At 43.1% G+C, this 60,948-nt stretch overlaps 5 protein-coding genes across 8 annotated transcripts; 3 read left to right on the forward strand and 2 right to left on the reverse strand.

The window, feature by feature from the left end:
- Positions 1-28,411: 28,411 nt before the first annotated feature.
- On the reverse strand, positions 28,412-31,608 carry LOC127317158 (uncharacterized membrane protein At3g27390). The gene is made up of 10 exons (XM_051347682.2): positions 31,324-31,608; positions 31,131-31,239; positions 30,752-30,944; positions 30,355-30,491; positions 29,891-30,179; positions 29,671-29,777; positions 29,369-29,543; positions 29,077-29,272; positions 28,746-28,986; positions 28,412-28,644 (listed from the first exon to the last, which is right to left on the reverse strand). The coding sequence occupies exons 1-10, from the start codon at positions 31,415-31,417 to the stop codon at positions 28,413-28,415; spliced, it is 1,773 nt and encodes a 590-aa protein (XP_051203642.1). The 5' UTR covers positions 31,418-31,608; the 3' UTR covers position 28,412.
- A 368-nt stretch (positions 31,609-31,976) lies between these two features.
- On the reverse strand, positions 31,977-35,366 carry LOC127317157 (uncharacterized). Of its 2 annotated transcripts, none has more exons than XM_051347680.1 (6): positions 35,093-35,361; positions 34,925-34,990; positions 33,956-34,030; positions 32,891-33,020; positions 32,585-32,707; positions 31,977-32,439 (listed from the first exon to the last, which is right to left on the reverse strand). In XM_051347680.1, the coding sequence occupies exons 1-6, from the start codon at positions 35,278-35,280 to the stop codon at positions 32,290-32,292; spliced, it is 732 nt and encodes a 243-aa protein (XP_051203640.1). In that variant the 5' UTR covers positions 35,281-35,361; the 3' UTR covers positions 31,977-32,289. The 2 variants fall into 2 exon arrangements, with proteins under 2 accessions (XP_051203640.1, XP_051203641.1); XM_051347681.2 differs by having other exon boundaries at positions 32,192-32,436; positions 32,584-32,707; positions 35,093-35,366.
- Positions 35,367-36,402: 1,036 nt separating this feature from the next.
- Positions 36,403-41,684, forward strand: LOC127317156 (uncharacterized). The gene is made up of 8 exons (XM_051347679.2): positions 36,403-36,553; positions 37,038-37,771; positions 38,613-38,693; positions 39,163-39,211; positions 39,329-39,437; positions 40,560-40,612; positions 40,768-40,830; positions 41,052-41,684. The coding sequence occupies exons 2-8, from the start codon at positions 37,056-37,058 to the stop codon at positions 41,409-41,411; spliced, it is 1,431 nt and encodes a 476-aa protein (XP_051203639.1). The 5' UTR covers positions 36,403-36,553; positions 37,038-37,055; the 3' UTR covers positions 41,412-41,684.
- A 4,351-nt stretch (positions 41,685-46,035) lies between these two features.
- Positions 46,036-54,122, forward strand: LOC127317155 (varicose-related protein). 3 transcript variants are annotated; one of them, XM_051347676.2, is made up of 14 exons: positions 46,036-46,849; positions 47,564-47,613; positions 47,809-47,962; positions 48,037-48,255; positions 48,697-48,825; positions 49,189-49,726; positions 49,823-50,047; positions 50,135-50,646; positions 51,487-51,846; positions 51,917-52,036; positions 52,589-52,759; positions 52,907-53,062; positions 53,273-53,398; positions 53,571-54,122. In XM_051347676.2, the coding sequence occupies exons 1-14, from the start codon at positions 46,130-46,132 to the stop codon at positions 53,877-53,879; spliced, it is 3,789 nt and encodes a 1,262-aa protein (XP_051203636.1). In that variant the 5' UTR covers positions 46,036-46,129; the 3' UTR covers positions 53,880-54,122. The 3 variants fall into 3 exon arrangements, with proteins under 3 accessions (XP_051203636.1, XP_051203635.1, XP_051203637.1); XM_051347675.2 differs by having other exon boundaries at positions 49,823-50,646; XM_051347677.2 differs by having other exon boundaries at positions 49,823-50,523.
- A 2,211-nt stretch (positions 54,123-56,333) lies between these two features.
- Positions 56,334-59,230, forward strand: LOC127317153 (WAT1-related protein At5g64700). The gene is made up of 7 exons (XM_051347672.2): positions 56,334-56,651; positions 56,722-56,784; positions 57,646-57,762; positions 57,951-58,185; positions 58,266-58,424; positions 58,554-58,705; positions 58,856-59,230. Exons 1-7 carry the CDS (start codon positions 56,449-56,451, stop codon positions 58,932-58,934), a joined length of 1,008 nt encoding a protein of 335 aa, XP_051203632.1. The 5' UTR covers positions 56,334-56,448; the 3' UTR covers positions 58,935-59,230.
- The last annotated feature ends 1,718 nt before the right edge of the window (positions 59,231-60,948 follow it).

Below are 60,948 nucleotides of genomic sequence, written 5' to 3' on the forward strand. Positions count from 1 at the left end.
ATGTAATCAGTAACTACATCCTTGAACATAGCACCAATGTTTTATCCCTAGTGGCAACAGCACATCCATAATCTTAGAGGTTTCTGTCACTCCCCCAGATTCACGGAGACATGAACCCACTATCGAGCATAAATACTCCCTCTTGGAGTTACAAGCATCTACTTGGCCAGAGCATCTACTAGTAACGGAGAGCATGCAAGATCATAAACAACACATAGACATAACTTTGATAATCAACATAACAAGTATTCTCTATTCATCGGATCCCAACAAACGCAACATATAGAATTACAGATAGATGATCTTGATCATGTTAGGCAGCTCACAAGATCCGACAATGAAGCACAATGGGGAGAAGACAACCATCTAGCTACTGCTATGGACCCATAGTCCAGGGGTAGACTACTCACTCATCACTCCAGAGGCGACCATGGCGGCGTAGAGTCCTCCGGGAGATGAATCCCCTCTCCGGCAGGGTGCCGGAGGCGATCTCCTGAATCCCCCGAGATGGGATTGGCGGCGGCGGCGTCTCTGGAAGGTTTTCCGTATCGTGGCTCTCGGTACTGGGGGTTTCGCGACGGAGGCTTTAAGTAGGTGGAAGGGCAGGTCAGGAGGCGGCACGAGGGGCCCACACCACAGGGCCGCGCGGCCAAGGGGGGGGGCCGCGCCGCCCTAGGGTGTGGCCACCTCGTGGCCCCACTTCGTCTCCTCTTCGGTCTTCTGGAAGCTTCGTGGCAAAATAGGACCCTGGGCGTTGATTTCGTCCAATTCCGAGAATATTTCGTTACTAGGATTTCTGAAACCAAAAACAGCAGAACAAAGAATCGGCACTTCGGCATCTTGTTAATAGGTTAGTTCCAGAAAATGCACGAATATGACATAAAGTGTGCATAAAACATGTAGATAACATCAATAATGTGGCATGGAACATAAGAAATTATCGATACGTTGGAGACGTATCAGGCACTCCTTTTAATAGAGCACCGGAGCAAAGCATTAACACTCCGTGAACACATGTGATCCTCATATCACCGCCATCCCCTTCGGTTGTCCCAATTTCTGTCACTTTGGGGCCTCGGGTTCCGGACAACAATACGTGTATACAACTTGCAGGTAAGATCATAAAGCAATGAATATCATCATAAAACAATAACATGTTCAGATCTGAGATCATGGCACTCGGGCCCTAGTGACAAGCATTAAGCATAACAAGTTGCAACAATATCATAAAAGTACCAATTACGGACACTAGGCACTATGCCCTAACAATCTTATGCTATTACATGACCAATCTCATCCAATCCCTACCATCCCCTTCAGCCTACAGCGGGGGAATTACTCACACATGGATGGGGGAAACATGGATGGTTGATGGAGAGGCGTCGGTGGTGATGATGGCGATGATCTCCTCCAATTCCCCGTCCCGGCGGAGTGCCAGAACGGAGTTTCTGGTCCCGAGACGGAGTTTCGCGATGGTGGCGGCGTACTGGATGTCTTCTCGCGATTTCTTCTTAACCCCCGTGCGTTTTTAGGTCGAAGGCGTTAAGTAGTCCAAAGGAGGGCGTCGGGGGCCAGCCGAGGCGCCCACACAATAGGGCGGCACGCCCCCCTCCTGGGCCGCGCCGGCCTAGTGTGTGGGGCCCTCGGGCCCCCACCTGGCTTGCCCTTCTGGCTCCGTCAATGTTCCGGGAAAATAGGACCTTTCGCATAAATTCCGAGGATTTTCCTGAAAGTTGGATTTCTGCACAAAAACGAGACACCAGAGCAATTCTGCTGAAAACAGCGTTAGTCCGTGTTAGTTGCATCCAAAATACACAAATTAGAGGCAAAACAATAGCAAAAGTGTTCGGGAAAGTAGATACGTTTTGGACGTATCATTTACTAACTTTACAATATAGAATATGTGTACAACATACAAGACGCAATTCCTGAAAAAAACTCGACAAGCTAGAAGGAAAAACATCAATGGCGGCTCAGTATATTATCTATGGTCATCCGTCCAGTATTTGAAGCACGAGTACTATGTTCAGCGTAGCTACCTCTTACGAAAAACTCAGCATCCATCCGAAGAAGTTCATCCATCATATCTTCGGCAACAGGAGTCACATGATCCTCAAGCTTGCTAACATCCCTTTTTCTTTTCGCCATATTGGCTAAACACTTGGTAACAATCTGGCTCATGTCAAACTTGGGATAGCAGATTTTGATCATCATCATAGCAAACCTGGCACCGGCAGAAAGTTGAGCTCGCACAAAGTGATGGATACGAGGAGCATCTTGAAATTTCTCCAACAAACCAAGAAGAGTATCGGGCGCCTCGTTCCGAGGAAATAGTGTCTTGTAAACCAGTGTCAATGTTTTGGTGCAGACATCAAGGAAATCGCGAACCTGACAGGCGCGGTCTTGAAACCTGACAATCTGTCGGGTACGTTCTGGAGTGGCCCAGAAAAGAGAACCGTGGTCAAGAGAAAGGTTAACAAGGAGATTTGTCCTCGTGTTTACCCTTTCGTCTTCAGCAGCGGCGTCGAGAAAGGAACCTATTTGGCGACAGCATAAGAATTTCAAAAAAGAGACAGCAAGGAAATAGAAGGAGTACTGGTTTGAAGCATACCTGACATATCTGCACTGGCTTCATTCATCAAATCAAGCATAAAATTTTCTCGAGTGGTCGCTTTTTCAGCTTCAGAAACAGCGGCTTCTTTGGCAGCTATGGCATCTTGAGCCTGTTGAAGTGCAATTTTCTCCCTCTCGGATGATTTTTGAGACTGCTCCATCATCAGGGCCGGCCCTGGGGAGGGTCTGGCGGGGCGGCCGCCCCGGGCCCAGAATAATTGGGAGGCCATATTTTCTATATAGGTTTACTATACATTGCATAAAAAAGAGCAGTTTTACGATTTTAGATGGGCTTGGTCTACAGTTGGACATTTTCTTTTCCTATTGGTTTCCAATCCGGCTGGCCGGCCACGACTTGAGTCAGCGCCTGAAATCCATTCCATCTATCGATATGTGAAACATCGCCAATTTTCCCGAGCCCGACGCCTCGATTCCCTGTCTCCCCTCTTGCGGTTCGTGGCTATCGGCCAGGCCGCCCAGGCCGCCTGGTTCATGCCCTCGCTCTCACTGATCGCGACCGACCGACCGCGAGATGATCTTCTGATTGCTGCCCTCCCGCGGACTACGGTGTTGCCTGCAGTCCGCCGGCCAGTGGCCGTCGCAGTTGGCAGTCCCAGTCCGGCCATCATCCAATCTGCGTATTAGATTAAGATAGAAGGTCAGAACGCCCGCTGCAGTTCTCTTGGAATTCTACTATATGCTCACATATAATTCGGGTTCTGAATTTTGATTAGCAGTTGTTGTTCTTATTTTTAGGAGAGGGGTTAACTAGTTTCGCAACTCTATACATCGACAAGAAGTTAATGGACGAGCTTGATATTGATTCCATCGTCACGGACTTTGCTTCTAGGAATTGGCAGAGAAAATTTTAAGGTATCATGTAAACATTGTTTTATATGAATATTGAAGTTGTGTATACTTAAAAATATTTATTTTCATCATCTCATACATGCGAAAAAATGTAGTAAGAGAGACCCAAAATTTTAGTTTCGCCCGGGCCTCCGAAATCTCAGGGCCGGCCCTGTCCATCATCATAAGTATTTGTTTCTTCAAAGACTGGAGTTGTTGGTGAAGTTCTTCCAAGTCTTCTGCTGAATTTTTACTCGAAGAATTTTCAACACGTTCGACAGCAACAGGAGCCTTCTTCGAATGGGACGACGCAGGTAAAACATCGGAAGGATGAGGAGTTGCAGTATAGTTGTCAAAAATCAACTGTAGATAAAAGATTCGATATCAATCATCAAGCAAAGATAGATTTCCATTCATTCTCGAAGTATACACATTGCTATTACAAAAGAAGGGTCCCTAATGGACTAGTGAAGCAGCTGTCGCTAAAATTAACTAGGGTGACAGCGTGAAAGGACAGAAAAAACTAAAAGAAAGGACAGGGTGGTCTACTTGACCTCCGGCTTGGATGTGCTTGGAGAAGGAGTTGGTTTAACACCAAGGAAGGAAAGAATTGGTTTGGAGGGAGGCTTGGCAGTTTTAATCAGAGATTGCCATTCCTTCGTTTCCATCTCCCTTATGTCGCCAACTTTGGTCCAGTCGATGTTTTGTTGGCTATCCGCAATCAGTGCAATGGTGCCCTCAACGCCAATCTTCAGGCCCTCTTGGCGAAGTTTAAGCCCAAGATCTTCTGGCATGTTGAACGCCTTGGCAAGAGCGACGAAGGTGTTGGGCTCCTCTTTCTTCAGGAAGAAATAGGGGAAAAGCTTCGACAGACCTGCCTCAGCGTCAGCAAGGCCTTCGCGTGCTTCATCCCCATGAATTTCAAGAAGAGTCAGCGCGTCGAGCAGCTCGTCACCTTCAGGACCATCCACCTCATAGTCTTGATGAGTTCTCCCTGAAGACAAAACAAAGGATAGCTCGTAAATAACATGCTCGGAAAATGTGAAGCAACCCGAGAAAAACAGCAGGGATCAAAGTACTTACTAACAAAACGTCGACACTGCGACTCCAGGCGACTGAGGATCTCTGTTTCTCGAGCAGATTGTTGTTGTATATTCTCGCTCAGAGGGTTTTCCGCGTCATGAAGTCTTTTTCGAAGATCTTCGACAGCGGAAGCATCGGCTTCAGCTTTCTTACGGGCCTTTTCGCTCTGCTCCAACTTGGCAGCAAGAGCGTTAGCACGCTTATTGGCTTCCGCAAGTTCTCCTCGCAAAATAAGTGATACGTCCCAAACGTATCTATAATTTCTTATGTTTCATGCTACTTTTATGATGATACTCACATGTTTTATACATATTATATGTCATTATTATGCATTTTCCGGCACTAACCTATTGACGAGATGCCGAAGAGCCAGTTGTTGTTTTCTGCTGTTTTTGGTTTCAGAAATCCTAGTAAGGAAATATTCTCGAAATTGGACGAAATCAACGCCCAGGGTCCTATTTTTCCACGAAGCTTCCAGAAGTCCGGAGAGGAAACGAAGTGGGGCCACGAGGTGGCCACACACTAGGGCGGCGCGGCCTGGGCCTTGGCCGCGCCGGCCTATTGTGTGGGGCCCTCGTGTGGCCCCCTGACCTGCCCTTCCGCCTACTTAAAGCCTTCGTCACGAAACCCCCAGTACCGAGAGCCACGATACGGAAAACCTTCCAGAAACGCCGCCGCCGCCAATCCCATCTCGGGGGATTCAGGAGATCGCCTCCGGCACCCTGCCGGAGAGGGGAATCATCTCCCGGAGGTCTCTTCATCGCCATGATCGCCTCCGGATCGATGTGTGAGTAGTCCACCCCTGGACTATGGGTCCACAGCAGTAGCTAGATGGTTGTCTTCTCCTCATTGTGCTATCATGTTAGATCTTGTGAGCTGCCTATCATGATCAAGATCATCTATTTGTAATCCTTCATGTTGTGTTTGTTGGGATCCGATAAATATTGAATACTATGTCAAGTTGATTATCAATCTATCATATATGTTATTTATGTTCTTGCATGTTCTCCATTGCTAGTAGAGGTGATAACCCACAAGTATAGGGGATCACAACAGTCTTCGAGGGAAGTAAAACCCAATTTATTGATTCGACACAAGGGGAGACAAAGAATACTTGTAAGCCTTAACAGCGGAGTTGTCAATTCAGATGCACCTGGAAACAGACTTGCTCGCAAGAGTTTATCAGTAGTAACAGTTTTATAGCAGTAGCAGTAGTGAAATAACAGCAGCAGAGTAACAAAGACAGCAGTAGTGATTATAGTAAACAGCAGGATTAAAATACTGTAGGCACAGGGATGGATGAACGGGCGTTGCATGGATGAGAGAAACTCATGTAACAATCAAAGCAGGGCATTTGCAGATAATAATAAAACGGTATCCAAGTACTAATCAATCAATAGGCATGTGTTCCATATATAGTCGTACGTGCTCGCAATGAGAAACTTGCACAACATCTTTTGTCCTACCAGCCGGTGGCAGCCAGGCCTCTAGGGAATCTACTGGAAATTAAGGCACTCCTTTTAATAGAGCACCGGAGCAAAGCATTAACACTCCGTGAACACATGTGATCCTCACATCACTGCCTTCCCCTCCGGTTGTCCCAATTTCTGTCACTTTGGGGCCTCGGGTTCCGGACAGCGACATGTGTATACAACTTGCAGGTAAGATCATAAAACAATGCATATCATCATGAAACAATAACATGTTCAGATCTGAGATCATGGCACTCGGGCCCTAGTGACAAGCATTAAGCATAACAAGTTGCAACAATATCATAAAAGTACCAATTACGGACACTAGGCACTATGCCCTAACAATCTTATGCTATTACATGACCAATCTCATCCAATCCCTACCATCCCCTTCAGCCTACAGCGGGGGAATTACTCACACATGGATGGGGGAAACATGGCTGGTCGATGGAGAGGCGTCGGTGGTGATGATGGCGATGATCTCCTCCAATTCCCCGTCCCGGCGGAGTGCCAGAACGGAGTTTCTGGTCCCGAGACGGAGTTTCGCGACGGTGGCGGCGTACTGGATGTCTTCTCGCGATTTCTTCTTACCCCCCGTGCGTTTTTAGGTCGAAGGCTTTAAGTAGTCCAGAGGAGGGCGTCGGGGGCCAGCCGAGGCGGCCACACAACAGGGCAGCGCGCCCCCCTCCTGGGCCGCGCCGGCCTAGTGTGTGGGGCCCTCGGGACCCCACCTGGCTTGCCCTTCTGGCTCCGTCAATGTTCCGGGAAAATAGGACCTTTCGCATAAATTCCGAGGATTTTCCTGAAAGTTGGATTTCTGCACAAAAACGAGACACCAGAGCAATTCTGCTGAAAACAGCGTTAGTCCGTGTTAGTTGCATCCAAAATACACAAATTAGAGGCAAAACAATAGCAAAAGTGTTCGGGAAAGTAGATACGTTTTGGACGTATCAACTCCCCCCAAGCTTAGCTTATTGCTTGTCCTCAAGCAATTCAGTTAACAACTGAGTGCGATAAAAGAACTTTCACGAACACATTTGTTCATATGATGTAAATATTCTCATGATATGGCAAGTACTTAAGCAATTCATAATAAGGTACATGCAAATAAAATCATCTAATAGCTATGTCCATCATGGAAAAGGTACCAACAAACTAATAATAAGCATCATGAATCATGTCTATTAGCAGGATTGCAATGTTCATAGAATGATATGATAAAGTGGTATCTCGCTTGCCCGTGTTTGTAAAGCAAAACATAAATGCTTGGGCACCTTTGAAGTTCATGGAAAGACTGTAAGTAGAGATTTTCAAAGATAAAAGCATCAAAGTTATACCACAATTAATCACATTTTGGGACAAGCATATTATACTAAGAATGACAGTTGTGCTCTCAAGAAAGTGCTCAAAGAAAGGATGGAGACTCAATGTAAAAGTAAAAGATTGACCCTTCGCAGAGGGAAGCAGGGATTAACATGTGCTAGAGCTTTTCATTTGTAAAACAGGAGTAAAATTATTTTGAGAGGTGTTTGTTGTTGTCAACGAATGATAGTGGGTACTCTAACTACCTCGTCAACCAGACTTTCAAGAGAGGCTCCCATGAAGGACATTATTTCTACCAGCAAGGTAAATCATCCATCTTCTCTTTTGTTTACACACGTACTTTAGTTTTATTATGGATGACACTCCCCCCAACCTTTGCTTACACAAGCCATGGCTAACCGAATCCTCGGGTGCCTTCCATCAATCACATACCATGGAGGAGTGTCTATTTGCAATTTAAATTGCTTACTGATAAATCAGGGCAAAACATGTGAAGAGAATCATTAATGAAAGTTGATTAATTGGGGCTGGGAACCCCATTGCCAGCTCTTTTTGCAAAATTATTGGATAAGCGGATGTGCCACTAGTCCATTATGAAAGTCTGTCAGGAGTAAATGATAAGATTGAAACATAAACACCACATATTTCCTCATGAGCTATAAAACATTGACACAAATTGAGAAACATTTTGAAGATTTAAAGGTAGCACATGAGAATTTACTTGGAATGGTTTGAAATGCCATGCATAGGTATTTATGGTGGACACTTTGGAATAACTTGGTTTTCAGGGGTTTGGAAGCACGAGCAGCGTTCTCGCTCAGTACAAGTGAAGGCTAGCAATAGACTGGGAAGCGAAAATCAAGAGAGCAGTAATTGTCATAATCATGCTTGCGACAAAATAAATTAACGGAGGCATAAAAGTGATACAAGAACTCTGAGGTAAAGTAAATCATCGAGGCTTAATTGACATTTGTTCAGTCATATGCATGCGTGAGCATGTGCCAAGTTGATTCAAGAGAATTATTCAGAGGAGGATACCACAATATCATACCTATCTATGAATAAAACAATGCAAGCGAATATTTATGATATGCTACTCATATTAATAAATTGGAGCTAAGCATGAGAGATCATGAACTACTAGACTTTCTTAAATGACATATACCTCATATGAACCGACTAAGCATGCTCACATGGATGAGTATATGTACAAAAATGAAAACAAATAGAGTTCATACCAGCCTCTCACCACAATCGGATTGTCGTAGATCGTCATTATTGCCTTTTCACTTGTGTAGCTTGAATAATAGGAAATGAAAACCACGCTCCAGCCACCGAAGACCATTGAACTCATAATGAACTTTACAAAACCAAAGAAGAATAGCAAATATTTTTGGTGTTTTCGAATTAGAAACAAGAACAAAAGGAAAACAAGCAAACAAAGCAAAATCTTTTTGGATTTTCTTATAGCAAACCAACGATAACACACAAAGCAAAATCAAAGCAAGAAACCAAAGTAAACAAATGGTGAAGAGAAACAACAGAAATATTTTTGGTCTTTTTGTGTTTTAGGAAAGAACCAAAGCAAAAATAAGAAAATGAAAACTAAAAGAAACACAGAAAAGCAAGATGGTAGAAATCTGCCAAAACTTGACAGCAGTACAGTAATCTATTTTTAAGAAATTCTTCCGCTGCTCAGCTCGAAAAGTGTTCAACTAATGAAAGTTAGATAACAACCTGGGGAACATGCACAAAAATTGGCAGCTCAAAATGACGTTCTGGTTGTGCACACAATTTTTTTTAGTAACAGTCTAGAATCTGTTTTCAGGCAGCACTTCCCCAAATATCATCTTCCTTTCATTAGAAAACCACTCAAAGAAACTAAACAAGTATATACAAGTATCCAGCAACCATAATATGCAAAGAATGAGTGATGCCGGTATACCTCCCCCCAAGCTTAGGCTTTTGGCCTAAGTGGAGATCAACCCCAGCGAGGGTCTGGGTTCCACGCCGGTGGATCATACATGGCGTAGTCATAATAAGGTCCCGATGCAGAAGAAAAGCATGGAGGCTCCTCATGCCCAGCTTGTTGATGCGAAGAACTTGCTGCATCGGATGAAGAATCGAGGTGTTCCTCGGCCTCCTCCGTGTTGTCTCTTGCACGATGGCCATCTCCCTCTATGTATGCATTCAGTTCACCTTTCGTGACTGACCAATCCTTCCTGGAATCAAAGTTAAACAGAACAGGTGCAGGCAATCCTACTAATTTTCCAGTTTTCTTAGTTGTTCTCCAAGTTTTCTTGTAAAATGTTATTCTGTAAGACAGGTTACTCAAATTGGATGAGTCAGAAACAAATTCATGCTTAATCATGGAGACTATGTCAAGTTTCTCTATGGGAAGCTGAATATCGAGATGGTGAGGTTCTACACCATGCATAGCTAATAAACGGGAGGCGATGAGACCTCCACAAATTCCACCCTTCTCACGGTTAGTGGCAAGTCTAGAAGCTATCAAAGCACCCAAATTATAGGCCTTATTACCTTGCAATGCAGAAGCTAGAAAAGCTAAATCTTGGATAGATAATTTACTTCCATTCTTTCTAGCTAGAACGCACTTGGTGATGAAATATGCAAAGTAACGAATAGCTGGGAGTTGAATGCTACTGATTTTACCACCATCCTCTGAGAAGCTTCTTCCATGACAAATCATCTTGAAGAGGACCAAGAACTCTTGCGGCGATCCCCTTATCTTCTCGCATGATCCCCATTGCGGCACTCTAATTGCTGCACAAAAATCATTGAATGGCAAGTTGACAGTTTTATTATAAATTTTGTACCGAACCATGGGATTAGATCGCGACCAATTGAATTCAAAATCCTGCACTACAAACATAGTCAATTTTGCATATTGGCATGGTTCACCAACAACAAAATCATCCAACCCTGCACGAGAGATTAGACTTTGAACATCTTGCAAGATTCCTGCACTTCTCATAAAATCCACGCACGGGTAGTAAGCGGGGTATACTCCTTCTTCGCGGTGAACTCTCATAACCTGTTGCACCTCCAATTCTTGTTGGTTGAGTTGGTGCCTACTCCCTTCCATTTTCTGAAATTTTTCAACAATCATTATAAAATTTGATTTGGTGACATATATTTGAGGGAAACTACTATAGGAACCTGCTAGAGTACTAATCATGCATCAAAATTAGTTTCTACCACTTAGAACAAGCATGCAAGCTCACTAAACATGTTACCTACAGCAGCAAAATATTCAAGATATACTCAACCAAACAAAATTCTACTTGGATAATCGGAGGAGTCACATACCGGAGAGCAAATGTGCCAAATTTCAGACAAAAATCTGGGCTGAGCAAAGAGATCGAGAAATCTGGAGCTCTTGAGCAAAAACACGAGTGAGAGGAACCTGGTGCGAGTTTTTTCGGGAGAGAGAAGAGAGTGGGAGGAAGAGATGATGAAGTGGGGCAAGGAGGGGCCCACACGCCAGGGTGGCGCGCCTCCCTCCTTGGCCGCGCCGGCCTGTGGGGTGCCACCCTAGGGTGCCCCACTGGTCATCCCCAGGTGTTCCCAGGTGCCTCGTCGAAAAATAGGACCAATGGTATAATTTTTGTGAATTTTTGAAAAATTTGAAAAATGCACATTTCTGGGTGTCAAAATTATTATTACTGGGCAGGAAGAAATTTTGGGAATCTCTAATTAACTAAAGAACTTTGCAAAACAAAAGTGCTACAGCAAGTAAAACAAGTGGAGGAAGAAAGAAATGTTGTTTAGTTCCTCTATGCATATAAAATGAATTTGTTAACAAGGTTGATCAAGTCTTGCCACCAAATAAATTTTACATAACATAAGAAGAAATAAACCTCAAATCAATCATGTTACCTTGTATTGTATTGATATGGATCCAATCACAAGAGTTTGATATTCTTCTTTAGGCTCATATATAGGACAATCAATGGTTCCCACTTTGATAGTTCTCACATTAGAAATTGTATTAACTCCACATGCCTTCTCAATCCTCTTGGGAAAATAAACGGTGTGCTCCTTGTCATCAACATTGAAAGTAACTTTTCCTTTATTGCAATCAATAACAGCCCCTGCGGTGTTAAGAAAAGGTCTCCCAAGAATAATAGACATATTATCATCTTCAGGCATTTCCAACACAACAAAATCAGTTAATATTAAGCAATTATTAGTAACTTGAACAGGAACATCCTCACATATACCAACAGGAATAGCAGTAGATTTATCAGCCATTTGCAAAGATATATCAGTCGGTATCAACTTATCTAAATAAAGTCTCTTATAAAGAGAGAAAGGCATAACATTAACACCCGCTCCCAAATCACATAGAGCAGTTCTAACATAATTATTCTTAATAGAACAAGGAATAGTCGGTATACCTGGGTCGCCAAGCTTCTTTGGAACCTTACCATTGAAAGAGTAATTAGCAAGCATAGTGGAAATCTCCTCATTAGGAATTTTCCTTTTGTTAGAGACAATATCTTTCATATACTTTGAATAAGGAGGCAATTTAATAGCATCAGTCAAAGGTATTTGCAGGAATAAAGGTTTCATCCAATCGCAAAATTTGTTATAGTGTTCTTCTTCCTTTGATTTTAGTTTCTTAGCAGGAAAAGGCATTTGCTTTTGAACCCAAGGTTCTCTTTCATTACCATGTTTCTTAGCAACAAAATCTTCTTTAGTATACTTTTTATTTTTAGCTTGCTTTTCAGGTTCTTCTTCAACCTCTTCTTTATCAGAAGCATCATTCTTATCATTATCTTTATCATGTTCATTACCACTTTCAGTTTCAGCATCAGAAATAGAAATACTATTAGGATCATTAACAGGCTCAGAGGATTCTACAACAGTTTTATGTTTCTTTTTCTTTTTCTTAGATGGAGCACTAGTTTCAGTTCGTTGAGAATCTTGTTCAACTCTTTTGGGATGCCCTTCAGGATATAGAGGATCCTGGGTAGAAACACCGCCTCTAGTTGTTACTTCATAAGCATGTTTTTCTTTAGAATTATCTTTTAACAAGTCATTTTGCACTTTAGTGAGTTGATCAATTTGAGTTTGAACCATATGAAAATGTTTAACAAGCATCTTAACATCATTGGAGGTTCTCTCCACAATACCATGCAATTCACCAATAGCTCGAGAATTTTCCATTAAATGATTCTCTACTCTCATCTTGAAATTACTTTGCTTAACAATATAATTATCAAACTCATCTAAGCATTGAGCAGGAGGTTTTGAATACGGAATATCTTCTCTAGTAAAGCGTTCAAGAGAGTGTACCTCAATCATGGATGAAGGGGAAGTGATCTTACATGAATCTTCTATGGGAGGTAAATTCTTCACGTCTTCGGATTTAATACCTTTCTCTTTAAGAGATTTCTTGGCTTTCCTCATATCTTCATCATTTAATTTAATCATACCCCTCTTCTTCAATATTGGTGTCGGGGTTGGTTCAGGTGTAGACCAATCATCATGATTCCGGCCTATTCTCGCCAATAGTTCTTCAGCTTCGTCTGGAGTTCTTTTCCTGAAAACACAACCAGCACAACTATCTAGGTATGCCCTAGACTCAATGGTTAGTCCACTATAAAATATATCAAGTAAATCATGTTTTTCCAAATCATGGTCAGGCCGAGCTCTAATAAGAGAGCAAAATCTAGCCCAAGCCTCAGGCAATTTCTCTCCATCTTCCTGATCAAAATTATAAATTCTCTGCAAAGCAATATGTTGAGCACTAGCAGGAAAGTATTTCCGGAAGAAGACATCAAGCAATTCTTTTGGACTATTAATAGAATCAGGTGGCAAACTATTATACCAAGTTTTAGCATCATCTTTTAATGAGAAAGGGAAAATTTTAGCAACGAAATAAGTACGCTTCTTAACATCATCAGAAAACAAGCTACTAAGAGTGGATAGCTCAATCATGTGTTCTACATCACTTTCTTTTTCAGTACCACAAAAGGGTGTTTTCTCAACAATAGATATATGAGACAAATCAAGAGAAAAATCATAATCCTTATCCTTAATGTTTATAGGAGAAGTGGCAAATTTAGGATCAGGAGACAGTTTATATCTAACAGTATGTTGTGCAAGCAACTTTTTAATTTTTCTTGCATCAGTAGTAGCATTGCATTTATCAATAAAATCATCATCAAGTTCTACATAATCCTCATCAAGATCATCACTAGAGTATTCAACAGACTCAGGTGAATTAACAGGTGTAGCAGAATTTTCATTAGGAGTTTCAGTATTTTCAATTTGTCTAGACCTAGCAATTGTAGCATCTAGAAAAGATCCCAATGAACCATCATTATCAAGCACAGCAGAAGCATCATCAAAATTATGAGAGGAATTTTCAGATCTAGCAGAAGTACCAGCATGTGAAGCATGTGGTGGTGAAACAAGTTTATCAATCACAGATGGTGAATCAAGAGCAGCAGAGGTACTCAGAGTTGTACCTTTTCTTGTAGTGGATGGTAATATGGCGACTTTAGTATCGCGAGGTTTACCCATGATGGAGAATTTGAAGCGAACAATATCAATCCAAGTGAACTTGCAAATAAAGTTATGCTCCCCGGCAACGGCGCCAGAAAATAGTCTTGATAACCCACAAGTATAGGGGATCGCAACAGTCTTCGAGGGAAGTAAAACCCAATTTATTGATTCGACACAAGGGGAGACAAAGAATACTTGTAAGCCTTAACAGCGGAGTTGTCAATTCAGCTGCACTTGGAAATAGACTTGCTCGCAAGAGTTTATCAGTAGTAACAGTTTTATAGCAGTAGCAGTAGTGAAATAACAGTAGCAGAGTAACAAAGACAGCAGTAGTGATTATAGTAAACAGCAGGATTAAAATACTGTAGGCATAGGGATGGATGAACGGGCGTTGCATGGATGAGAGAAACTCATGTAACAATCAAAGCAGGGCATTTGCAGATAATAATAAAACGGTATCCAAGTACTAATCAATCAATAGGCATGTGTTCCATATATAGTCGTATGTGCTCGCAATGAGAAACTTGCACAACATCTTTTGTCCTACCAGCCGGTGGCAGCCGGGCCTCTAGGGAATCTACTGGGAATTAAGGCACTCCTTTTAATAGAGCACCGGAGCAAAGCATTAACACTCCGTGAACACATGTGATCCTCATATGACCGCCATCCCCTTCGGTTGTCCCAATTTATGTCACTTTGGGGCCTCGGGTTCCGGACAACAATACGTGTATACAACTTGCAGGTAAGATCATAAAGCAATGAATATCATCATAAAAAAATAACATGTTCAGATCTGAGATCATGGCACTCGGGCCCTAGTGACAAGCATTAAGCATAACAAGTTGCAACAATATCATAAAAGTATCAATTACGGACACTAGGCACTATGCCCTAACAATCTTATGCTATTACATGACCAATCTCATCCAATCCCTACCATCCCCTTCAGCCTACAGCGGGGGAATTACTCACACATGGATGGGGGAAACATGGCTGGCCAATGGAGAGGCGTCGGTGGTGATGATGGCGATGATCTCCTCCAATTCCCCGTCCCGGCGGAGTGCCAGAACGGAGTTTCTCGTCCCGAGACGGAGTTTCGCGACGGTGGCGGCGTACTGGATGTCTTCTCGCGATTTCTTCTTACCCCCCGTGCGTTCTTAGGTCGAAGGCTTTAAGTAGTCCAGAGGAGGGCGTCGGGGGCCAGCCGAGGCGGCCACACAACAGGGCGGCGCGCCCCCCTCCTGGGCCGCGCCGGCCTAGTGTGTGGGGCCCTCGGGCCCCCACCTGGCTTGCCCTTCTGGCTCCGTCAATGTTCCGGGAAAATAGGACCTTTCGCATAAATTCCGAGGATTTTCCTGAAAGTTGGATTTCTGCACAAAAACGAGACACCAGAGCAATTCTGCTGAAAACAGCGTTAGTCCGTGTTAGTTGCATCCAAAATACACAAATTAGAGGCAAAACAATAGCAAAAGTGTTCGGGAAAGTAGATACGTTTGGGACGTATCAAGAGGCTCTGGCCAAGTTGATACTTGTGACTCCAAGAGGGAGTATTTATGCTCGATAGTGGGTTCATGCCTCCATTAAATCTGGGACAGTGACAGAAAGTTCTAAGGTTGTGTATGTGCTGTTGCTACTAGGGATAAAACATCGATGTTTTGTCTAAGGATATTTGTGTTGATTACATTACGCACCATACTTAATGCAATTGTCTGTTGTTTACAACTTAGTACTGGAAGGGGTTCGGATGATAACCTGAAGGTGGACTTTTTAGGCATAGATGCATGCTGGATAGCGGTCTATGTACTTTGTCGTAATGCCCTGATTAAATCTCATAGTACTCATCATGATATATGTATGTGCATTGTTATGCCTTCTTTATTTGTCAATTTCCCAACTGTAATTTGTTCACCCAACATCTGTTTATCTTATGGGAGAGACACCGCTAGTGAACTGCGGACCCCGGTCCTATTCTTTACATCTGAAATACAATCTACTGCAATTGTTCTTTACTGTTCTTCGCAAACAATCATCATCTTCCACACAATACGTTTAATCCTTTGTTTACAGCAAGCCGGTGAGATTGACAACCTCACTGTTACGTTGGGGCAAAGTACTGTGATTGTGTTGTGCAGGTTCCACGTTGGCGCCAGAATCGCTGGTGTTGCGCCGCACTACACTCCGCCACCAACAACCTTCAACGTGCTCCTTGACTCCTACTGGTTCGATAACCTTGGTTTCTTAGTGAGGGAAAACTTACTGATGTGCACATCACACCTTCCTCTTGGGGTTCCCAATGAACGTGTGTCTCACGTGCATCAAGACTGTTTTCTGGCGCCGTTGCCGGGGAGATCAAGACACGCTGCAAGGGGAGTCTCCCACATCCAATCTCTTTACTTTGTTTTTGTCTTGCTTTATTTTATTTGCTGCACTTAAACAAAACACAAAAAAATTAGATGCTAGTTTTACTTTATTTACTGTCTTGTTCTCTATATCAAAAACACAAAAAATTAGTTACTTGCATTTACTTTATTTAGCTTGCTTTATTTACTACTACTAAAATGGGTACTGTTGAGAATACTAAGTTGTGTGACTTCACTAGCACAAATAATAATGATTTCTTATGCACACCTATTGCTCCACCTGCTACTACAGCAGAATTCTTTGAAATTAAACCTGCTTTACTGAATCTCGTTATGAGAGAGCAATTTTCTGGTGTTAGTTCTGATGATGCTGCTGCCCATCTTAATAATTTTGTTGAACTATGTGAAATGCAAAAGTATAAGGATGTAGATGGTGACATTATAAAATTAAAATTGTTTCCTTTCTCCTTAAGAGGAAGAGCTAAAGATTGGTTGCTATCTCTGCCTAGAAATAGTATTGATTCATGGACTAAATGTAAGGATGCTTTTATTGGTAGATATTATCCTCCCGCTAAAATTATATCTTTGAGAAGTAGCATAATGAATTTTAAGCAATTAGATAATGAACATGTTGCTCAAGCATGGGAGAGAATGAAATCTTTGGTAAAGAATTGCCCAACCCATGGACTAACTACTTGGATGATCATCCAAACCTTTTATGCAGGATTGAATTTTTCTTCGCGGAACCTATTGGATTCAGCTGCTGGAGGTACCTTTATGTCCATCACTTTGGGGGCGGCAACAAAGCTTCTTGATGATATGATGATAAATTACTCTGAATGGCACACGGAAAGGGCTCCACAAGGTAAGAAGGTAAATTCTGTTGAAGAAACCTCCTCCTTGAGTGATAAGATTGATGCTATTATGTCTATGCTTGTGAATGGTAGATCTAATGTTGATCCTAATAATGTTCCTTTAGCTTCATTGGTTGCCCAAGAAGAACATGTTGATGTGAATTTCATTAAAAATAATAATTTCAACAACAATGCTTATAGGAATAATTCTGGTAACAACTATAGGCCATATCCTGCTGCTAATGGTAATAGTTATGGTAATTCTTATGGGAATTCTTACAACAATAATAGGAGTGTACCCCTTGGTCTTGAAGCCATGCTTCAAGAATTTATTAGTACACAAACTGCTTTTAACAAATCTGTTGAAGAAAAGCTTGATAAAATCGATATTCTTGCTTCTAAGGTTGATAGACTTGCTTCTGATGTTGATCTTTTAAAATTGAAAGTTATGCCTAATAAGGATATTGATAATAAAATTGTTACTACAGCAAATGCCATCCAAGTTCGAATTAATGAAAATATTAGATTGATGGCTGAATTTGCTAAAAAACTTGCTAAAAACTTGCTAAAAAGAATAATGTAGCTAAAGTTTGGACTATTACCACCACTAGTAATGATAATGCTTCACATGTTGCTACACCCCCTACTATCAATGGTAAAATAATTTGTGTTGGCAATGTTTCTACTCCTAGTGCAAAGCGTGCAAAATTGCCTGAAACTGCTAAAACTGCTGAAATTGACAAAACTGCTGAAATTTTTCAAAATATTGGGGACAATGATCCCATTGCTGTATATCATAATGGTTTAGACTTTGATGATTGTCACATCTCTGAAGTTATAAAGTTCTTACAAAAGCTTGCTAAAAGTCCCAATGCTAGTGCTATAAATTTGGCCTTTACAAAATATATTACAAATGCTCTCATAAAAGCTAGAGAAGAGAAACTAAAACTTGAAACCTCTATTCCTAGGAAGTTGGAAGATGGTTGGGAGCCCATCATTAAGATGAGGGTCAATGATTTTGATTGTAATGCTTTATGTGATCTTGGTGCAAGTATTTCTGTTATGCCTAAGAAAATCTATGATATGCTTGACTTGCCACCATTGAAAAATTGTTATTTGGATGCTAATCTTGCTGATAATGCTATAAAGAAACCTTTGGGGAGGATTGATAATGTTCGTATTATGGTTAACAATAACCTTGTCCCCGTTGATTTTGTTGTCTTGGATATTGAATGGAATGCATCTTGTCCCATTATATTGGGAAGACCTTTTCTTCGAACTGTTGGTGCTACCATTGATATGAAGGAAGGTAATATTAAATATCAATTTCCTCTCAAGAAAGGTATGGAACACTTCCCTAGAAAGAGAATGAAGTTACCTTATGATTCTATTATTAGAAGAAATTATGATGTTGATGCTTCGTCTCTTGACAATACTTGATTCACACTTTCTGCGCCTAGCTGAAAGGCGTTAAAGAAAAGCGCTTATGGGAGACAACCCATTATTTTACTTCTGCACTTTTGTTTTATATTTGAGTCTTGGAAGTTGTTACTACTGTAGCAACCTCTCCTTATCTTTATTTTATTGCATTGTTGTGCCAAGTAAAGTCTTTGATAGTAAAGTCAATACTAGATTTGGATTACTGCGCAGAAACAGATTTTTTGCTGTCACGAATTTCTATCTGCCTCTCTGTAGGTAACTCAGAAAAATCTTCCAATTTACGTGCATGTTCCTCAGATATGTACGCAACTTTCATTCAATTTGGGCATTTTCATCTGAGCAAGTCTGGTGCCTCAAAAAAAATCGTCTTTACGGACTGTTCTGTTTTGACAGATTCTGCCTTTTATTTCGCATTGCCTCTTTTGCTGTGTTGGATGGATTTCTTTGTTCCATTAATGTCCAGTAGCTTTGTGCAATGTCCAGAAGTATTAAGAATGATTGTGTCACCTCTGAACATGTGAATTTTTGATTATGCACTAACCCTCTAATGAGTTTGTTTTGAGTTTGGTGTGGAGGAAGTTTTCAAGGGTCAAGAGAGGAGGATGATACAATATGATCAAGAAGAGTGAAAGGTCAAAGCTTGGGGATGCCCCCGTGGTTCATCCCTGCATATTTTAAGAAGACTCAAGCGTCTAAGCTTGGGGATGCCCAAGGCATCCCTTCTTCATCGACAACTTATCAGGTTCCTCTAGTGAAACTATATTTTTATTCCGTCACATCTTATGTGCTTTACTTGGAGCGTCTGTTTGTTTTTATTTTTGTTTTTTGTTTGAATAAGATCGGATCCTAGCATTCTTTGTTTGGGAGAGAGACACTCTCCACTGTTTCGTATGAACAAATATGTTCTTAGCTTTATCTTTAATGTTCATTGCGAAAGTTGGACTATTTCATTCATTGTTATATGGTTGGAAACGGAAAATGCCGCATGTGGTAAATGGTTTAATGTCTTGAATAATGTGATACTTGGCAATTGTTGTGCTCATTTAGATCATGTTTAAGCTCTTGCATCATGTACCTTGTACCCATTAATGAAGAACTACATAGAGCTTGTTAAAATTTGGTTTGCATGATTGATCTCTAGAGTCTAGATATTTTCTGGTTAAGGTGTTTGAACAACAAGGAGACAATGTAAAGTCTTATAATAGCTACAATATGTTCATATGTGAGCTTTGCTGCACCTTTTATACTTGAGTTTGCTTCAAACAACCTTGCTAGCCTAGCCTTGTATTGAGAGGAATTCTTCTCATGCATCCAAATCCTTGAGCCAAATACTATGCCATTTGTGTCCACCATACCTACCTACTACATGGTATTTCTCCGCCATTCCAAAGTACATTACTTGAGTGCTACCTTTAAAAATTCTATTCTTTGCCTTTGCAATATATAGCTCATGGGACAAATAGCCTTAAAAACTATTGTGGTGAAAAATATGTACTTATGTGTCTTATTTCTTAATAAGTTGCTTGTTGAGCGGTAACCATGTTTCTGGGGACGCCATCAACTTTTACCTTTGTTGAATATCATGTGAGTTGCTATGCATGTTCGTCTTGTCTGAAGTAAGGGAGATTTTCATGATCAAATGGTTTGAGTATGCATATTGTTAGAGAAGAACATTGGGCCGCTAACTAAAGCCATGATTCATGGTGGAAGTTTCAGTTTGGACAACTAATCCTCAATCTCTTATGAGAAAATTAACTGTTGTTGAATGCTTATGCATTAAAGAGGAGTCCATTATCTGTTGTCTATGTTGTCCCGGTATGGATGTCTAAGTTGAGAATAATCAAAAGCGAGAAATCCAATGCGAGCTTTCTCCTTAGACCTTTGTACAGGCGGCATAGAGGTACCCCTTTGTGACACTTGGTTGAAACATTTGCTATGCAATGATAATCCATGTTAATCCAAGCTAATTAGGACAAGGTGCGAGCACTATTGGTATACTATGCATGAGGCTTGCAACTTATAGGATATCTTATACATAACACATATGCTTTATTACTACCGTTGACAAAATTGTTTCTTGTTTTCAAAATGAAAAGCTCTAGCACAAAAATAGTAATCCATGCTTCCCTCTGCGAAGGGCCAATCTTCTACTTTATTGTTGAGTCAGTTTACCCATTCTTTCTATCCCAGAGGCAAACACTTGTATCAACTGTGTGCATTGATTCTTACATGTTTACTTATTGCACTTGTTATATTACTTTGTGTTGATAATTATCCATGAGATATACATGTTGAAGTTGAAAGCAACCGCTGAAACTTATATCTTCCTTTGTGTTGCTTCAATGCCTTTACTTTGAATTTATAGCTTTATGAGTAACTCTTGTGCAAGTCTTATTGATGCTTGTCTTGAAAGTATTATTCATGAAAAGTCTTTGCTATATGATTCATTTGTTTACTCATTATCTTCATCATTGCTTCAAATCGCTGCATTCATCTCATATGCTTTACAATAGTATGATCAAGATTATGATAGCATGTCACTTCAGAAATTATCTTTGTTATCGTTTACCTACTCGAGGGCGAGTAGGAACTAAGCTTGGGGATGCTTGATACGTCCCAAACGTATCTATAATTTCTTATGTTCCATGCTACTTTTATGATGATACTCACATGTTTTATACACATTATATGTCATTATTATGCATTTTCCGGCACTAACCTATTGACGAGATGCCGAAGAGCCGATTCTTTGTTTTCTGCTGTTTTTGGTTTCAGAAATCCTAGTAAGGAAATATTCTCGGAATTGGACGAAATCAACGCCCAGGGTCCTATTTTTCCACGAAGCTTCCAGAAGTCCAGAGAGGAAACGAAGTGGGGCCACGAGGTGGCCACACACTAGGGCGGCGCGGCCTGGGCCTTGGCCGCGCCGGCCTGTTGTGTGGGGCCCTCGTGTGGCCCCCTGACCTGCCCTTCCGCCTACTTAAAGCCTTCATCGCGAAACCCCCAGTACCGAGAGCCACGATACGGAAAACCTTCCAGAAACGCCGCCGCCGCCAATCCCATCTCGGGGGATTCAGGAGATCGCCTCCGGCACCCTGCCGGAGAGGGGAATCATCTCCCGGAGGTCTCTTCATCGCCATGATCGCCTCCGGATCGATGTGTGATTAGTCCACCCCTGGACTATGGGTCCACAGCAGTAGCTAGATGGTTGTCTTCTCCTCATTGTGCTATCATGTTAGATCTTGTGAGCTGCCTATCATGATCAAGATCATCTATTTGTAATCCTTCATGTTGTGTTTGTTGGGATCCGATGAATATTGAATACTATGTCAAGTTGATTATCAATCTATCATATATGTTATTTATGTTCTTGCATGCTCTCCGTTGCTAGTAAAGGCTCTAGCCAAGTTGATACTTGTGACTCCAAGAGGGAGTATTTATGCTCGATAGTGGGTTCATGCCTCCATTAAATCTGTGACAATGATAGAAAGTTCTAAGGTTGTGGATGTGTTGTTGCTACTAGGGATAAAACATCGATGCTTTGTCTAAGGATATTTGTGTTGATTACATTACGCACCATACTTAATGCAATTGTCTGTTGTTTACAACTTAATACTGGAGGGGGTTCAGATGATAACCTGAAGGTGGACTTTTTAGGCATAGATGCATGCTGGATAGCGGTCTATGTACTTTGTCGTAATGCCCTGATTAAATCTCATAGTACTCATCATGATATATGTATGTGCATTGTTATGCCTTCTTTATTTGTCAATTGCCCAACTGTAATTTGTTCACCCAACATCTGTTTATCTTATGGGAGAGACACCACTAGTGAACTGTGGACCCCGGTCCTATTCTTTACATCTGAAATACAATCTACTGCAATTGTTCTTTACTGTTCTTCGCAAACAATCATCATCTTCCACACAATACGTTTAATCCTTTGTTTACAGCAAGCCGGTGAGATTGACAACCTCACTGTTACGTTGGGGCAAAGTACTGTGATTGTGTTGTGCAGGTTCCACGTTGGCGCCGGAATCCCTGGTGTTGCGCCGCACTACACTCCGCCACCAACAACCTTCAACGTGCTCCTTGACTCCTACTGGTTCGATAACCTTGGTTTCTTACTGAGGGAAAACTTACTGATGTGCACATCACACCTTCCTCTTGGGGTTCCCAACGAACGTGTGTCTCACGCGCATCAATAAGCGACAATCAAATATTATGACAAAATAGTGGAGTGCATGCAACAAAGGAGGCGGATGAAGATAGTACCTTCCAGCTTTTTGGTGTGATCATGATACCCGATAAATTGGGTACCGAGACAGATAAATTCCTTCATTAAAGGCTGAAGAGAGGACCAAAAGGAAAAAGTAGTCAATATAGCCAATCTAGATTCAACAAACATATCGCAAAGGCGAGATGAAAATATTGAAAGGCTCGAAACATAAAAAAAGAGAGAGAAGAACGAAACACTTACATCATCTAATGAAGGTGTCGAAGAGCTACCAGGGAACATGATAGGTTCCTTGGATGGCTCGACCCTTGCCCTCTTCGGTGAAGAGGCACGGGGGCTTGCAGGTGGAGTCGAATGCTCGACGTTTTGTTGAGGGGGCGAAGTTTCATCGCCATCATGTTGAGCTTCGGATACAATTAAAGTACGCGACGTACTCGTTCGAGCAGCCACGTCAATAGGTTGTTCCTCTTCCTCTTCGTCACTACAGTCAAAATGGCGACAGCATAAGAAGCAACAAAGATACAAAACGTCAAAGAGCAATAAAGTAAGGAGTAAGGAGTAACTTACGAGCTGACGAGGGCATCGGTGTATGGATTGAAAGCTGCCTTTCCAACTGAAGGATCAGCTTCTTCGGCTTTAGAGGTGCCGGAATCTTTGATTTCACTCCTTTTCCTCTTGTTCTTTGGAGAAGCAGGAGGAAGGGAGTGTGTCGAAGCAGTGGCTTCAGACTCAGCATCTTTTTCAGAAGAAGCCGCGGATCTGTGAGAACCCGCGACTTCACTGTCAGGGCGCGAGGGGCCTTGGTTGTCATCGTCGACAACGGTACGGTCTTCAACTTCTCCACCCTCAGGAAGAGGAGGAAGAGAAGTGAGAGGGGGATGGTTCTGAGAAAAATAAAGAATGTCGATCAAAAAGAAAGAGTGTCGATAAAAGGGGAAGTTATGCAGGAAAGCTAACAAGATAGTAGTCGACAAAAAATAAAACTCGAGGAGACAATATAGCAACCGAAAGGAAAAATTACCTCGGGAAGAGGATTGGCGCCAATATATGGCGCAACGCGGCAAGAAGTAGGAATGCTGTCCTTCTTGCTAAACTTCGACATCCTTCGGATCAATTTTTCCAAGTCCTTCACAGGAAGGTCCTTGGAAATTCTCTCGACATCTTCATCACCAGCATACATCCACAGGGGATTTTTGCGAGCTTGCAGAGGCTGCACTCTAATCCTAAGGAAATATGCTGTGATCTAGATACCCGACAGCTCTTTGCCGCGGGTGTTCTGAAGCTCTCGGATGCGAGTCATTAGTGCCTCTGTCGCCAATTTCTCTTCTTCGGTAGCTTCAGCATCCCAGGATCGTCGGCGAAGAATCTTGGCTTTCCCGTCAAAGGGCGCAATGTTGTATTCTGTTGAATCAGAGCTCTCTTCATGTATATAGAGCCATCTCTTGCGCCACCCTTGGATAGAATCAGGAAATTTGACGTCGAAGTATTCGACGTCAGGGCGAACACAGATAACGACGCCGCCGATGTTATAGGCGACGCCGTGGGCACCATTACGGCGGATGCAGAAAATGCGCTTCCACAGAGCCCAATTAGGATGGACTCCGAGGAAGCACTCGCACAGTGTGATAAAAATCGACACGTGGAGAATGGAATTGGGCGTCAGCTGATGTAGCTGAAGCCCATAAACAAAGAGAAGACCACGGAGAAATTCGTGGATAGGAGGGGAGAGACCACGGATGAGATGGTCGACAAAACTGACCAGATACTCCATTGGAGGTGATGGGTAGCTTTCCTCCTTGGGGAAGCGCAGCGTGTTCTCCTTCTTGGTGAACCCCAGCTTCTTTAGCAGGTTCATATCTTGATTAGAGATCTTGGATCTCTCCCACTCCAGATATTCGGCGGCCATCTTCGTCTCAGGAGTGCTATGCCTAGTCAATCGGATGCGAGGCGGCATCAATGAGCTTGGTGGCGAAGGGTGTGCGAATGGCTGGGCGCTTGAGGCAACGAGAGCAATGGAGAATCTTGCAGAGGAGAAGCAGAGATGCGGCGCGAGCGAAAGGACTAGAGGAGGAAGACGATGCCTCTATATAGAGGTGCGCCGAACGGACGCACTGTTGGATTGAGAATTTGCGGACAGATGTTGTACACATGGACAAGGGGTAAAAAGTAATTTCATATAGACGAGAAAGCACAGCGGCTACAGTACGTGCGCCAGGAAAAGCGGATGACGTGTGTCCCCCACTTGCACAACGTGTCAAATTGACAGGATTTCTGGGCCCACAAGGTAGAGAAATAGCGGTTCTCGCGTTTTCCCGATACATTGGTCGTGGCTGTCATCAGCAGTGATGTCACCTTGGTAAAATAAAATCTCGGCTATGAAGCTTCGCAAGAACAGCGACACCAGAAGATTATGGTTTTTCTCGAGAGCCTTTGAACAAATACAAGTCTTTGCTCAAATGCTCGGGGGCTACTTTGGAAAAAATGAAAAAGTTGAGAAAGTCAAAAATAGAAATGGCGAGAGTCTATGATCAAATACAAGTATTTGCTTATAGCCTCAGGGGCTACTCCCATCGGGAGCGCTGTTCGCGCACCCGATAGATTTGAAAAATTATGCGACAGGAGAAAAACATAGCGACATAAGGCGTGGAGCCTACACTCAAGCACAAGTTCTTGACTGTAGCCTCGGGGGCTACTCCCATCGAGAACGCTGCTCGCGTGCCCGATGAAATTATAAAAAAGAGAGAAAAAGAAATAAGAAGAGGAAGTGAGTATATTTCGCGTTATACAAATAACTCTACATATACTCCCATCGGGAGAGCAATATAAGTCATCCGTTGACTCAATAAAATGTGCTATTCCAGCAGCCGAATAAGCACTCGACAATATATTCTCAGAGCGCCAAAGTTGCGAATAAATCTCTGAATGCTGCAAAATTTGCGAAGGTAAGACCCCAGATCCGTTCTGTGCGGCGTGGCGCCGTCTCTGACGTCGGTTTGCTACTTTTTTCCGTATCAACAAATACGAAGAAAAATCCTAACGGACGCGTTAGGTACCCGATAAAATATGACTGGGACTCGACAGAATGGTAAGACCTTAAGCGGCACCTGTCGAAGTTTACATCAGTATCCCGAGATCATGTCCAGGGACGTGATCTTGAAGTAGGTTTTTGCGGATTGCCACTAGAGCAGTTAACTAGTACCTGATCCGTCAGATGAACTAGCCCCAACTACCATTATCCCTGTACAATATAGAAATTCGTATACAAAGATATATGGTAAAGTTTAGAGTTATTGAGTAAATATAAAGGTGGAGATTTTCCCTGACTCTGCGATTCAAGCAAAATCTCGGGGGCTACTGACATAGGCATACCCAATGGGCCTGCCGAAGATGGTACCCGGGGTTTACTGAAGGCCCATGACCCGAAGAGTAAGAAGATTCGGAAGCCTAAGATACTATTAAGGAAAGCTAGAGTTGTAATAGGAGTCATCGTTTGTAATCTTGCGGGATGGGTTAGAAACCCTCCCGGACTCTGTAAACTTTAAACTTGTGTATTACGAAACCCTCGACTCCACCTCTTATATAAGGGGGAGTCGAGGGACAAAGAAGATATAGAATTTACTGTCAACCCAACCCTAGTTTTCTATTCGTCGAGTACTTTTCGGCTGAAACCTTCGAGATCTACTTGCCCTCTACATCCAACGAAACCCTAGTCTACTACTTGTAGGCATTGACAAGTTAATACCTTGTCACTGCCCGAAGCTTCACTTCGTCCAGACACTCGGGGGCTACTGACGTGGGCATTACCCTTCGGGTACCCATTATTGGTATACCCGGTGCGAATTATGGTGGTGGACCAGCGCAAGGACTCGACAAGCTGGACCCGCATGTAATATCAACTTGGACTACAAGAAAGAAAACTCCAATTCGTAAAAGACTAGAACTCTCGTAAACCCTAGCTTGGTTGCATATATAAAGCCAGGCAGAGGCACCCCTTGAGGGCACCTAAGATCATACACGCGATACGCCTATACGTCGCAGCCCGCAGATTAGCACTAGAGTAGATACAATCCGCCCACGGCGGCACCCGACCTATACACATGTATTCATATACTGGATTGCTACTAGGACGTAGTGATCCTCCACCGCAGGAACGTGAACCTGGGTACGTCGTGTGCCATCTCGCTCCCGGAATCTCCATCGTCTTCTTCCATCAACCCTAAGCCCCTCATGGTGGGCATTGCCGAGGAGCCACCTCATCAGATATCATGACAATACATACTACTAGAGAGAGAATTGAAAAATGTTCTAAGAGATTACCTAATAAGGATGATTTGGAACATTTAGAACTCTTCTCCAAAAATATAATACCAAAATTATAAGATAAGATTTATATTATTATCCCTAAACTTGATAATTGTGAGAAAGAATTTACAAAAGATGGCAAAGCATGTTTTGCTGAAAAAAAAGATATCATGCCTAGGAGATATTCCAAAGAGTTTTGCTTATTTCAAATATTTTCCCAAAACCAAATCTAAAAAGCAAGAAATTAGAGCTCCTAATAAGAATGAGAAGGAAGAGAAGGGAATATGGATAGTCAAATAAAATAATGAGAAACAAGTAGAGAGTAGTAAAAAGTTGATAGAAAAAGAAGTAAATGAACCACTTTTAGATCTTGGTATATGTAGATTGCATGAACTCATTAATATATTACAAAAAGATCTAATAATTATTCTATTAATATTCATCAAGTAGGATTTGGTTCATACTCGTATATCTGATTTACTCAGCTACAACGTTGACATCTTCTGTTGGCTCCACAAGCGAGGCAAAGTCGCCTCAAACTTCCATAAACATCTTCAACTTCACCACAAGTTGGGGGGGTCTCGCTGATATTTTTGATGGTGTCTCCTCTAACTGCGAAGAGGAGCTGTCATCGGATCCAACACTTCGAGAGGTGGACTCGATGGACGTCATCGACGACTAATTCGGCAACACCATCGACACCGGGATCAAGAAAGTTGACTCGTACCCTTATGTTTGCACTAAAAACTTTCAATGACTCGCCACCCTGATGTTTGCACTAAAAACTTTCACTTAGCATGTTGCCAGGTATGCACGATCATCGCGGGTCACCATGAAAAAACATTATCGGAAGATTTCAATTCCCTTATCAACCCCATGGTGAACCGTGGAAACCTCACCATGGGCAGGTGGTGCTCCTAAATTACCTAGCCACAATTTTCTTGGATTTTATGTGTTCTTTATTGGTTGTACTTAGCAATGAGCTTGGAAGGATTGTTTTGAAAACTAGAACTTTCTGCAAGGTGAAAAATTAAGATCTACGTATAACTCTTGTGTATTGTTTTCTTTTTAGAGGCATTGCTTGTATTCGGGTGTATGTTTTCGATACCTTGTTGGTGCACAGGCTATGTGTAATCGATATCTTCAGAATATTACTATATTCCCTTTATCAAAATGAATCAGCATATCATGTTCGAATCAGCATATCATTTTCATAATGAGGGTTTCTCCAGTGTTAGTTATCCGTGTCCTAGGCAGCAGAAATGTGCGTCCGCATGGACGGCATCTGAGAGGATTAAAACAACTACTGCAGAGTCGAGAAAAAATGTTACACAGCACAACTTCAAACCATATCAACGTTCCCAAATGTGTCATTTGATGGATCCTTCGCTTCTATAGAATCTCCGTACTGAAGTTTCTCGCTGGCGATATCAGCTTTGACTTTGCCCTCTATCTTCGGCGACCCGTCGATGGTACCCGCGTCGATCGCCTCCAGGTACAGCACCCTAGTCAAATTCAGGAACCGCCTCCTGAAGCCTGGTATCCGGGACATGTTGGCGACGATCCCCTGCAGCCTGTTGATGGTGAGTTTGTTAATGATTTACACATGCTTTAAGGTATCATTCGAATCCGACTACAGGGAAGCATGAAGAATGTATCGAAATTTAAAAAGTACCTTCTGATGATTGCTTGTAGCTGAGCTCTCTTCACACTGTCGTTCGACGGAAAACCGCAGTCCTCCCAGTCTGATGGTTTTTCGTTTTTGTTCGTCATGATGAGCTTCCGCAAGCACATTTCCTCGTCTTCGGTTAGCTCAAGTTTCTTCATCTGCTCCTTCAAGACCAGCAGTGGTCCAAGCATCCAGTCGAACACTCTGTCTTTCGGCCAATTAAAGTTGGTCACCTCGACATCATCAGCTGCGATGAACAAAATACAGCGACTGACCATTATTAGATTAGATTTAAAGAGGTTAATCTTATGTTAGGCTGTCAGGGAGGGAGTCATACATATGAGCAAACCGTGTGAGTCATGCTTTGCGGACCGTATTAGACAGTGAAGGATACACCACGCCGGCAATTTTATGCTCAACTTCTTCCCCTTTCCTTTAGTTATGAATTCCTCTATGTCTTCAGAACTAATCAGTCCCTCGCTCATTAATATCCTTCCATTCATCTCGCAAGACCGGAAGAGCCAGTCCCATATCTGTACATGTTAAGGCAGAGGGGAAATGATTAATCTTGGCTGTTGAAAAACAGTGATCTAAATGATCCAAGAAGCAGAATGGAGTATTCATTATACTTGGATGGGTCTTAGCCGTTGGATAGTTTCCATGAATGTCTTTGACCGCTGTAGAACCCTCCTAGGCTTACGGTATCCATGATGTTGCTTCTCTGCACATTCAGCTGCAATGTTGTGCTCATCCGTGTCGTGGCTTGCTTCGAACTTTGGAGAACCCGCCTTCCGGTACTTGGGCCTGTCTGTCAGAAATAGGTTACTGACAAGTACAATGAATTGCTGATATGAAACAGGGTATGCAAAATAACATTTTTTTTTTAGCATCTGCAGTCCTAATCGTTGTCGATATAACTGCCCAATCGCACCTTGGCAAACAAGAACCTTCTCTTAAGTAAAGAAGATCGTTTGTGTATTCATCATACAATGCTACGGCAGCAATCATGTATGATAGACCCATTTGAAATGAATCCTCCTGCAGGTGATTACAAAGAATATGTAAGTGTTTGTTCAAGTCATTTATACGGATTATATAAACATAACTGGAATGCACACTTATTTTGTAGGGGTAGAAACAATTAAAAGGACCTGATAAGCAATCAATCCAGCATGGAGACCAAGAAAAAAGCTGCTAAGAAACGATGCAATCACCCCTGCAATTACAGCAAGTGGCCACAATACAATGGCCAGACCGGCAAAAGGGACGCAAACAGTCTCCAGAAAAGGCCCTTCCCTTCCGACTAGGTCTTCGCAGAGTCTCTGCCATCCTTTCAGTAGCATGCAGGGGCTTTTCCACAACGCCACCCCAGTAACCATCAAGACATCTAGAGGAACAGAAACCAGCGCGACGAGCAAGCTCCGCGGTAGATAAGACAGCCTTCCAAATGTAGAATACACACAAAATTTGTTAGTAAACAATCGTTTCATGCGTCCGAGAAAAAAGTAGTGACGCGTAAAAGTGCTAATACCCATTTCTCCTTTCATACGACATGACTATATAAGGAACATAAGCTTGTGGCAAACCGATGGTGCGATTAGTGACTAGTACATACTTGATGTCGAAAGGCTCTTCGTCCTCCCCCATGTTCTCCGAGAGGTCATCCATGAAGGAGAAGTAGGAGTGGAAGCAGAAATCGGTAACGTCACGCACCACCATACAAGCTCCCCTTATCGTGCTAGCGGTGCCATCCTGACAGATTCACTATATTTTGTTAAACAGCTACACGATGTTGTTGTGCACATCTGATAAATAAAACAAATTAGAGATCCACATCTGCGTTTCAGGTTGCAGCAGGGGCGCGTACATGCTAAAAGGCAAATGGAACTTGACAAATCATTATTTTGTTAATTACACGGCGTTGATCAGTGCATCTAACTACTCAAAAAAAAAAACTATCTATAAATAAAATAAGCGAATCTGCATTTCAGGTTGCAGCGACATGTGCATACCAAAAAGCAATGGGAGAGCTTGTCGGCGACGCCCTCACCGACGGCCTCGAAGGTGGCCATAAGGGGAGTGAACACTCCATAGCCGATGCCAACTAGAAGGCTCCCCAGAATGCCGAGCACCGGCAGTAGGACCAACGGCAACGGCAGGAATATCGCTGCTAGAATCTTCAGAACCAGCCCGACTCGTTTCGTCCTGCGATCCCAGAGTCCACGGAATTGTCATATGCCCGGGACAACATTTCAGTGAAATTTAACATCAAGTAATTAGCACACAGTTCAGCTCATTTAGGCAAGCAGCCATTGAAGAGTAAAAAATATACACATTAAACATGATTCATCCAAAGTAGTCATGAATGTGTTTAGGGGGAGTTGGCAATACTTGAGCACGCAGCAGTATGTCCAGATGAAATGCGCGGGCCAGAGGCCAACAATGACGGCCGAATCCCCGAAGAAGACGATGGCCGCGGCAACCGGGCCGATCAGGACAGCTGCAGAAAGGCAAAGGCAACAGAAGAAGAAAGTTTGTCAGGCATTCTACACAAACTGCTGAATTCACAGGAAAAACACCATACCTTTTGTGCAGCCAAGGAGCAGGAGGAGGATGAAGTATGGCAAGAAGGACACGAAGCTCCAGAGCTTGGCGAGGAAGCCTACGGGCACCTGCATCACCTGTTGATTCCTCCTTTCTTCTTCTCGCCTTGCACTCTGCCTGAAAAGAACACGGAGAGCTTGGAAGCCAGGAGAATGGAGACGTTGTGAGGGGTAAAGAGGAGGCTGGCTGTAGCGGAAGTTCAACTCCCAAAGCGGTGCTCTGTGGTGGAGCTACCGTGTGGCGACACGTTCTCCTCTGCATGGGACGTGCTCCAGCACACGCAGAGTATTCTATAGCGGAGACCAGAGACGTCGTAGACACAAATGAAAGGCCATGGCGACCACACGTGTCTCTTCACATCACCAGTTCCACAAGTCAGAATACTCTTCACATGGACTTGTGAAGGCAGGTAGCCGTACCATACATCAACAGAAAATTTGCGTACATATATACTAGTAGGAGCGATCAGGAGATCATTGTGTTTTTGTTTGGTCGTCCAGGACCAGGAGACCAGGAGGAAGATGGATCAAACATTGCTAGAATGGGAAAAAGAACTGCAGACATTGGATTACCTATTAGCAAATTTCCTTACAAAAGTTTGCAGCCCACAAACGTCAGGAAATAGAGACAACAGAACGCAACCTGGCCCATCAATTATTTTTCATAAAAATAGCAGATGTATGTGGAGTAGGAGGCTACAACATTGCCGTACATTTTAATCTAACAGCGCCAACAAAACAAAAAGAGACAGCCAACACGGACATGGCTGGCGTTGTTCTATTTCAGGAAGAAAAAAAAGTTCAATGCCGTCTTTTTTTGTGGTGACTCTGTGAATTCATCACCTGTAAACCGGAACACAGGTCAAGCAGTATGACACCAATGATGGAATGCTCGGTATTCACGTAGGCTCGGCCTTGTTGCCTATGGCATAAACCAGACTAGAGAGCTATCTTATGTGAATGATCATCTTGTCGAAGAGCGCCTTATGCTCCGGAAAATACTCCAGCAACTCGTCTTTGGTCACCCACACATGGTCCTCGCACTTGCCAATATCGAGCTTTGTGGTGCCGATCACTTGCGACTTGAAGAAGAAACGCTGCCACAAGCATTTACGAGATAAGAAACCATCACAGGGCGGCACATCAAACTAATAAGCCATCAGTTTTGCCTTACAAAATGCAAGGAACATAAGCATATTACAGGACGCATCATCATATTTCTAATGGTGAAACAACAAGTACCTTGAGTGATGGAACACTAGAGTCTCCTGTTTGTTCATCTTCCATATGAGCCATTGGAGCATTGCCAACAAAATAGGTGTTGTCCAGTCCACCCAGAACAGACTTTAACGCCGACTCAGCACACTGGAATGAAATCTCCAGTAAGTAGGCAGATAACATATGGAAAATGATACCGTCAAAAATCACAAATCTAAACTGGTTGCACAGACAAAAGGCGTAAGATAACATAAGTAATTAAACTGGAACTGAATACAGCATGGATCATAGATATGGGAATTTCATAGGTAATTTTTTGCGAGTGTATACCAGACGCAGAGTGTCTTCATTTTCATACACTTTTTCTGGGAAATGCCAAACAGGCTTGCCATCAGGAGCCCCAAAAGTCTTGCCATACAGAAGAAGATAAAGTTTATTGTCTAGAGCTCGTTGTAGCGACCTATAGAAAACATTGGATTAGCATAAGCTAGACCTTTGCTACACACTTACACTCACAGAGCAGCATTGTCACAAGAGTTAAATGACAAGGTATATTTGAGTTTCAGCACATGATGTGTGTTCACAGGTAACAAACCATGTTACATACTAAAGTACACGCAGTGCAGCCAGTGGAATGGGCACATACACTCCACTACACTCCCTCCGTCCGCGAATAAGTGTAAGTTTTCCTTTTCTGGAAGTCAAACACTTTCAAATTTGACTAAACTTTTACACAAAAATAGCAACATACGTGACATCAAATTACTATATTATTGCACTACATGTCAAGATGAATCTAGCGATACTAATTTAGTATCATAAATGCTACTACTTTTTTCCTAGGGAATTGGTCAAAGTTAATAAAGTTTGACTTTAGACATGCCCAAAGATCACTTATTTGAGGACGGAGGGAGTAGGCTCCATCAGCCATGCATGTAAGGTGTGAAGAGTGGAGACAATATCACTGACCAAGAAGATGATATCACTAACATGATTTCATAATCAGCTTTTAGAATAAATAGGCCCATTGGATTTAAGGTGAGCAAACAAAAAATGAAATACGCAGAGGGCACCTGGTAAGGCTATAAAAGTTACAGAAAATGAAAAACTAGATCAGTTATTCAGTTTACTACAACCTAGAATGCAGTTAGATTAGTGTGCACAAAAGATAAAACCAGACTAAGATTTATAATTATAATTAAGTTACATGTTTATATGACACTATCAAAGTAATGATAATAGCATAATTGACAATGACCACATGACTTCTTCAAGAAAGCATGCAGCACATGCTTGCATGACAAGGGAAATTGACACTGAAGGTAACCACAAAAAGAACTTCAAAGGACAAGGTAGGCTGAGAAATAAAAAGATAGGAATGGGTTGGAAACTTACTTCCGATCGTTTGCTTTGTCAGCCTCTGTGATTCTCGGAGCAGGCACATAATCTATCTGATAATCGCCCTTACCCCTGCACACAGAAACAAGCAAGATGCAATGTATGTGACGCCTAAAGTATACAATGACAAGAAAAGAACTGAAGCAAACCCTGTTTGCAAATATTTTTTCCATTCCCGCATCCAGGTCACTTTATATTCTCAAAATGATGCATGATCGCGTTATAAAACAGATAACTTTGACAGCAGGTGCCAATGTATGGTCATGTAGCTATGCAGGGATTATGCAAACAACATGCATCATTCGCATGGAATGGGCCATATCCTTTACTGGTGTTCCTTCTAAGGACCATTACAGATCGCTCTGAACAAGAGAAGCATTCCACTTGTTGGCAAGTTCTATTCGATGGATATTACTATGCAGTGGGTATCAACTGCGGACCTGCAGGTTGCTATTTGATTTTGATTCAAAGGTATAGAATCCCAGTTTGACACGACACAATTTTTTTTTGCCCCTTTTCGGTCATGCATCAAAGGCATACAATCCCAGGTTGACACGACGTGACTACTAACTACTAAGTGATTACTTTTTTGTCTCAATATAATTATGTTTACCACTTTTCGGTCATGCATCTGTTACTCAGGAAGAATCTCCACATATTCAGTACCAATTGCTCCCCATGTTTATCTTGTGCATACTAAATGTAACCCCGCTGAATCAGTGGTGTTCCTTTTACAAGTAAAACAGGAATATCATTTCCTTCTCCTTGAATTTTATACAAGGTTCTCACAGGTATACCGTAGAGAATGTGCCACTTTTGCCAACACAATGCACTTATAAACCCACCGTACATTTCGGTTTTGCTAGCACGAACCTAGGGTAAGATCTACAAACCAGAAATGGTCGAGGCAGACAAAAAACACACACACACATGACGCAGAACGCGAGGGGAGGAAGGAAATGTCACCTGGCCTCCGCCTTGCCGAGGACGTCGTCGGGGTACTTCCGCCTGTACTGCTGCCTCCACCGGAACCTAGCATTGAGAAGATGCATCGACGACGAGATGAGCCGAACGAGCGAAGAAACGGCAGAAGGCCGGAAGCTGGAAGAGAGGCGGGCTGGATCTGGAGTTTACGAGAATTCCTGGAAGGCGTAGACGACGGGGTTGATCTTGGGGATGACGACCGGGAGGCGCTCGAAGACCACCGACGCCACGATCTTCCCGTCGGCCGCAGCGGAGGGCGAGGGGGAGGAGGACGAGCTGAAGGCTCGCGCCCACTCGAGCGACCGGAGGTGGAGGCTCGCCGGCGATCGCGGCAGCATGGCGTGGTGTGGGGTTTGGGTCGCGCCGCCACAAGAGTGGGAGGAAGGAGGCAGTGAGCGAGAAGGAAATAATTCAGCTTAAACCCAGCTCGTGGGCCTTGGGCTTTGCTGAACGGCCGACGTCATTCATTCATTCTTAATTTCTTTTTCAGTTTTTCAGCAAAATTCAGCCTTTGTTTTGTGCAAATGGCTGGGAAAAAAAAATTGGGGTGAAAAAAGATGGACGTGCGATAATTTCTTCAAGGGAATTCGATGCAATTTTTGTTTGCAAGTATAACATCGTTAGTGTGTGTGTGTGTGTGTTTCAGGTTTTCATTTGATGTAATTTATTTAATTAACAAATAAAATCTGGACGTTTTCTAAAATCATTATGTTTGCATATATTAATTTCTATGTTTTTTCAAAAATATGAAGTCCCCTTTGCTGAACAATCTACTAAGTTGACATTTTCGTGTGAGCCTACTTAAATGCTCATAAATAAGGTATATATATCTAAATTTGATATGATTGCATATATAAAATTTTGATGAATTCTTCCATTATTGAGTGGCGTTTCCACGCTAACAGATATATTGGCTAGTATCTACCATCTTTTGCTCCTTGGTCTTATCAATTTTTGTTCTCCACCTTATAAATATGGTACTCTTCTTCATATAAAGCGTTTGTACCTATAGCAACATCTGTTTCTGTCTATCAACGTGGAATCCCCAACAATAACACATAACAAGAAAAGGATAGAAACTACCGAAAAAATCCCCGCCAAGCTTGTGTAAGAGTTAGTTTAACAAAGAGTCTTCCACCACTTCACTAGGCGACATACCAACATCAACGAATGTTTGCCATAGAAAAAGGTAAGAGTCTTATCTATATGGAGGATCAAGGTTTTTCAAGCAACGAAGTCAAATTTGTGTGTTCGCCTCAGTCGTCTTCTACTTTCAAGTATAATATGAACCGGTTTTGCCATGAATCACCTAGAGATATCTCATATGACCACATGGAAGCATTGAGCTTCATCATTTTTTTAATACTCAAATTGTCGCAAAAAAAAGTGTTCCAAAATACTTTCCTTCATATAGTATAGTTTTTTTTGACCATTCATCACTTGCTGGTTGCTGCCAAGGTGGAATAGACAATTTGGCCCCTCATTCTTCTGATCCGCCCTAACCATAACCAGGTTCCCCATCCCACTCGGTCCTCAGGCCGCCGCAGGGACCTCGCGCCCGCCGTGCCGGTGCCCGCTCCGCCGCGCCGCCGCAGGAAATTGCCCCTCTAGGTGCGCCCCCCTCTCCCTCCCCGACCATCCCCTCTCTCCGCGCTTCCGCTTGGCGGAGCCCTCGTTGGTCCGGATCAGGGACTGCCGTTGTTGCCGCGTTTGTGGATTGGGCGCACCTAGAGCCCCGGGCTCCGGAGATTGCGCCGGTAGTGGTTCAACGCCGTTGCATTGCCTCGACGCGTTCCGTGATTTGGGCGTGAGGATGCTGTTCTGACGCGGAGGAATTGTGAGCATGGGCTCGTGTTTTAGGGCACGGAGGAGCTAGTTCTGGGAAGAATCGTGCGTGGTTTTGGGATGGGCAAGGTGGTGCTTCCATGGGAGGGAGCAGCGGGGATGATGATGCAATTTTCTGTGTTAACTATGATGTGGGAAGGGATTGTTTGTATGCACTGAATCGGGACGGACCGATGACATTCTCACCCAATGCTGTATATGGAATGTGCCGAAATTTGTTGCGTAATAGTCTGTTATTACTGTCCTGCAGCTACTGGAAGAGCTGGGAATGGAGGAAGGTGTGGCGGCAACGGGGAACCCGACAGTGACCATGGCTGTGCCGGAGGTGGCTGCCAACGAGGGTCAACATGCCGAGGGCTCGCCAGAGGAAGCTGCTGTTGTGGACCAGCATTTCGAGGGCTCAACCATGCCAATGGCTGCGCGGGAGGAGGCTGCTGGTGCGGGCCAGCGTGCTGAGGGTGTGACGGTGCCCATGGTGGCGCCGGAGAAAGCTTCTGATGACTCGACGGTGTCTATGGTGGCCGTGCCAGAGGAAACTGCTGTTATAGACCAGCATTTCGAGGGCTCAACGGTGCCAATGGCTGTGCCGGAGGAGGCTGTTGGTGCGGACCAGCGTGCTGAGGGTGTGACGGTGCCGGCTCCAGAGAAGGCTGCTGAGGACTCGGCGGTGTCTATGGTGGTGCCAGAGAAGGCTACTGACGCGGACCAGCATCTCGAGGGCTCGACTGTGTCTATGGTGGTGACAGAGGAGGCCGTTCATGTGGACCAGCGTGGGGAGGGCTCGACAGTCTCTATGGTGGTGACACATGAGGCCGCCGATGCGGACCAGCATGGGGAGAGCTCGACAGTGCCTATGGTGATGCAAGAGGAGGCTGTCATCACAGACCAACATATTGAGGGAGTGAGGGTGCCCATGGTGGTGCCCGAGGCAGCTGCTGACGCGGATCATCACATTGAGGATGCGAACACGCAGTACAAGCATGGGTAAGCGATTCCAGTTTATATGGCTGTAGCCGGTCTGCATATCTAACTTTTGTTTACTGTTTTTGTCCTTCTCGCTATAAGCTTTTACTGATTGTTGGATCGTGACACTTCTATGTGCATGGGTAGAGTATAGTGTGTATTGTGTAAAGATCCCTAAAATATTCTTTAGTCTTACACCAAACTTAGACATACATTTAGTGCTTATGAGACTGGATTGTATGCTTTGTCTGGGTTAGTGCTCCTGCTATCTCACCCACATGTATGCGCCGTGACATCTCTGCATCTTCCTTTCTCTGAGAAAGCAGGTCTGTGCATATTCTCTCACCACGCACTTACTCACAAGAGTGGTCGGAGAATGTGCACCTATGTCAAGACGCATTGCATGGGTGAGAAATATGACGGCTCGCTCCTACAAGTGCAGAGGTTCAGCCCATATTTGGTGCATTTCAAATCTAGCAATAATAATCTGTGCAGCCACAAATTCACTGAACATGAAAAAGCACACCGTCTCCTTTCCATGCTCTGGCCTTTGATCTGTATCTGGTTATGTTTATTTGTCGAACTATCCAGTGATTTGTTCTTCTATATTGGGTCTTTGGCATTCCTGCTATCACTATAAGTTGGAAAATTCCTCTTGCAACACTTAGATACACTCTTAAACACATTGATTTAAAATCTGCAGTAACATAGCTAGACATTTTGATGTTTCAACTTTTTAATAGCAAACGTGTATTTTATAGATATGCAAAATCTACAAATGCCTCTTATCGGTATGGCAGTTTGGTCATTCCATGTTCTTTTTATTCTTGTTCTGAACATTTGAAAATGTATTTCATTCTAGGGATACCGATGGAATCATCAATGTTACTCCTGGGGAAATGAGAGGCATCATCGAAGTTATAGCTGAGACGGGGAAGTTCTGGTATTATACTGGACCTGGATGAATTTACATACACTTAATGTTATTTAGAGATTCTTTGAATGTTGAAAGCAACTCCATTCTTCATATTTCTGTTCGGATCTGCAACTTATAATTGGGTTTTCTTCCTTATAGAAAATAGATGATGTCTTGTTCTTATCTTTGTGTAAAATGTGTAACAGAATGTCGATAGGTAGCATTTGAAAATGGGCAGCAGTTGTTGTTCTAGATGAGCCAAGCTTAGGTTGATTTAATTGTTCACTTTTATACTTTTGAAGAGATAGTTGCTGGTCTGGAACATATGGACAAATTTTTCTGTAGTGAGAATGTTTTTTTTTTTCGAGAAAACGCAAAGGGCTCTTTGCATTTCATTTCATTGAAAAGATAGAAGTTTTACAACCCTCCTAGGAGGTAGTGAGAATGTGAGGTTTCCTTTTTATTCTTGCCATTGTGATTAACTTCCGCTTTACAGGCATGAATGGAGTTTTCTCAAGAGGTTGTTGTCTCTCCAATTGATGCAGGTATGGGGAGCCATGAAAAGAGCTTCACAATGTTTGTAGATTATTGTATTGGCTATGTTTTGTCAGAATATAGTAGCTTTACTTTCTAAGCTGATTTTCATCATTTCACATATATAGGTCTTGGGTGAATATTCTGAGGTTCAAATGGTGATGCGAGAAGATGGGCAGCAACAGAATTCTTTGTCTGCGGAGGCACACTCAGAGCTGTTTAGCCAGCTAAATGATGGTACTGTTTTAAGACTTCAAGTTACTTTATGCCTTCACATTTTGCTGTTGCGATATTAAGGTTTTAACAAAATTCACATTAGTGTACGATGTATATGTTTCTCTCGCCCCCTTAAATTTTGATAAGGTCCTAGACTCCTCATATCTTCTCACTAAGTGCAGCTTTGTTAACTTTGGCATACTTAGCAATCAGCCATTGATTCGGGTATGTAGTTTGTGCATTGTCATAACTCATGTTGGCTGTCAAGAATATGAACTGCACACTTTAATGCAATTGAAAGCACTAATATGCAGCTGGATATCTACCTTTAGGAACATGAATAAGTCAAGGCACTAATACGTTGGTTTGTTGTTTCACAATTCTGTTACATGACTTTCTGTTACTTGTATTTTTGAATAATAGCCTGCAGTTAAAAACTTAAAATGACAGCATCATTTGGTGGGTTTTGAATTGTTTGTTGGTGTTTCACTACATAACAGAGTCGAAATGTAGTACTCCCTCTGATCCTAAAAAAATGTCGCACGAACGTTTTTGCAAGCACACCCTCAATCATTTTAGCTAATCAACCCGCAGTCCTTCGCCAGCTAGCTTGCATGCATCTGTACCTGGGACCATATGCATGTGCGGCTCGGTAGTATGCGAGGACACGCATGGTGCAGTGCATGTGGGCAGCTCGTCATCAAATTGATTAATTTATAAGGGGTTAGCAGCAAAACATAATTAGACTATAGCTTGGACACTCTTTTAGGATCGGAGGGAGTATGTTTATTCAACTCGACACTTAGAATACGTTTGGTCTTATGTTGTTGCTCTGTTTTTCAGAGCTGATGTGGAAAAATAGTTGTGAAAAATATGATCAGTTCTTTCACAAATCGGATTTAGGTTAAGGCAAATTGTGTGGTAGTTATCCTTCTGATGTTTGCACTCGTTTGTCGTGTTATTTCGAATGGAATATCCGTTTGTGACCGGATTTTCTGTAAAAAAAAAAGTACCTTGCCAGATACCAAAATATCCTAAGTTGATTGTACCAGACCAGATTATCGATATGATAAGAGGTGATGTCTGACGTACTTTGTGTGGAGCATGAACAGATCCTGATCATTTGTTTGCACATCTTTGCAGCCCTCTTGAGGTTTGAAGAAGGTCCTCCATTTACACTGCAAAGACTTTGTGAGGTGATGATTTTTCCCTTTAGTTTGATTCTAAAATTTCCTTGATGATATAATGTCGGTAAAGCAGTTACTCACGAAAGGAAGGCGATGTGGTTCCATTTGTGTGTTGCATTGGTGTTGTTTCGAAAGGAGCCTTATACTAACTTTCTGTTTGACAGATTCTGTTGGATCCAAAAGGAACATATAAGAAATTGTCGAAGCTCGCTTTGGCTTTGGAGAAGGTTTGTTACCTGAACTTTCACCATCACGTAGAGCATATCAATACTACATGGTTATTATGTTACTCTGTACCCTGCATTGTATGAGTTTAACTTCTTTATCTGGAGCATCAACTTTTCCGCTTATTGGACTACAACTTGAAATGCTGTCTAATAGATCACAAGTAGTTCTTTGTAAACTACAATAGATCTTTGTTGCCAACTTTAAGCTTTCTTATTTGCAGACCCTTCTAGTCACGTCTACTATAACCAAGTGTACCGACCCATACCCAGTTGCCCACGGTCCAAATTCCGAAGCAACAGCAATCACAGAAATCACAGATCCTGTCGATGCAAAACCTGAAAAGCTGCCGGAACATCCTGCAGCGGTTTCCAACGGAACAGAACATGCAGGAGGTGATGGTGATGAAGAGATGGCTGACGCAGAAGCCGAGGCAGGGCCCGGTAGCCATGATGATGTCGAGATGCAGGAGGAGAAGCCTGATCATCATATGGCAGGTGTCGACTCCCATACCAGCTCAGGCGTGGCTGCTACTTGTGGAACGGTCGGTAGCAGTGAACAATCTCTGGAGCCGCAGAGCTGATTTTGCATGCAACAAAGGCCAAATGACCTAGTGCAGTTCTGTTTAGCTCTCTGGATATTGCTATAACCCTCGTGATTAGCTCGTTGTGCTATGTGATTCTCTCTTGGTTCGTGTGTATACAATACATGATATGATTAGCTGATCATGATATGTGATCTCGAGGTGTAGTAAGCCGTCGTTGGACCTGCATGCGTTACCATGGCTAAAACGACTGAGATTCTCTTAAGGGAAAATGTGCTCAGAATGACCATAATACATTTTTCTTACTTGTCACATGCTGAAAGGTTTTGACGCACCTAATGTTACTCAGATGGATACTTGGCTATCTTTAAATTTTTGCAACTTGCAATGTAGTGAACTTATTCATAATGAGAAAGTACTACACTTCTTTCGTGCCCTGATTTTACTGTGAAGCAATTAACCTCGGCCATGTCTTAACCTCAATAGTGTTGTTTCTTTGTTTTCACCACACTCAAACTGCCATTTGAGGTTGTTTATGAGTACACACTGTCTTATTGGTCGATTGGAACTGAAGATGTGACACTTAATGTTAGTGTTGCTGTTGAGTGGTGACACAGAACTTGGCTTGTGTTGGTCTTGGATTGGTCACTAGAGTTTTATCTGAGTGGAGGTTTCAGCGTTGACATGCGTTGGGAACATTGTCTTGTTCCTGGCATTTGTGTAGTAAACAAGTGAAAGGTGCACCTCCAGTCCTAATCATGGTTACTGCGTATGAAGCATGTTTGATGATGTCCTCAAAGTTGTCGACATGTCACAGCGCGCGCTGGTAACCTTGTGTGTGATAGTGTAGGAAGCTTCAAATTATTCATGCAATATGTAGATGCGTGTGAATTTTGTTCTGTCCCTTTGTGCAAAGACAAATACTGATTTTCATTACAAATGAGCTATACATGAGAAACGGGTATTAAGAACAAGTAAGTGCGAGGGAGTGGGACGTGCTTTGGGGCTATCCACGATAGTTGGGTGGCGCGCACCGGCTGGGCATTGGCAGGGTGGAGCTAGAGTAAAATTTCCCCTGATGCATCATCAAAGCTTGCAGCCTTTGTTAGCTGAATTTATGTCTCCCTCATGCACTTTTTTCCTGATTAACCTGGTGCACTTTGCTCATTGAGCTCACAAATACTAGTAAAAAGAATCTTAGACCCTGATGCATCAGGGAAAACATAAAAAGCTCCGCCCCTAGGCATTGGCAACTCCGGCCAAGTCACTTATAGGCCTCTGGTTGGGCAGGCGAGGCTGAGAAACAAAGGAAAATTGTAACCTTTGGCAACCATTGGCAACGATTATCCCTTTGCCAACCATTGGCAACGAGATTATACCTTTGCCAACCATTGGCAACGATGATTGAAAACCTTTGTGGCAAGTGTGTCATGTGTTCGGTCAAGGAATGGCCCGATCCTAGAAGGCCTCACCATGCATGCTAGCTATATTTAACCATGGTCATTTTGATTGTCGTGTCTGATGAGGAGTATCCTCAGTATGGGCGTGTACTGGTGAGGACAAGAGCATCGCAAGTTCGGTCACATAGCAATAAAATCTAGAGTTACATTCACCCATAGCCTCACAATACCAAATACCATGACAGGGTCCGGCGAGAGGTTTTGGAACATCCATCACCTAGGAGAGTCACTGGAAGTGTTCAGTCCGGAGGATAAGAAAATGAGAGCTTTGACTGCTAATGTGCAGGAATTCATTATCCAAACTGGGATATTATATATTCACTGACTGGAAATTACTCGTGGACACTGTCAAATTGCATGCACGATAAGACATATCCAAGTGCAATAAAGCTGTTGGGTTTGACTTAAAACTCTATGAAAGCTATATTAAATTCACTCTCTTTAAGCCCTAGAAACTATACCTTTTTTATAAAGGAAACATACCATAGTTTCTGGTTATTGTTCTAAAAAAACTAATAAACAACCAAAAATACAAGTAAGGTGTCCTCCTTCTCTAGGCATTCGTCTTACTCGTCCATTCCCTCTCATATCTCAACCCTATTGTATTGCTCTTCTATATTCCCACTTCATTGCGCGCACTACCGCGTACTAGAAAAAGACCACATATTTGTGTATCCCAAGTAGCACAGTACTCCACTAGGAAACATATTATGTCCCTCCTCTTACATAGCTGCTCAATGTTGTTTTTTTAACAAGGGCAAAAGCTTCATTTCATCAGCGGCGGAGTACAAGTTACATCAAGGACTAAGAGAAAATGAAAAATTATAACCAAGTCCAACTTTCTTGCACAAAGGACCCTAAAATAAAAATGCAAAACACAATCGAGTCCTGCTCCTTCTCCACCTAGCTGAAGCATGACCACGCAGCCAACCGAGACATCGTCGGGGACAAAGCCACTTGGGAGGAGACAGCAGCAATGGCATACCAACCTGAAGATAGAAAAACACCATCAACCACCAAAGGACAGCGAAGCCCGCAATTGAGGTGGGAGTGGCCGCCCTTAGGCCATATGAGATGACAACAAACTTGCGGCTATCGTGGATGAACTCCCGGGAGCAGCTTCCGAACTCCCTTGCCATAGATCTACCCCACAACCGAGCATAGCCTGCATAACACCCTTCTCAACATCAGCACGGACAAAGAGGGGATTCTTTAGGCCAAAACCAGGCGCATCAGATCTGCAAAGGGAAAGGATTTTATTTGCAGAGGTTGCCACTTCCTCCTTTCCCATCACCTCCGGCCCTGACCACCAGAGCTTCCTGACGAGGAAGAAGACCTGAAGAGGCTCCAGATCTAGCCCACATGACATGCAGTAGACCTCACATATGCTCACGACATCCAGCCACTTCACAGCATCAAGCCATAGTCCGGTATCTCGCCAAAACCACCACCTACTATTAACAACCCTACACCCCACACCTCTCTTAGCCCATCTCCGGCCGGCTGTTCCAGCGGGGAGGACATAGTATCGGCCCGGCTCTCTCCGGTGGACTCTCAAGGGAAAGGGGAGGGGAGGGAAGGCTTCAAGAGGAAGGAGTCAGTTCCCAATGTTGTTTCATAGCTCGGCCTATAAAGGGAGTGCCATCAGATAGAGTGACGAGGGTCTAATGGTGTCGAGAATTCACACAAGCTCACAAGGACAAAGAAGCCCACTACGGTTTCGCAATAAAGGGTGCGGGTAAGACACGTAGCGCCATGATGCCGCAACAACAGAGAAGGTGGTGAAGAGCGTGCCGGCATATCCGTGAACTTCCTAACTCCACAGGTTTTAGTATTTAGATTGAAGATTTCATTGATTTCATCAACAGAAAGATAACAAACACGGACCAATTCAAATCGTATGTGTTAGAACATATAACAAAGAACTTGTACTTTACTCATATTACGCCGGACTACTTTCACCTTTATATATGTGGTAGTTCGAATATAAACATCCAAAGTTGAAATCTGCCTCAATAATAACATGTGAGGTGAAATTACTGGTTCTAGCTCAAACCTTTCAAAAGCTCTACATTTTAAACCCTGAGTAGCATAGGAGTATCTCAATAGGGATGGGTCGGAGATACGATTCTGAGAGGATAGGTGGTTGGGTGCAACCACACTCCGGGAACAATATCCAGCCTTGCACAAGATAGTACATCATAAGGATGTTACCCTTCAGGGAGTGATGGAAACCTCCCCACCATCTATGAGGTTCAAACGTGATGTAGTCACGTTTAACCTCTTGGAACGAATTACTACAAAAATTAGCTTCAATCCAACTGGTTCAAGGGAATGATATATTTCGCTAGGAACTCACCAAGAATGGCATATTCTCGGTAAAATCAATGTACAAAGCGATTAATAGAACTTATACAACCGGTCTATAATAATAAATGCATTTGGAGGCTGAGGATACCACTGAAAACGAAGGTACCTATGTTGTGGTGTCCTCACCAAAGATAACCTTGCAAACACAATTGGCATGGCTGTAAAAATGTGTTTTCTGTCACGAAGATGAGACAATAAAACATCTCTTCTTCCATTACCGGTTCGCTAAAGTTATATGCTTAATCATTCAGATAGGATCTAACTTACATCCACCTCGAAGCATTGCAAATATTTTTGGCAATTGACTAAATTGGGTAGAGGTCAGGTTTAAAAATCTTATCAGAGTGGGAGCGATCGCCGTTATTTGGTCGCTATGGCTATGCAGAAATGATAAGGTTTTTAATGACAAAAACTCTTCTCTTATGCAGGTAATTTACCGGTCTACGGCTACGCTCCGTTCATGGTCGTCGCTTCAGCGCGCGGAGAACCACGACCTATTTACGGAGGTGTCTACACGATTGGAGAATTCGACCAAGAAGTTTATGACCCAACATGGGTGACTGCATAGTCTGCGCATTGCGGCTCCTATTCAATGATAGATTTTTGTTTCTCGTTACATTTCATTAAGAACTTAAGTTGTAAACTTCTTGAACGGCTGTGTACATCCTATCTATGCAGAGGTCGGATGTATTACGTCAAAACTTTTGAGTAATAAGCGTCTTTTTCGAAAAAGGAGTATCTCAATACACTGATCTTTTCTAATTCTACATTTTTAAAACCATTTTGCTGAGGTAACTACTGCAGTAGTCTATGTAATTCACCATTCTTCCCCAAAATCCCAGTAAACCGCAAAAACCACCAGGAAGAGGAGCCGTCTTCTTCCTTCCTCGCATACTCCAGATCCATCTCCCCTTCGAGCGGCCTCCCATGGCGTCGCCGTCGGGGAACCCTAACCCTACCTCGAGCGCCCCCTTCGAGCTCGCCAGCCTTTTCAACCCTCCCGCAAACCCCACAACCGTCCCGAGTCCCACCGGCATCTTCCCGGGCGCCCCGCCCGGCGCTCCGATGGCCTCGGCCCCGCCAGGACCCTACTCCTACCCGCCGGCGACGCCGCCCTTCCACCGCAACCCCTACCTCCCCTACCCGCCCGATCCCACCAGCGCCGCCCACTTCCCAGCCGCCGCCTACACGAACCCTAACCCCACTCCAAACCCTCTCCCTGTCCCCAACCCCGGACCCAACCCGAGCGCCCGGCTCATGCAGTTGCTGGGCAACGCCCACCTCGAGCCCACGTCGTCGCCTTCAGACTTCTCCTCCGGGGTGCCGGCGGGGATGCCGTCCGCGCCGCCGGCGAGGATGCCGTCCGCGCCGCCGGCGAGGATGGCCAGCAGCAAGATGCCCCGGGGCAGGCTGCTGGGGCCCGGGGACAGGGCCGTGCACGACGTCGACTCTCGGCTGCCCGGGGAGACGCGGCCGCCGCAGCTGGAGGTGACGCCCATCACCAAGTACACGTCCGACCCGGGGTTGGTGCTGGGCCGGCAGATCGCTGTGAACCGGAACTACATCGTGTACGGCCTCAAGATGGGCAACATACGCGTGCTCAACATCAACACCGCGCTCCGCTCGCTCCTCCGTGGGCACACACAGGTATGTCTGCTGCTGTGGATTGATCATGCGAGGAGAATTTGATTTGATGTCGCTTACTTTTGAGCGTTCAAGTGTTTGTTGGAGTCGGCCATGTTATTAGTGGGTTAAGGTGGACTGCAGATTTGTTGCTTTGTGCCTGAGCTCCGCAAGCATTAATTAGTACCTGCGAGGAAACCATGTGTGCTATCGTATTGACTGTATATTCATCTCCGCAAGCATAAACTGGATACAGATGTTGAAAAAAAACTAGATACAGATTTTTTTCATCAGAAAACGCCCACAGTTGCATAGGTACCTCACAAAATATGTGAATCTCAAAGCACGAACCGGCGCTGGATCTAGGGTTGTGTCTTATGATGACAGTATGTTATACTTCAGGGCAAAGGCTTAAGTATTAACTATGCGTGGGTGAAGTATGAATTGGAAGGTTATATTGTCAAATGAAATAATGTGGTCAGTACATACAGCAGAAAGCCAAAGGGAATAGTGAATGTAGTTGCTACATAAATCAGGTCGGAGGTTATTAATCAGTCATTTTTATACCTCACTGAATTCGTTCTTATTTCTCATACTGATGTGGAGCATTTGTCATCATACTTAGAATCTGAAGCTAATCATATCTGATTTTTTGTTCGTTCCATATTTTGTTGATTTTATTTAGCGCGAAGGTGCATTTCCTTGTTATGTTTAGCATCCTTATTTTGTTTGCTGCAGAGGGTGACAGACATGGCTTTCTTTGCAGAAGATGTCCATCGTTTAGCAAGGTACTTTTACTTTTAGGGTACTTCTGTTGGATTACTGTGTGGCTGTGCTGGCATTTTAATTGGATTAAAATGAACATCTAGCGGGTGTAGTGGCCTCCCACCATAACTTTGGTTTCCTCTCTTTCTCTCTCTCTATCTCTCTCTCTCTCACGAACACACACACGCACAATTAAGATTCGTTTTGTTTGCCTGCAGTGCAAGTGTGGATGGGCGTATATATGTCTGGAAGATTGACGAGGGACCAGATGATGAAAATAAACCACAGATCACAGGAAAGATTGAAATTGCCATCCAGATAGGAGATGCTGAAATTTACCATCCAAGAATATGCTGGCACTCCCATAAGCAAGTAGAGCCTCATCGCCTGTCACTTTCAGTGTCTTCACTGATTTTCTGTTAATGACTCATGCAACTATCCTGTAGGAAATTCTGTTTATTGGAATTGGGAACTGCGTCTTAAGAATAGATACAACTAAAGTGGGAAGAGGAAGAGACTTCAATGTAGAAGAGCCTCTTAAATGCACACTTGACAAGCTGATTGATGGTGTGTACTTGGTTGGTAAACATGACGGGGATGTCACTGATCTGTCTTTATCTCAATGGATGACTACCCGTCTGGCTTCAGCATCAAAAGATGGCACGGTTTGTGCAATACATCCTGTTCTTGGTTAAGAAACATATACCCCATCATAGGCAATAGCACAGGAAAGAAATGCTTTACAAATCAAATGATCATGCACACTGCCACACTCTTCTTAAAATTATGTACAATTGCAGTCAAATTCAGATTCCATTTATTTTCACTTCTATAGTGTCCAAAATGTCTGAATATGCTGTCAACCTTCCATGCTCCACTGCAAGCTGTATGCTACTAATGCATGCTACGATTTCTGAGCTTAGTTAAGTTACTTTTGTTATCCTCCTGGACATGGACAAAACTGCTGTCCCTCATAAATTTTTTCTTTGAGGATGAACGATCAGGGGACAACTTACCTGTTTTCTTGTTGGCACCATGTAATCAACAGAAACACACTCTGAATTTGTAAATGCAATTTATAATGTGTACTGTTTATTTTTTGGCAGGTAAAAATCTGGGATGATCGCAGAGCATTGCCTCTATCTGTGATTAAACCACATGATGGTAAAGCTGTTTACTCAGTTTCTTTCCTTACGGCACCTGAGCAACCAAATCATATAAATCTTGTTACAGCGGTATGCATTCCTCTACATCTTCACATTTTTAACTACTACATTTTCTGTCATCATTAATCACCTTCAGCGGACATGTTATTCTGCTATACAATGTATACTTATATAACACAGTTGCCCGGTTCAAATAATGCTGAAAGGATCACTGTTTTCTAATAACTGTTAAGATAATTCACAATCGAATTGTAAACGGAACAATGTTTTTTCTTAATGTGCATTGGCTTTATTTTTTCAATATATTTTTATGATAAACTATGTGTGCAATTTCTATGATTGCATACTTGGAAAGTAAGCTTGCATATGCATCTTCATTTAGCATACATCTTCATTGTGATGGGAACATACTAAACTTTGTTAATATTGCAGGGCCCTCTCAATCGAGAAGTTAAAATCTGGGCTTCCTCTGATAAGGAAGGTTGGTTGTTGCCAAGTGAGTCTGAGACTTGGAGATGCACTCAAGCTCTGGAACTTGTGAGTTCTCTGGAACATAAGCACGAGGAAGCATTTTTCAACCAAGTAGCAGTGTTGCCACAAGCTAGCCTTATTTTGCTTGCGAATGCCAAAAAGAATGCTATATATGCTGTCCATGTTGAATATGGCCCAGATCCTGTTTCTACTCGGTTGGACTATATAGCGGATTTCACAGTTGCAATGCCTATTTTAAGTCTGACGGGAACATACGGAAGCCAACCAGATGGTGAACAAGTCGTGCAAGTATATTGTGTCCAGACAATGGCTATTCAGCAGTATGGTCTGGAGGTATCACTCTGTTTGCCTCCTACAGCTGATAATACTAGTCTTGGTAGGGATCCGGTTCTTTCACATGTATATGACAGACCTCTAGAAGTGGCATCGGTGGAGTCATCCTCAGGAACCAAACCATTGAGTGATCATCAGGGCACAGGTAATGCCATATTAACTTTGCATACTATTTGTTCAGTTAATTCATATGCTTCTGAGGTTGGTGGTGATCTCTCATCTCCGCTATCTGTTTATGCAGATGCTGATACTACTGCTCATGTTCCATCCTTGACTCCTACATCAAACATGAATAATGCTGGATCTAGTGCCGATCCTTCAAAAGGTCCATCTCTTGGTGATCATGACGGGGATCAGTCATCTTTTGATTATTCGAGTAAGAAAGTGATCAATGGTGACGGTACAAGTGGGCAAGGAGCATTTGGCAGGGAGGATAGCGTCGGGAAGGAAGACCCAACAGGCCAAGGTGAGGCTACAGTTTCGGATGCTCACTCCACGTTTAACGGCAGAGTGAAAGCCACACACTTGATTACCCCATCTGAAATTATTTCAGGTGTGATCCCATCTGCTGAAACAACTGCGAAAGGCAGCCCACATAATGTAGAAGTGGAGTCAAAACATGTGGTTGAGAAAAAACCAGATCAAAATGTTAAATTTGAGGCTGCTAAGGAGACCCAAATTGTTCATGAGAAAATGGAGAGACTGAACATGTCTTCGGAGCGATCTGTAGAGTCAATCAGTGAACGGTCAGTAACAACTGACAAGTACAACGTGGACGACTTCCAAAGATCAGATCCCATGCTTTCGAAACAACATTCCGGTGCTGGGGATGGAAATGTTCAAAGTAGAACAACTGAAGTTCCTGAGAAAACTGATGTCTCTGTTGCTTCAAGGAACTTGCAGTTACCTGCAGCTACCATACAGAAAGTTCTGCATCCTCAGGTCTCTGGGCAGTTGTCTCCTCTTACAAGCAGTTTCAACTCTAATGATTCCTCTCCAAGCAATGCAAACCCTGCAATTGATTCCGCCTCGCAAGTAGCTGCTATTCAAGGAACATTGCACCAGGTTGTTAAACTAGAAGTTTCTTTACCCTAGTGTTGAAACTTGCCTGACGTTGTAGGTGCTGGTACATCACAATAGTTGTAAGAAATTTGCTAATACTGTAACTTAATTAAAAGGAAAAATTGTTAGATAAATTGTGTAGTAGTTGATGAAAATTTATACCTGATTTATCAGTACGGAAAATGCTGTTGTTATACCAACTCACCCATTTCGCTGTTATGGTCAAAGTAATTTAAACTGCTGTAGCTTAGCTGTCAGCTTGGCTTTGTTAAGCTAGGAGGATGAGACTGTCAGTCTTACCGTTAAGTAAACTACACGCGGTTCTCCCCTAAAGTAAAGGAAATGACAGTTCTTTCGTGTACCTAAATAAACGTGTACCTCATGTCAATTCATAAGCTTGAATAAAGATTTAAACCTGTGTTGCGCGTTGCAAAACATTGCTGAGCCGTATCAACTTCTGGGGACCATTGCTCTTTAATTGCTTCTAATAACACCTTTGGACAATGCCATTGTGCGGTGCTTGAATACAGCAACATTCTAGTAAATGTTGTTAAACATCCTGGCTGTGTAGTCAACATTCTAGTTCCTAAGTTAGCCACTGTCCATCATATAAAACTGTAAACTTTATTTAACCAATATTAAGCTCTAATTGGTCTCACTTTACACCTTCCTAGATCTATATTAATTTTTAATTATTCATGTGTTCATGTTGTGCCATAAGGGCATATTTTTTTTATTACTTGATGCCATGTAAGGGCGGCAGAATTTTTTATTGCGCAAAAATGGTATTGAACCAATTGTGATGCAAGACATTGATATTAACAATTTCTGTTCACATTGCAGCTTATGGCCATGCAAACTGACATGCAAAAGCAGCTGAACACAATTGTGTCTGCTCCTATTGCAAAGGAAGGCAAAAGGATCGAGACATCACTAGGGCGTAACTTGGAGAAGTCCGTAAAGGCCAACGTTGATGCCATGTGGGCCCGTTTCCAGGAGGAAAATGCAAGGCATGAAAAGGCTGAGAAAGAGCGAACACAGCAGTTTGCTACTCTAATCACAACCTCTATAAACAAGGATATTCCTGCTATGCTGGAGAAGTCATTGAAGAAAGAAATATCTTCACTGGGAACCAATGTTGCACGGACAACAGTACCTATCATTGAGAAGTCCTTGTCTTCTGCTGTTTCTGATTCACTTCAGGTAGTGGCTATTTTCTTGCTGTCCCTTATATTCTAATTTCCTCTATATTCATATTTCCCCCACATTCCAGAAAGTTCTCGGTGAAAAGGTGGTGAATCAGCTGGATAAGTCTATAAGTACGAAACTTGAAGCTACAGTGACCAAGCAGATCCAAACACAGTTCCATACATCAGTTAGGCAGGCTCTTCAGGTATGTATCTTCGGCACATATATGTGATCCTTGTAGATCATTAGCAGTGAAGCTGGTAATGCCAAATGGAACATGGTAATCATGATACTATGTTTATTCTGACTTGACTTGTTTTCTGAGTTATATATTTAGGATTGTATGGTTGCTTGAATGAACCCATAAATGACAGGATTGTGTATGATGGAGTTACTTTTAGTTGTTCTATTGGGAAGATCATATGTGCATGCAATGGATAAGATAATGATTTTTGTGACCAGATTGGTCGCATGGTGCCATGTAGCATGGGCTATTCCTCATGGACACACATGCCTTCACTCAAAATATTGTACCTAGCTAATTTAGTCAGCCAAGAACAATGAAATTTACTATTTTAGCAACCAAACAGTATCTTGCATATCCAACCCCAATGTATACAACATAATACATACAAAATGCGATCTCATCCTGGCACCAAGCAGCTTCCTACATACTCCTATCTGGAATGGGTTATGCATGATCATGGTGCAATAAAATATGCAGGATCAACATATTCTTTCGATTTGATCCCTGCAGGATTCTTTACGGTCAAGCTTTGAGTCATCGGTTATCCCAGCATTTGAACAATCTTGTAAAACAATGTTCGAGCAAGTGGACAGTGCATTCCAGAAAGGTATGTCCGAGCATGGTGCTGCTATCCAGCAGCGGGTCGCAGCAGGACATACTCCACTGGCACAAACACTAAGGGTATGCTTGCAAGCCTTTGTTGTGCTCTTATTGCACGTGGTGCCATAGGCACAGAAATGCGGAACACACAAGCCGACTTACAGTATACAATTTTTCCCATACGCTGAGTAATGCTAATGCTTGCCTTTTTCATTTGAATTATTTCAGGAAACAATCAATTCAGCATCATCAATTACACAGAGTCTTACATCAGAGCTACTTGATGGCCAGCGCAAGCTTTTGGCACTAGTTGCATCGGGGAACCCAATATCACATAATAGTGTTTTGCAGCCTACTAATGGTCCAGCGCCTAAGCTCCCTGAGGTACTAAATACTGTCACTCTAGATTTGCTAAAACGACTTATATTATGGAATGGAGGTAGTAATTTTTTCACACCCTCTAGGTTTTTCCTGTTTGCTTTTGTATTCATCTCTGGTGAATAGGTGTTAACTTCCCACCCCTCAGATGTTTTGTGTGTTCTTGTGAATGAAACATCAAAACATTTGGTTTACTGGTTTTAATTGCTGTTTCAGGTTGATGTTCCACTTGACCCGCTGAAGGAGCTTAGCAGACTAATATCTGAGCGTAAATTTGACGAAGCGTTTACAATGGCTCTTCAAAGAAGTGATCTCTTCATGGTGTCTTGGTTATGCTCTCAGGTATCAGCCACATTTAAATTTTAAAACGTCTTTAGGAATATTTCTCATTCTCTTGTCGCTTGAACAAATCAACACGTCTATAAAGTACAAACTTGTTTTCCATTCCACGAAGAAGCAACTTTCACCAGGTCACCAGTTGCGGATCCTGATACTCTACTACCCTTTCTACCAGGTTGATTTGCAAGGGTTGTGTACGCTGAACCCGGTGCCTCTAAACCAATGGGTGCTTCTAGCCCTTCTCCAGCAGCTAGCATGCGACATAGGCAACGACACCCCCGTGAAGCTTCAGTGGATGAAGGCCGTCGGCATGGCGATCCAACCAGCAGATCAGACGATTGCCGTCCATGTGAGGCCGATATTCGAGCAGGTCTATGGCGTGTTGGCCCACCAGCAGTCGTTGCCGGGAATCAGTCCGCTGGAAGCAAACGACATCCGCCTGATGATGCATGTGATCAACTCGGTGCTGCTGAGCTACAAGTAAATGTATGGCAGGTTATGAGCCATGTATGGGCTGTACCTGCGTCCTTGTACAGAAAAGATTTTGGAAAGCGTAAGGCTAGTATGCTTTTGCCAGGGAGGCCTGAGCACTGTACCTAGTAAGGCTAGTAGGTTGTGAGGTGATGTAAATTGGTTCTGTTCTAGGTCTATATCGAGCTTCGCTTTCCATGCAGGATTTGGTGCAGTGTTTGCCATGGTTATATTCATATACTCCAACCGACTGAAACTCGTTTTTTGCTCTTGGTCTGGATGCTCACACTATCTGAACGGGCCACTTGCTTCAATATTGGCAGCATCACCCTATTTGTTGTACATCTGCTGAATATATGTTACAGTGCTCGTGGCACACCTGGCATTTATTTTGACTCGACCGTTTCTTTTTCGGTGGTACTGATGGAGGCCCAGTTATCTGGACGAAGCCCAACAGCTCAGCTGGTACCACAGTGCAATTGAACATGCCCAAGAACCCGTCACTGACCCCCTTTCTGTCCCCTACCCATCACCGAAAAGTGCACTGCCTTCTAGGTTTCTCCCCAACCTGGACAGCCTCAAGATCAATGGTAGATGCACGACATTCCGGTACATTTGCTATTGTGCGGTGCAGCACCATACCGATGAAGAATGCTGGTGTGGGGGGAACATGTCATCGAGGTGCCCATGTCTTGTCAGGGGGGGGGGGGGGGGGGTGGATGGAGCCTCACGGTGTTGCGCTTATGGTAGCCGATGAGGTTGCCGAAGTCTTCATAGCTGAGACCTGTCCGAGCACATGACTTCGGGCTCATCTTGCAGCTCGCGGGAGCATGTGGGTGGCGGTCGTCTTGCTCCTGAAAGACAAGATCCAACCGTCAAGAACATGAGCCGCAGCGACCACTGCGGCTGCTTGGCCGGCAGCGATGGTGTGGGCGAGACCTGGCACCGCTCCAAGATGGTCACATACTGGGGAGTTGCGCTGACGTCAACTTATGAAACATGGATAATTAATGTAAAGCAAATTTAGAGGATTATTGTTGAAGTGATGGTCGTGACAATTCACGAAGTTAGAAACTTCAGCTAGGCATTTATGAGGGAGACGATCAAAATGCATCTTTGACTGCTATATGAGCATGACGTTTTCAAAACAAGGAGGTAGTTAAATATAGAAGCAGTTGTACCATGCTTAGCACCAAAAAGGCTAGCAAATAAGATAAAATTAGTGACCAAGTTTCTACAACAACATAAGCGATGAAGATACAATTGGCAATAGAAGATGAAATATCTTTTTTTTAGAGCAAGGAAGATGAAACATCCCTAACACTATGAGATTGAAGGTTGTGTGAGATTCGAACATTTAACCTTGAGGTCCTTTCCGTATCAGGGATTTTTCACACTGCCTCTGTTCTTGTATACAAGGTCACAAACTCGTATTTTAGGTACTAAGAAAACAAAGCCAACTAATAAATATCACGATTAATTGTATGGAAATGGTCTTGTGTTCCGGGATAACTAAACATATTGCACGTGAGCCTCTTTCTCTATGAATACAATATTCACATTAATAGCACCATACTATGAGGTAAAGATCTAATCAAGTTTTTTCGATTGATGTTCGTGGCCTTGTATAGATGCAACTTTTTTTAATAATGCTCTTGTAATCAAGAATAGATGGAGTACATACAACACACTAGTAAAAGAATATCTAGAAAAGTAGGGGTACTAAAGCAACTCTAACAGACACCGTAAAGGTGATCAAACCCTTAAAATAACCAACTTTTACAGTTTTGGTAAAAAAATTGATTCCCGTAAAACTCGACTGACCCGTAATTTTTTTTATAAGGGCAGTGTGTATTCACGCCCTAGAACTTGTATTCACAGTTTGAGAGGGAATTTTACCAGTGCCTGTAAACCGGTCAGTTCTTCGCGGGAGGGAAGTTTCAGGCCGCCTGTTGCTGTTCCACCGTGGGACTCGCCCGAATCCGGTCAACTTCTGCCGCCTCTTCTTGTCTCCGTCGCGTCGGCCTTAGAGCTCATCTCTATCGTGGCCAGGTCGGCCATGGAGCTTGTCTCCGTGTCTCCAAATTGGGGCAAAACCGGGACGGCCATGGTCAACCAGTAACAAGTGCCAGCAGGTTCTATGCAAGCCACATAATAAGTTCCAATACATGGTTTTCCAAGAAAAGCTATTTCTGTGTCAAAGGATTACGGCAGGTTGTAGATTAACAGATGTGGTTTTCTCAGCTCAACATCGTGGCTTAACTAACACCGAATTTTCTAATAATCCAGCAACATAGAGAACGTGAAGCACACGGGGACACGGTTTGGACTTCCAAGCCGTGTTTGCATGCACGCACCGACTCCTTCATTTTCCTTCCCAAAGAACCATTCTTTATTTTTCCCCCTCATGTGCAACATGATGTATGCATGCCCTAGTGCCCCTGACAACATAGGCACCAAACTCGTTACCCCCAAAATTGGGCACATATATATGGATCACTTTCTCAGTCAGTTACCTGTAGCATTCTCCTAGTAAGCTAGGCTCACCCTTTGCACACGATCGACTTGGACCTTGGATCGGGATGGACATCAATGTTGGCCCGACGACGGCCTCGGCGGGGTGGAAGACGCCCTTGTCCATGGTGCTGGTGCAGCTCTTCAACACGGGGATGATCCTGCTGTCCAAGGTGTCCATTGGCGGCGGCATGTTCATCTTCAGCCTTCTCGCCTACCGCAGCTTCTTCGGCGCCGTCTTCATCCTCCCCTTTGCGCTCGTCTACGAGAGGTATTCACGCCTACCATTCATGCATCATTGGATCAAGAAAAGACGATGGGTTTATTCCATTTCGTTGCAGGGGAAAGTGGAGGGACATGAGCTGGAGAGCGTTCGGATTTATATTCTTCAACGCGTTTATCGGGTATATGTTCACGCGTCCGTAATCATTTGATGTTTTTCACTTCCTGTTACAACGGTGGTTTTTCTGTTTCCTTTTCTGTTGAAATTGTGCGTCTCCATTTTTTGAACAGGTTCAGAATGTTGTTTGGACAGGTCGATCTCCTGCTTAAATTTTCGTTAGATTATTCACCAGCTATTCATAGTGAAATGTTGTAGTGATTATAATAGGATCTACTGTATGTATATACAATGGCTTTATTACAAAAAGAAGGCAACTGGTCTTTAGAAAAAATGACGGCAGCTTTAACAGTGCGGGTTCAACTTTCAGAAAAGCAAAACCAACTTAAATTTCGAGAAACACCAAAGTATGGTTAAGCTAATACCTAGCATGTATTATATCCTTTTGGTGGAAAATATATCTATGGACTAAATGAGATGACCAGCTGTTAGGATACGTGAAACCGTTAAAACTCTCTCCATTTTACAGTACCATGTGTTCTGGGTTTAGTCAGAAAAAGAGAAAACATGAACAACTATAATACCAAAGGCGTTTGAGTTTAGGCGGGGAGTAGGTTGTACTGGAATTGTACAGAAACATGCCTCAACACTAAATGCAGATAATGTGGGAATTTTTTTTTCATTATTTTAATAGTTTCGATTTATGTTGTGGATGGTGACATTTGTTTTACATATTTGGTCAAACATACTATAAAAAGTTTGACTTTAACGATACCCGGAATGTGGTTGGCTTATCACGATGCTCGACTGTCTCTACATTTTTGTTAAATTTTCTGGGCGAACACCATATCTACTCGTAATTGCTAAAAAAATGAACTTATTATATCATGCCTTTTCTCACATGGTGTCACGTCATGTTACGCAGGTACTCTGTCCCTTTGAGTCTATACTACTATGGCCTCCGGGATACCACGGCATCTTATGCCGTCATCTTTCTAAATATAATTCCTCTGGTCACGTTCGTGATCTCCTTAGTTCTCAGGTGCATAATTTATCTCAATTTCACGTTCATGATATGACCATACTGCAACTATAAATTTTAACATAACATGTGCTAAGACTCATTTTTTGAAGTGACAACTTCAAGCCACATAGCATTCCAGTCATCCAGTGTACAAACTTGAGACCAGTTCTATTTCGCTGAAACATGAATATGTTTGAACATGTCAGAATGGAGACCATGCAAATTTGCAGTGCAGCAGGGTCGCTTAAGATAGTAGGTGTTTTCCTCTCTGTTGGAGGCACCATGCTTATCAGCCTTTACAAGGGCAAGACGCTCCATCTCTGGAGTCCAATATTTGAGTACCATAAGGACAAACAATTGGAGGTGGCAAGCAATCAGCTAAGAGGGACAATCATCTTGGTTGCCAGCAGCTTCGCCTTCGCTTGCTGGTACATAATTCAGGTAACCCTCAATACCAGTCCTTCTTTCTATGCCCACCCTGTACTCACAGCGAGAGTAACATTTCTAATATCTTGTTGCAGTCAAAGGTTCTCAAGGTGTATCCGCACAAATACTGGTCATCCATGTTGACATGCTTAGTTGGAGGATTTCAGACAGCACTAGTTGGTATAATATTAAGAACAGACAAAAGTGCTTGGAAGCTAGGATGGGATCTGAACCTTGTGACCATTTTGTACTCGGTGAGTCATCTGATGCCACAAATATTCCTAAAAATAAACTATATTGTGAGAAGTTTTTGAAGCAATAAACCTGAAAATTCACCACAACCTTTTTTCCCTATCACCAAGTTTGAATTATTGTTGATCTAGGGAGCTCTTGCAACGGCAGCAAGATATAGTCTCAACTCGTGGGTTGTGGCTAAGCGAGGCCCAGCATATCCACCAATGTTCAGCCCATTATCAGTGGTATTCACTGTTGTCCTGTCCTCTGTCTTTATTGGGGATCATATTACAATAGGAAGGTATCTTGCTTCTCATCAAATGCTACCCATTTTTTCAAGATATCTTTATATTTTAGTGTAGTAAGTACTTTGCAATGTGTAGTCTCATTATCCTTATAATGCATTTTACTGAATAAGAACTTGATTAAACTGTTTCTTTTTTATCTGCAGCATCCTTGGAACAACAACGGTGATTGTTGGGCTCTATGTTTTCCTATGGGCAAAATCAAAAGAAGTTTGGCAAGCATGATGAATAAACTGTCAGCGGAGCTTTTGTAGGTGTAGAATATTCTTTTATCTGTAGATGTTTGTTTAGGCGTTGAAATAGTGAATTTGTCTTAGTTATCAATGTGAAAGCCTATATGAATTAGCTTGCAAACAAGAGACATTGTATTTTGTTGACGAACATCAAAGGCATTTGGCTGTAAGAACTAAGACGTATGAAACATTCATGGTAAACAAACTTGGCGGGTCTGCTCATGCCTGAGTAGGATTTGTATGTTAAGCCAAACTAAAAAATTGTACTTGATGATGTCTTCAACAATTTCAGAAACATGACTCAAGGAAGGAATGATGTATTTACAGGAGTCTAGGCTTAATCTCAATTTAATACTTGTAATAATATCTGCTAAATAAAGACAAATAATAATTTTAACATGAGACAATTATGCATGTTTGAACAATCCATGACCATTTTTTTTCGGAATGGACAATCCATGACCATGAGTGTGGTAGAGGTTAAGAGTGCGAAAGATACCATATAAACCGAACAAGTTTTGGAGAATTTCTCTTGTATGTACTCAATACGGTGCAGGCCCTCTCTTTTATACATCATAGGAGGTTTACTCATGTGGTATTGGTTCTTTTGAATCATCAACCATTATCTACACAGATAATGTTGCTTGTGTTGCATGGATGCAAACAGGATATATCAAAAGCAATATCACTGAGCATATTGACTCTAAATTGTTTTATCTCCATGAACTCTAGTCGGGGAATAAACATCTTGCAAGTCAAATCATGCGATAATCTCATTTATATGTTCAAGAAGTGATGAGGTCTAAGACCTAGTTTGTGGCCCGATCTCGCGATTGACCCAAAATCAAGAGGGGGAAAGAGGGAGGGACGGAAGAACACGAAGAACACGAAGAACAACACCACGCACGCCAACCCGATACAATCGAATCTTACCCTCGTGGCTCGATGGACCACGCCAATAGAATCAACCCGGAAGAGACGCGCGGTAGAATTCCGAGGTGAGAGATCAGTGAGGGAGATGAATCAAGGAGTGGGAGAGAGAGTGTGTAGCACTAGAATCTCACACATCCAAATCCATACATCCAACAAGGGTAGCCTTGATACAAAGGGGATCTAACCCTAGGGAGACAAAGCTCAAAGTCATGTTTAAGCCTAAATCTTGTCTGGAGAGCAGGGGTGGGCGATCTAGGCACTTATATAGGATTACAGGGCGACTCGGGTCGAAGAGGTACAAGAGAGACCGACCCAGCAAGGTCCGGTCGAGTCGGACCCGTGCGATCCGGTCAGGGGGCCGGTTGGACCGGGCCTGGGGCCGGACCATCCGGTCCAAACCGGGTGCTGGGCCGGGCGGTGACCGGGTGGGGCTCCCGGAGCCCCAGAACTGCGTCCGGTTGCAGCCGGCCTGGGATCCGGTCGGGACCGGGTGGCCCGGTCTGGGGGCCGGTTGGACCGGGTCCTGGGCCGGCCGGCTTCCTTCCTCCCTTCGCGCGCTTAGGATGACGTCGGGTCCAGCTCCATGTCCATCTTCACGTCCAGCGGCTCCTCTCCTTCTCTTGACCATGGGGTGTCCTTCCCTCCGGGGTCTTGGTGTAGTGTCGTCGAAGAGCGGGGACACATCCAACGAGACCTCTTCCCCTCCTCGGCTCCTTGACGCTTCCTTCGGGTCCTTGACGAGATTGGTACCTAATGACATATAGACATAGGTATGAGGTAGCAACCCATCCAAGGTTATGTCGAGTTCAAGTGTATAAAGGAGTGAATTCACCTCTTGGCGTATGGTTTTGGCCCGAGCTCGTGTCATTGGGCCACGAGGAGGGCTTGTCGGTTTTGAGGCGGAGGTGTCCAAAAGCCACCCCGCATCAAGAAGTCTCTACCAGATTCAACATTCCAGAAGTATTTTCGTAGAATTGGTATGTGACGGCTTCAAAAATTGCAAGAATCAAGGAAGTATCTTCCTAAATTACTCATGTTCAAAGCATCATATTACCAATTATATGTTGTATCAT

The sequence above is a fragment of the Lolium perenne genome, chromosome 7 (assembly GCF_019359855.2).
Source record: "Lolium perenne isolate Kyuss_39 chromosome 7, Kyuss_2.0, whole genome shotgun sequence".
NCBI classification, from domain to species: domain Eukaryota; kingdom Viridiplantae; phylum Streptophyta; class Magnoliopsida; order Poales; family Poaceae; genus Lolium; species Lolium perenne.

Excerpts from the sequence above, each read along its gene's own strand:
- LOC127317157 (XM_051347680.1), bottom strand. The coding sequence starts at position 35,280 with ATGCTGCCGCGATCGCCGGCGAGCCTCCACCTCCGGTCGCTCGAGTGG. Across the intron at positions 34,031-34,924 it reads CTCGGCAAGGCGGAGGCCAG|GGGTAAGGGCGATTATCAGA; the intron begins GTGACATTTCCT and ends TTCTGTGTGCAG. Across the intron at positions 32,708-32,890 it reads ATGAAGACACTCTGCGTCTG|TGTGCTGAGTCGGCGTTAAA; the intron begins GTATACACTCGC and ends ATTTCATTCCAG.
- LOC127317153 (XM_051347672.2), top strand. The coding sequence starts at position 56,449 with ATGGACATCAATGTTGGCCCGACGACGGCCTCGGCGGGGTGGAAGACG. Across the intron at positions 56,652-56,721 it reads TTTGCGCTCGTCTACGAGAG|GGGAAAGTGGAGGGACATGA; the intron begins GTATTCACGCCT and ends ATTTCGTTGCAG. Across the intron at positions 58,425-58,553 it reads TTGTGACCATTTTGTACTCG|GGAGCTCTTGCAACGGCAGC; the intron begins GTGAGTCATCTG and ends TTGTTGATCTAG.
- LOC127317158 (XM_051347682.2), bottom strand. The coding sequence starts at position 31,417 with ATGCAGGTGCCCGTAGGCTTCCTCGCCAAGCTCTGGAGCTTCGTGTCC. Across the intron at positions 29,273-29,368 it reads AACGGCTAAGACCCATCCAA|ATATGGGACTGGCTCTTCCG; the intron begins GTATAATGAATA and ends TAACATGTACAG. Across the intron at positions 28,987-29,076 it reads CTCACACGGTTTGCTCATAT|CTGATGATGTCGAGGTGACC; the intron begins GTATGACTCCCT and ends TGTTCATCGCAG.
- LOC127317155 (XM_051347675.2), top strand. The coding sequence starts at position 46,130 with ATGGCGTCGCCGTCGGGGAACCCTAACCCTACCTCGAGCGCCCCCTTC. Across the intron at positions 49,727-49,822 it reads GAGTGATCATCAGGGCACAG|ATGCTGATACTACTGCTCAT; the intron begins GTAATGCCATAT and ends CTGTTTATGCAG. Across the intron at positions 51,847-51,916 it reads CTGTTTCTGATTCACTTCAG|AAAGTTCTCGGTGAAAAGGT; the intron begins GTAGTGGCTATT and ends CCCACATTCCAG.
- LOC127317156 (XM_051347679.2), top strand. The coding sequence starts at position 37,056 with ATGGAGGAAGGTGTGGCGGCAACGGGGAACCCGACAGTGACCATGGCT. Across the intron at positions 37,772-38,612 it reads AACACGCAGTACAAGCATGG|GGATACCGATGGAATCATCA; the intron begins GTAAGCGATTCC and ends ATTTCATTCTAG. Across the intron at positions 38,694-39,162 it reads GCTGAGACGGGGAAGTTCTG|GCATGAATGGAGTTTTCTCA; the intron begins GTATTATACTGG and ends TCCGCTTTACAG.